The sequence below is a fragment of the Tetrao urogallus genome (genome assembly GCF_951394365.1).
Source record: "Tetrao urogallus genome assembly, chromosome: 17".
Taxonomy (NCBI): Eukaryota; Metazoa; Chordata; class Aves; order Galliformes; family Phasianidae; genus Tetrao; species Tetrao urogallus.
Genome location: NC_136830.1, coordinates 5,849,674 through 5,910,651, shown reverse-complemented (window position 1 = coordinate 5,910,651; position 60,978 = coordinate 5,849,674). Strand labels below are relative to the sequence as shown.

General features: G+C 36.6%; 3 protein-coding genes across 3 annotated transcripts; 2 read left to right on the top strand and 1 right to left on the bottom strand.

Annotated features, from left to right (window-relative positions):
* Positions 1-1,266: 1,266 nt before the first annotated feature.
* Positions 1,267-35,154, bottom strand: KNTC1 (kinetochore associated 1; the record flags this gene model as incomplete). The annotated part of the gene is made up of 63 exons (XM_079543718.1): positions 1,267-1,326; positions 1,600-1,690; positions 1,884-2,029; positions 2,591-2,680; positions 4,282-4,411; positions 4,522-4,585; positions 4,704-4,758; positions 5,187-5,243; positions 5,987-6,082; positions 6,385-6,520; positions 7,081-7,199; positions 7,829-7,907; positions 8,507-8,556; positions 9,198-9,307; positions 9,416-9,626; positions 10,144-10,217; positions 10,750-10,966; positions 11,116-11,174; positions 11,569-11,740; positions 12,092-12,181; positions 12,572-12,782; positions 13,012-13,121; positions 13,825-13,941; positions 14,545-14,673; positions 15,553-15,657; positions 16,153-16,316; positions 16,826-16,882; positions 17,239-17,380; positions 18,325-18,422; positions 18,594-18,766; positions 19,260-19,552; positions 19,810-19,877; positions 19,955-20,024; positions 20,772-20,891; positions 21,922-22,056; positions 22,459-22,564; positions 22,720-22,823; positions 23,214-23,312; positions 23,602-23,745; positions 24,150-24,266; positions 25,088-25,189; positions 25,273-25,329; positions 25,553-25,696; positions 26,226-26,337; positions 26,849-26,910; positions 27,339-27,398; positions 27,924-28,013; positions 28,107-28,232; positions 28,347-28,422; positions 28,512-28,577; positions 28,690-28,733; positions 29,669-29,767; positions 29,993-30,047; positions 30,439-30,551; positions 30,787-30,839; positions 31,076-31,169; positions 31,980-32,090; positions 32,308-32,342; positions 32,863-32,940; positions 33,781-33,853; positions 34,289-34,404; positions 34,797-34,917; positions 35,023-35,154. The coding sequence occupies 63 exons, from the start codon at positions 35,152-35,154 to the stop codon at positions 1,267-1,269; spliced, it is 6,687 nt and encodes a 2,228-aa protein (XP_079399844.1).
* A 781-nt stretch (positions 35,155-35,935) lies between these two features.
* Positions 35,936-48,180, top strand: RSRC2 (arginine and serine rich coiled-coil 2; the record flags this gene model as incomplete). Its single annotated transcript, XM_079543661.1, has 10 exons — positions 35,936-36,052; positions 37,572-37,728; positions 38,355-38,398; positions 40,971-41,161; positions 42,120-42,263; positions 45,672-45,794; positions 45,893-45,972; positions 46,601-46,833; positions 47,400-47,489; positions 48,001-48,180. The coding sequence occupies 10 exons, from the start codon at positions 35,936-35,938 to the stop codon at positions 48,178-48,180; spliced, it is 1,359 nt and encodes a 452-aa protein (XP_079399787.1).
* A 1,104-nt stretch (positions 48,181-49,284) lies between these two features.
* On the top strand, positions 49,285-60,504 carry ZCCHC8 (zinc finger CCHC-type containing 8; the record flags this gene model as incomplete). The annotated part of the gene is made up of 14 exons (XM_079543901.1): positions 49,285-49,465; positions 50,083-50,125; positions 50,677-50,751; positions 51,157-51,262; positions 51,623-51,700; positions 52,031-52,134; positions 53,857-53,922; positions 55,791-55,851; positions 56,293-56,435; positions 57,190-57,332; positions 57,450-57,565; positions 58,167-58,250; positions 58,907-59,018; positions 59,687-60,504. 14 exons carry the CDS (start codon positions 49,285-49,287, stop codon positions 60,502-60,504), a joined length of 2,130 nt encoding a protein of 709 aa, XP_079400027.1.
* Positions 60,505-60,978: the final 474 nt, after the last annotated feature.

The window sequence follows — 60,978 nt, the reverse complement described above, 5'->3', positions numbered from 1 at the left end:
GAATGAACACATACCTTGGAGTAGTAATTTCACTGTAGGAAGCTGAACCTGAGTTGTTTTATTACTCGGAGCACTGCTGTGCTTTAATGAATGACTGTCCCATTAAATCTGTGAACAGTTATGAGCTTTCCTTTATTTATGGCTTATATTTGATATTACATCTACCACTTGGCTTTGTGTAAAAAGGTTTTAAATAATGTAATTCCATACAGCACTTGTACTGCTGCCGCAGGCTAAGAAGTTGGTTGTTGAGGAAGGCTGGAGCTTTTGTCTCTCTAGTCCCACGTACCTGCAGGGAACTGAATGTATTTTAACAGCTCTTGCTCCTTATGACTGCTGATTTTCCATTATAAATAAAGTCGTCTCTGCACAACATCTAGAATTTAGAATGGTGGCCTGTCTCCTTTGCATATGTTGTCCTTGGCAGTAAAAGAAATGGTAGTGAAGTGTGAGCAGTAGTAGAGAAGCACAGCAGTGAAGGCTGTGCTGTAGTTGTCATGAAAGTCCATAAAACCCAAAGGATCAGCTAGAACCTACAGCTCTGTGTTGGTAACTTTGGCTGAACACCTTCTATTTGAAAAGAACCTGCTTTGCTTACAAAAAAACCTCAGTGTTTGAGCTTGGTAACTCAGACACTTTGGCTGCTATTTCCTGCAGTGAAATACGTGCTCCTTGAATTCTGCATGTTTTCAGCAGGAAAAAGAACATCACCAACTTTTCTTGGCAAATTTATCTGTACATCAAAGCTTATAAAAGACTTTAAGGTCAATTTTGATATCGAAGTTGGTTTATTTGTGCTCACTGTAATTAAAATCACAATTTGTCTGTATATTTTACATGAAGCTGTCTATAAGCTATATTTTACATGAAGCACAATGCTTCCAGTTTAAAACTTGATCACAATTATGTCAAGTTATGTCTGCATGAACAAAATCTTAGTGATCCTAACAGCAGACTTCAATTATTAGAGAAATAATACAGAAATAAATGAAATAAAGTTAATCCTTCTTAAAGTCAAAGTGCAGAATATGAATGTTGCTATTGTATGCAAATAGGAACTCCTGCTCTAAATCAAACTTTTTTTTTTTTTACAAGGGACAGCTTATGGAAACACTCTAGAACAGATGAAAGGAAAAAGATGTGGAAAGCTAGGGCCAGCTTTTGGTAAAAGCAGTGAGGTTTTAGTTCAGTTTACTTGACCACGATGTGCATTGTGAATGCATAACACTCGTCTTGCCAGCAGAGGGAGAAAAGACTGAGGGTAAATCAAGACTTCATAGATGGCAGTTCTAGTACACACGTCTCCTGTGGTCCATTCAGGTACATCTGGAGGGTAAGAGGACAAAGGACAAATATGACAAAGGTTTGGAAAACAGGCTGTAATCTAAGACTTGTGAAAGTGCTTGAAAGCATGAAGTTTATCACTGTTCAGATTTGATTCAGATAAAATGTGTTTGAATCAACAAAGGGATTTTATTATATAGAATATATTTTACTTAAAAATCAGCTAACAAGTATTTTTGCTAGAAGTTGAGTGAGAGTCCCAGATTAGAAAAAAGGAAAATGTGCTGTATGGGGTAGAAAAGTGGTTTATTTTACCTTCAGAACATCAGAGGAGGATTTATCTAGCAGAGTAGGGTTTCCATTTTTCTCTTGATACTCTTGAATTAGGGCTGCTGCATCCTCAATGCTGTATGAGGAAAGTTTGTTAACTTTGTCAACAGAAATTCTCTGAAAAGCCAAGAATTAAGCCATACACACCAAACTATAAACCGAAGTATGGCTCTGCAGTTCTGAGGTCAGATAGGTCTGGTGATGGAAATGTAAAGTAAAGGAGAGATGCAGTGTTTGTAAGCAATGCATCCTCTGTTTTATTAACCTACCAGTTCTTGTTGGCAAAATAATCCACCAGTTCTTTCATTCGGTGAGTGCTCATCAGCTGCTGCTTCACCAGTGGAAAATACTTGGTTTTTAAGAACTTTTCATATAGCTTCTCATTTATGATACTGTCCAAAATCAAAGATCTAATCTGTAGATTTAAGTTTCAGCAATGGGAAAGTATTAATATTTTATACATAAAAAATAATAAACCTTTGAATTAAAAAAAACCCCAAAACCACCAGGTTTTTCTTATTGGACCTCCCATAAAGCTAGATTATTTCTTCTGCAGTGCTGAAAAATGGCAGATTTTCTGAAGGCTAATTTCAGATTTTATTTTCAGATATGGAATTAATTAGAAGCTTGCCTTTCAGCAGCTTATGCACAGTAAGACAATAGAGTACAGTTTCATAACCATTTGATGTTTCTGCTTAAAACATTTTTTAGAAAAATAAAGCAGTGCTACTGCAAACAGTGCTGGGACAGTCTGTAAGAAAGCACTGTGTGTATGCATGTGTGTATTTCTATATCTATAAAATACTAATCCGGTTGCACAACAATAAGAAAACAGCAAATTCTGCTATAAATTTCAGAAGTGTAGGTTATGTCAACTGATTTTTGGCAAGGTCAGAGGAGAAACGAAAAATGCTGTGTACAGGTATCACTGAGAAAAGCCTGTAAGTCAAAGGTAAATGAATTAAATCTTACCTACCTGAGAAGCAAAAGCCACCACTTCTCCAGCATTCATATGCTCGTCTATTTGTTGCAGCACTGTTTCAGTATTACATGTTGACAAGAAAGCCTTGCAAAAAAAGAAAAAATTACCATTCTGCTAATAATTGAAGTAGAAGTTTTCCCTTCAGAACAAGTATTTTACTTACTCAAGAACAATTAATATTACTCAAGGCACAATCATGTAACTCTCAAACCAGGATCTGTGCAATCGGACTGAAGGAGTAGTAATTCCTATTGCTGTTAACAATTGTGTACATGTTCACATGGGTGGATAGTGACAGGGCAAGGGGGGGTGGTTTTAAATTACGACAGGGAGGTTTAGGTTGGATATTAGGAAGAAGTTTTTCACTCAGATGGTGGTGAGGCACTGGAACAGGTTGCCCAAGGAGGTTCTGGGTGCCCCATCTCTGGAGGCATTCAAAGCCAGGCTGGATGTGGCTCTGGGCAGCCTGGTCTGCTGGTTGGTGACCTGCACACAGCAGGGAGTTGGAACTGGATGAGCACTGTCCTTTTCAGCCCAGGCCATTCTACGGTTCTATAACTTTCAAGAGTTATTTTCATGTAGATGTTACAGGTTTTTGACTCATTGCCATAGATTTTTTACACTAGTACTATGATTTGGGAAGATTTTCCTGACCTTAACTTTTCTGAAGGAAAATCTAAGAACTGAAGATACCTTTACTAGTGCCAGTTTGCTCATGACAGATACAAGAACAGCCTTTAACACTTTATCTGGAAAAACGATGCAGAGCGTAAATTAACGGAAAGAAAGAACAGAAAGGAAACTAAATAGATGTATGAGGATTGCTAGGTCACAGCCTGAACCAGTGATTGAGTACCAGGTGAGAAGGTGTGGCTAACCCAGGGCACACAGCTGTAAGCAATGCACCCAGGATCCACCTCTCCCCACTCATTTAAGTTAGCAGCAGAAGCAACAGGATTCTTTTTATAGCTCTTCCCTTCTAGAGACTTGGCTGACTTTCAGAAAGGGTAAGTTGCTTCTCCTTGTATTGTCTTCTGAATTGTATCTTGATAAATGCATTTATGAGCATGGTTGTATCCTGGTAGAAAGCAATTTCATTGCCTTCCTTTGCTCCACAAAGTATATCCTCACCATTTGTAAGAGAAGGTTCACAAGAGAACTTGTGTACCGAGCATCTTTATTAGCAGGATTCAATAGATACAATCTGTTGTTGAACCAGCCCTCAACAATTACATGGGTTGTCAGTAGCTTTGTACACTGCTTTGGCACATGTCTTGTGTATGTTTCTGTTTGGTTTTTCTTCCAGGTGCTCTGACTGTTTACCATAAGCAAACATTTGATGTTAGAGAGCCTAAAACTTAGGGCTGTGTTTTCAGGATGCAGATGTGTAAGTCAGCCACTAAAACCTATCTGCTGAACCCTCCCAGAAGGCACTCTCTAACACAAAAAAGGCAGTCATATGGCAAAGCTGCTGAGAATGACTTGAAGCTTAAAAAATGAGTAAGTGTTCACATGATCTCTTTCAGAAGGAGAAATTTGAGGCAATAGTCTCTGTGGGTGGGAGATGTCTAACATCTGTTGGCAGTGATAGGCTGCTGCTAGTCTAAAACTGCCACCTTCCAGTCTCTGTTGAACATAACACGCGTAAAAGGCATTTCCCTTGTTGCAGTATAAAACTTCTTTACCTGAATTTGCTGCTCCCGCTTCTCAAACTGAGGAATCAGCATCAGGCATCCTAAAGCAAAAGCTGGAAGGTCCAACTGTGCGTATTGTTTAGCTATTCCAATGACATCCAAGTCAGCCAGTACAGGACACCTTCAGTAGAAGATGAGGAAGGAAGTTCTCAATCATGCTATGTATGAACAGATGGCTCAGCGTTGTCAACAAAACCACTTTGAGAATTTTGAGCCAGATAAAACACTTACTTGAGCAGAATCACAAAACACTCACAGCATTCCTCTATCTGTTTAGGACTTGGTGGACATGAAGCTAAGAGATAAGCCATGATAAAGTAAATAATTTAAGTTGCTATACAAGCATGATAATATATAAGCTATACATCATGTGTATATATATATACATGATGTATACCAGCTAATAATCCTACCTGTGAGAAATGGTGACAAAACCGCACTTCGCCAAGCTCGACTGAAGCTGGGAATCTGTGACAGCAAAATTCTAAAATTACAATGTTGCCTATTTATTTGCTGTACTTGTGAACACAGACATCTTGACCCATTACAGGAGGAAGGAACTGATGAATTTTCTTTTTATATTGATGAACTATTCCCTAACATTGCTTTCCTCACCTTGTAGTCTAAGATCTTGCTATATTTTGACTGATAGTTATTTAGTCTAACTTCAAAAACCTTAAAATAAGTGTTTACTGACCACAGCACGAAATACACTATGTTAATCAGTAATTAATAACTATACTCCCCTGCATATTGCAGTGTCATGAAATAATAATTCAAAAAGCATCTTTTCATGCACCCTTTTGGTAGATGGCTAGCATTCACTTCCATGTACAAATGTGAAGTTAAACTCCTGCTCAGGGAAGAAGAGTAGGAGCCACAGAATACTTGCTTACCTGCCATAATGAGTGAACCCCAGTAATCGCTATCAGAACTTTCCTAAGATAATGAATCTGAAACAAAAATAATCCATTATAAAATGCTACAGTGTTCTTAAAGATTTGATAATGTGCAGAACTGTGATGTGCTTGTTGTCTACAGGATGTCAGCTTAGAGTTCCTCAAGGCACTTTTGCTCCTGTGGGAGGAGTGACATGCCTTAATTAAGCTATCACTAGCAGCAGTGGCACGTGTTGTCTCAGTGAATACCTACAACCTCAGCACCCACTGATGCTGAAAACATTAGGATTTCATCTTTGCTATTAAGTGCAGAACTCTTATTAGATTAAGGCTAGCTTGAACATCTGCTTTTGATATACCAATATTGCCAGGTACATCTATTACTTGTTAGGTTGTAGAAGCTCTACCTCTGATTGTTTATCTGTAATTAAGTAAGTTTGTGAATGACAAAAATCAGGATTGTTATTGTAGAAAGTTAATTATAGGGGTAATGTTTTTTGAGCATAGGTGGTATGTATTTACATGAAAATATGTATGTGCAAAGAAAAATGTGTGTATTGCATTGTAAAACTATAATGATATGAAAAGTTATCATCACAGAACTTATTCTTGCCATCTGAAAGGCCTTCTGCCTTCAAAAAAAAAATTGAAGCAATCAAACAAAAAAAGAAAAAGAGAACAACTAAAGATCAAAGTACTGTTAAAAGACAAATTTCTCAAAGCTTTATTGGCCTACTGCCAAACAACCTCAGTTCTAAATTATAGATAGGTGAACATCATGCTTAAAAATTCCTTACCATATTGAAACCAAGAAGTTTCTGTAGTAGGCCATTCCACAGCTGGAAGTCGTATACTTTATATTCTAGGCTAAGTTCAGTCACCAGCCTGACAGCCTAAAGGAGAGGAAGGACACAGCGTGTTCTAATAAATACTCATTTCATGATCTTCAGATCTTTACTGTTTTCCAGTGTAATTTTAGATTCTGCTGGCATTACAGGGATCTTTCACTATGGAAAGATTTCAACCAAGCCATGCTGAAAATTATTTTATGTAGATTAGAGTTAAGTGAGAATGACAACAATGAAAAAGTACATCTGTACTTGATTTATATGTATTCTATTTTCGTGGACTACCATCTACCTGGAAATCTCATTTACCTCCCTTTTGTAAATTGCAAAGGATTTAAAAAGAATACCGTGGGTTCATGGCTGTGATTCTTCCATAGCCCCTTAATCATTCCTTCCTTAGGACTCTTATGAAATGATTCATAGGTATATGGAATATTCAAGACTTCAAACTCTGCCAGGTAAATGAAGCATTTTAGAAAATACCTGTAAAAAGCCACAAAAAACCAAGCTAATGATAAACATCACTTTCCAGTAGAAGCCCTTAACTCCAAATTGCCAACATGGAACCTGTATTCTAGATATTTTCTATGGAAGTTAGCTGTATATATATTTTTTCAAAGAAATAACATTCTTGTGGGATTTTGGTCTAACTTTGCAGAGAACTGTGTCTTTGCGTGACCAATTTTGAACTTTAAAAGGATAATTTATTCTCAAAATGAGCTATTCAAGAGCAGAATCTGAACAGAGTCCTAAATATATAAAGAAAATATTTAAACTGCCACAGAAATAAATGCAGTTCATAAAAATTGAACAAAATGTTTTCTGCATAATATTCAGGTTTACAAACTAGGCATCTGATATACTGGACTGCATTATATTGAAGCTTAAATACATAACCATGCTCACCAACATGTTTTAAAAGCTTAAAGGGAAAAAAAACAACAACCACCAGATCCTTCAAATATATATTATTTCTTTCCAAAGTCCACAAAGACTAATAATACATCCTTATCAAGGAAGACCTAAGGGAAAATTCATCTTACTTTACTTTCTTAATGGGTTTCTTGAAGAGTGATTCCACTGTGCTGGTATCTGCCAGGTAGAGCAGACACTTAAGTGCTCTGCTCCTGTGAGCAAATGTCAGCTGATTAACACCAATGGGCTGAGGGGATGCAAAAAACAGAGTGGAAAGCAGATGTTAACAATGAGTGGCTGAACAAGAAAGCAGCTCATGTTGTAGGATTTTCTTCAGATTTCTGGCAGATGTATTTAGCAGAAATGCATGCTAAGTAACAGACATGTTCAACGTCTATCTTAGCTAGGTAATATAAATTGTCACCTTCCAAGAGCACTGCTAAACCTTTTCTAGATGTAAAGCTATTATTGCAGGCAAGAAAAAATATTCGTGATTTATAGTATCACAAATATCTTTAGTAAGAATAAAAGGTTAAATTTGTGCTAGAATGATTTTTCCCTCTGTTCAAATTCCACACAAAGTGAGCTAAAATATTATTATGTTGGTTTAAAGTGCATTCTAGAAAATGTTTTATTCAGATTAACATTAACAATAAATTCAGAAAACTCAGAGTTCAAGGGCTGCTCTTGGCAACCTTTAAGGAACATCACAGCTTTACTCCAAAGGTGACACATGGAGGTAGAGAATCATAGAGCTCACATAAGTCATCCACAGCTCTCAGGATGAACCAATGCAGTTCGGTAGATGACACTTGATTTTAATTACAGATGAAAATATAATAAGTAGAAAGGTGAAACTAGAATTTAAAAACTTACAGATGTGGCAGATGTTGTAATTGCAAAAAGCATTCTTGAACTATAATCCATTGGGTGTGACTGGAGTAGATATATAACTCTGCAAAAATGAATTGTTTTTAATACAGCATAGCTAATGAGTGCAATGAATCAGTTTTCATTCAAATTTAAATGTATCTCGCTGTCGAAGAGTTTGAGGATAAGAGATTCCAAGGAACCCGAGAAGAAAACTTCCAAATAACTCTTAAAACTACTCTCAAAATAACTGTATCTATAAGTTACTGCAAATCACATTTCACCAGAAAACAAATGATATAACCTTCCAGAGAACAAAAGAAGCTATGCTTCTTGTAACTCCTGGAAGTAATTATTTTTTAGTCTGCCTTAAAAAGCAGCTCTTGCACTAACAAAGTGGCAGAACTGGAAGTGTTTGGGGGTAGCTACACCTCCTCTGCAGCTCTTAGTGTTTACTAATCAACAAAGAAAACTGCATTTATATAGTAGGAAAAAGCACTTGCATTTTGGAATGTCAGCATTTCTGCCCTAAATTTGTTTAATCACCACAGCTACTAAGAATTCTATCTTACCAGAGGCTGCAGAATAAATTCTGAATCACATGCAATGTTAGGTTTCTTGAAAAAGCCAGATAACTTGCAAGTTAAGACTAATTCACTGTTGCATACAAAGCAAATTCTGTACCTTCGGAGTTCTTCATCTTCCTGTGCATCTCCAAAGATTTCTTGAGTTTTCTTTAAAAAGACATTAGAAAATAGTTTTGAGAATTCTCTGAATTGTGAACTGCTAGGATAAATAGCTGGGTTATCCTTTTATGACAGGGTTTAAGCAAGCTGGGCACCCCTGCTAATGTAGCCAAGTGAAGGAATTTTGTTTTTATCCTTTCTTTATTTATTTAACAGTGTGTTTGGCAGTCAACACTATTCTTCAGTCCCTCCCCCTGCTAACTGGCATTTTGAAGCAATGTTTGTTCCCTGCTCTTCTCATAAAGCTGTATGTTGCATAGGCAGCAATTAATTCTGCTGAGTTGCTATGGGATAGGATTCTTCGCCTCAGTGACTTAAAAATTCCTTTACTGTTTTGACTGGTGACACAACATTAGTGCAGCATCAAAAATGAGATTTTAAGCTCTAGACTGAGAAAAGAGAAAGCATCTCAACATTCAGTGTATCTAGTTCTCTCTAGAGAGGCTGACTTGCAGCAATATCAAAACGGTATTAAAATTGTTAGAATTCTGAATTCAGATGCAGCTTCAATAGATTAATTAATTAACTAAGAGTGAATCATTCAAAAAAGTAAGGCTTTTGCACAAGTGAATAAACAGACATGTAGCTGGATGTTTATCTTCAAAACCAAATCTTCAGTGATGACTTACTTCTGAGGGCAGCGTGTTTGGACACAGCCATTTATTCAGCAGTTTATTCAAAATTTTGTTCATATCCAGGTTGTTAATTTCAGCTATCTCCTTAGCTGCCATATGGATATCTACACAAACAGAGACAATATGTTAACAGTCTGGTAGGACTCGGCCTAGTGTTCTTTACAAACAATAATTACTTGCATCTTTTGCAACTAGATTATGCACATGCTTACCTGGATAATCTCGACCTGTCGGATTTTGGATTCTTTGGTCTATACTGTGGTGTTCATACAGTAAAACAATCAGGTTTGCTGGTTTTGCAATAGACTTTAAATACTCTGCAGTGTTCAGCTTGTAGGTTATTAGAACATTTTCTGTTGCTGATCGCTTATACTGCATATATAACTTCTTCTGTAAGACTTCTGCTTTTTCATGTGATTCATCCTTTAGGAAAACACCATAGTTTTATATTAAACAATATCTTTCAATTGCTTCTCAGCAATTCTATACAGAATTTGATATTTATAAGCAAGGATGAGAGTCTCGTTTACACTATTCTACCAAGCATGAAATACCAGCTCAAGGATGAAGAGCCAATGCAGATTTATTTTATGCACTCCTACAAACACCTGAAGTGTCTTGGAACATGTAAAACAAATTAAATATGCTACTGATCTCACGGTTGGAACAGACTCAGTCTGATTCTCCTGCAGCACATGCTTGTAATGGGAGAAGCAACAACTTTTTTTTAAGTTGCACACTTGTTAATTTTTTGCCAGGTTGTGAACAAAAGAATGAGGTTCCCCTGAGGAGTCCATTAAGCAGGAATTCCCCAGAAATACAGTATCTAAGAGGGCTTATTATGATGCAGTTTGCATATCACTATTCAAAGCACCAATGGACAAAGTGAACATAAATACCTCCTGTAAAAAAAAAATCTTTGCAAGAAGTTTGCTGTTACCTTAGCAGTAGTATTCTTAAGCCATTTCTCAGCTAGACGGAGACAGAATTTCAATGCCTGAATCTGATCAGGGCCTGTTGTTTTGTTTTTGTTTTTTTTTAAAAAAAAGGAAAATAAGTGAAATTAGTCTTCATTAATCTCCTTTATAGTATACAAAATATCTATTTTAATATCTTGTTTATTTCTTCTAAGCTATTTAAAAGGAGAGCTCTTGTTCCTTGAGAGCAACAGAATTATCTAGTCAGATTCTGAGAAGGGAGAAGCTAGCTCAAACTTGGCTGAAATATTTGCTTCTGCAGGCAAACTTGTCTGGCAAAACATGATATGTTGTGGGAAGCTAAACATTAAAGAACTTTAAGCAAGACAGCGTAACTTAAGAGGAAAGAAAGGAAAGTATTTAGTAGTGATACTGGATTATACAATGGATGTCATTCTAGCCTTTTCAAAATCTGAAGTAGGAGAAAAATGTGGTTTTGCTCACCAGCTTCCCCAGGAAGTATCCAAGAATAGTATTTAGTGTTTGATTACAGCCTAGCTTTTCTTTTCCTAAATCTATTCTCCTCCTATCTTTGCTTTACCCATCAAGTCATCAGATATGCATCTTACCTGTGGGAAATTCTTGTGCAATCTTATGGGCCATAGCTACAGCCCACTCTGGATTAATTATAGACAGTAGATATGACTGAATTGTCTGCACAGTTTTAGTTGTTTCCTTGTTAACAACTGATGTATACCCTGTGTTTCTCATTTCAAATATTTTTGGTTTCAACTTTTTTTGAAAGACATGCTGAGCTGCAGACATGTGCAAGGTATCCAGTGAAACCTAGAAAATTATTAAAGATGACAGTTGTCAAAATGTCTACAGTGAGACCAAATTCACACTAAAGACAGAAGAAAAAATTTGTACTTTTTTTCATATAGAGGCAAAAAAAGAGAATCTAGAAACAAATCCTTTTTAAGATTCAACTTTACCTTCATTAGTTTGGAAATCAACAGAAGTGTTGGAAAAGATTCCTCACTGAGCTCTGCAGCTGCAAAGAAAAAGACAGATGCTGATGGCAGTGTCACAGTCCTCTTGCAGCTTTCTCTATGAAATTAAGCACTTGCAGTGTTGTTAAGTGCAGGCCTTCACTGAGAGTGAAGGAATGCAAACTTAGTTAGGCAAGCTGGCCTGGCATTTAGGATACGGGTTATTTTGGTTCTGAGGTCCTGAGAAAATCATTTGAGGCTGTGTTCTGCGTTGTGTATACTAACTTAACTCAAGCCAGCTACCTGGGAGCACAATTGCATTCAGAAGCATTCGGGAAGGTAACTGTGTTAATAAGGAAATACAGTTAATATAAATATGGGCTTGAAGTAAAAGTTCACAGTTAGCAGAGAAAAACAATCATGCATGTATAAAGCCTGGAAGAATACCGAACGTACATATAATGTTCCAAAAACACTGTGCAGTTCTGAAGAATATCAAATGAAAGGGTAGTCTGGTTTCAGAAGCTGGAGATAAAGGAATCATGTGCTCTGAAACATACTGGTGTTCCAGGTCCACAGGTGGGGAAGTTCTTTTATATGACTCCAGATGTTTGAGAAGGCTCAAAGCCTATTGAGGACAAAAAAAAGGTAAAGAAAAGAACAACAAAAAAGCTTTAAGACCACTCTATTCCCTCTTCCCTCTCCTGAGTAAAATATCTAAGAAGATATATATATATAATAGATATATATGTATACATGAAGAGTTGCTGTGTGTCTGTAGAGTTTCTGTCTCTGCTACAAATTATTGCTGAGAAACTGTTAGAGATCAGTAGTTTATTTTCTGAATGACAGCTGCATAGATAGCTTAATTTCATTAATTTCAACAGACTCTTGAATAACTACACTAATAAATAGGGAAAAACAAAAGAACAGAATAACAAAGCCATTATCAAGGTAGCAGCACCATATTTGGACATACCTGATTGAGCTGAATACTGGTATTCCTTTCATCAGCGTTCTGTATCACTTTCAAGACAATTTCAATAGTTTCATAGTCATAAGGATCAAGCTGTTCAAAATAATGACCTATTTTAAGATCTTACATGATTTGTCTTACAGAACATAAAACTGAGTTAATTCTTTTCAATTTTAATACAAACTATATTGACATAACATTGAAGAAAGAATACAAGCATCACAGCACGCTTCTCTAAAAAAAGAACCCTCCAGTTCATAATACTAAATCCTAAAAGAATTGTCAAGGTATTACACAGGAAGACCAAACATTGTGATGAAAAGAAAAAAACTGTGCAGATGCTTTTTTTTTTTTTTTTTTTTTTTTTTGCCCTTGTCTACTTCCAATGTAGGCTTTGACATAGTTACAGTACGGTATATTTATTTTTTTCAGAAGGAGCTTGGCTTTTTGTCTTTGCAGTTTTTTTGTTGGCTTGTTTTTTACCTTGTACAATATTCCACTGAGGCTGGTGACCAGGTCATTTGTGCTTTTCAGCAGAGGAATTATTTCTAGCACTCTGGCCAGTAACGTGTCATGAGATTGCTTCTCACTGCATTCTGCAGAGTCATCTTCAACGTGATTCCTATTAGCATTCTTGAGAAGAAGTGTTTCAATGCAAAGCTGCAATGCAGTATCGCTGTCCAGCATGAAAGTTCTAGGAGAGGACAGAATGTTATTTTTCCTTTGTGACCTCTGATGTCGTCATTATTTCCTTATGACCAAATTCATCACAGCACTGTATGCATTCTGGTTCACACTAGTTTTTTTTAAGAACTATTTAGGTATTGCATACATCCATAACTGCTTAAGCTAGAATAGATTTCTGTAGGCATGGTTATGATTACAGTGGCAATTAAACAGAATACATTTGACTCAAATATTACCTGCAGTAATTCAATATGAGATCTGTGCCTACTTCTGGATTTTGTACAAGAGTTCTTATGAGATCCTTCTTCCTTACTGGTGGTTGTCTAAATACAGTCTCAAAAGAAATCTATAGATGAGAAAAAAATGTTATCATCAGACCAAAGAAGCCTTTTGTACAATACCAAGACTAATTCCTCATATAGTTAGCCTTTTTGCTTTTCTTTAGTTTCAAGCCAGAGATTTTCAGAGCAGGAAAGAACAGTACATTTGTTGACTGTGTTCTGTGCCCAATAATCTTCAAGTTCCTTTAAGCATACTTGCATGGGAACTACTGAGTCACGGCCTGAACCTCTGATTGATCACCTGAGGTGAGCCATGAGCCAGCCAGAGGAGCACAGGTGAAGGCAATTCAGCTGTGCTGCTGGAAGGGGTGGAGCCAGGCTCCTAGACCTATTTAAGAGCTGGCTACCAGTGGGGAAGGATCTCGTCTGGAGATCCCTCCTTCTGGTGTTTTGTGGTGAGCCCAGCGTAAGGGTAAGCCTTCCATTTATTCTCTTTTGTTATCATAATCCACTTTGCCTAACTCTCTTGTTTATTTTTGATTGTAACATCTTGATATCCATTGATTATACAATACTCAATTACTATATTTCTCATTTTTCTGAGCTTTACTTAAAGAAGCAGGCAGAATAAATAAAATAAAACCCAACTTTCCTTACTCTTTAAGAGCAGATCATCTAAAAGCAACAAGCGCTATATATATCAGAATGTCTTGACTTTTCATCAGTTATTAAAATTCTAAAATAATAAAAGATAAAAATCAAACTCACACCAAATTTGCCAAGCTGGATACCCCATTCTGCATCAGTTATCAGCTCTCGGAATTTTCTTTCTTCTGCTGCTTCACCATATTGGATAGCAAGCTGTGCTCCAACCAGAGCTACTGACTTAAAGGAATGGGAAGGGAAATAGAGGTACAGTAAACAATCTGGAAGCTAGGAATTGTAAGATGTAAATTCTTAGAGGAGCTTAAAACAATTCACAGATGATTACACAACTGTAACACAGAAACAATCCTTACAGAACATAATGTTAGGATTCCCTCACCTGTTGAGGAGCTGAAAACTACTTGAAAAACTCAGGTTTTATCTAAAAAATATTATGCTAGTACTGTGCTACTCTAAGTGCAATGAATGCACTTATCTTCCCTTATGTTTTGTTTCATTTGTGAAAATTGCAGTTAGAGAACAATTCCTCCAAAACACTGGAGGTTTGAGTTATAGTGGCTTAGGGAAAAACAACTAGAGATTTTTTCTTTTTCAAGCTTTGGAATAAGTCATGGTTAGCTAACCTAGTGCCTGGACTTACACTGTGCTAACTGTTCACAGCAACTCTCTGTGCAGTTTTATCACGTGGCAAACAGATTGCCACTGAGAGAGCGCAACCAGTTCTAACAGCCATACCCATTTCTATGCAATATTGCTGACATCTTGAGGAATCTCCTAAACATTCTGCATATACTCAGGAAATACATTGTCTTGAGAATTTACCAGAACTTTTCTGTAATTTTGCCACGTGTTGTTTATGACACCCCAGAGCTTATTAAACGTATCTTCCCTGGGCAAAATAGCACAGTACCCCAGTGCCAGGTCCTGATCTATGAGACGACAGTTAAACACCTGTGGTTTGGAAAAAAAAGAAGTTAAATGTTCAGATTTTGTTTAAATAGATCTGTTTCTATAAAATATAACACATTTGTGTTATGCATTGTTGCACAGCTGTTGAAGTGTAACACCTCTAAATTAAAGGTGCCTTGAGTGTTTAAGTTAGGATTAAAAAAAAAAAAAAGGAAAGAATAGTAAGTGTTCTTTCAGGAATTTTAGATCAAAAACACTGAAGTCTAGTCTAAAAGTTACTGCTCTTTGTCAGAACTTCCTTAGAAGACAGTATATTCTAGGTTATACAGTACTTTAAAAAAAAAAAGACCAACAACCTCCCTTCAACTAAAAGAAGTCTAAAGACCAGAAATTGAAACTAAGATTAAAAATAACTTTTATTATAATGTAGGGCACTTTAAAGGCTCCCGAAGAGGTCATGCTCCCCCTATATATAACCTTTCAAGCAGAGCTACAGGCATACAGTCCAAAATCCACAGTTTACAAGAGGCTGAAACACGCTAGGGCTATAGCATGTTCCTGCCAGCAAGGAGCTATCAGTTCAAAGTCTGTTCTGTAATACGTGCCCCAGCTGTGGAAGGAAGCAAGGAAGCTGGGAATGAAGAGGCAAATGCTGTCAGGCAGTCCAGCCCACTCCTGCCCCATGGAAACATGAGGCTGTGGAACCCAGTCCTCTTCTAACATTTCAATGCTGTCGGTGTGTCCCCTTATCTTCATGGTTTTCCATAAAGAAAACCATGGTGTATGATTTTTCCCACAATGAATGCATTTGGTGGCATTTGGCCACACAACAATTTCAGACAGGGATTCTGCGATAGGAAGGGCAGCCCCTTCCTTGACAGGAAAGAAAGCTTTTTCTTAGCCCTTTCAGAGAATTCTTACCTTGTGTAGCAAGGTCATGATAGAGGTCTTAATTATTGATGCAGTTGTCTGTTTCATAGCAATGAGAAAACCTTTGATTTCAGCTAGTGTGTTGCCATCATGTAGCTAATACAAAGAGACAATCAGCACACGTAAAGATAAATTCCAAGTCTTCAACTTGTCATTTACAAAATACTAAGAGATACTGTATTTTCATATTTAATTATGGTCCTAAACAGATCTCTTCTAGTTAAAAAAAATAAAATAAAATCATTTCCTTGCTGTTTTGAGGAGATTTACTTGAACGATCTAACTGAGGAAAACACAATGTGAAAGCATATAACAACTGACTACTAATGTTCATTTAACTCTTGGTCTCTCCTTCAGACTCTAGAAGTTTAGTTTACTTTGCAAAGAGAAATGGAAGACCATGAGAAAGAGAAGAAACTACCAAATCCTTTCACAAAATGAGTAAACATCTGATCAGGTGGTAGTAACTATAAGGAGGTCATGGAGGTAGCCTCTCCCTAACCCATCAAATACACAACTCTAAGCATCTTAAAGCTGGAAAACTTCTAGGACTTACTCTCAGCAAAATTCAGCATATAGTTCTTGTCATACCTTCTCACCCAGAGATAAATCCATGTTGTTTGAGATACCGTGCTGAAGACAGGATCCAAATGAGCAGACTATTAGCCGCAGAGCTAACTCACACTGACTGCACTCCATGAGGTTTTGTAGCACTGCACAGATGGGAGTTCTAGCTGGCAGTAGAAGGTTCTGTCCTATAATATATTTCAGAAACAAACTCAGAAAACAATTAGAACGTTTGTATTAAACATGTTGTTCTTGAATGTTATCTGAATGAGCATATTGTTCTGAATTATCAGAATGATTTTTCTTCACCAAATTTATACCAAAAGATGAGCCCTAGCCTCCTTTGAAATTTTGAATTTTCAGAGTTTCTAGCTTAGTAAAAGCTAAACAGTTCAGTAAAAAAAAAAAAAAAAAACCCCAAGAGAAGAGAGAAGCTCAGTGGTAGAACTTCTGTACTGAGGCATACGCTTGGACAACATACCCAAAATTACAGGAGTGAATAGCAGCAATTACTCTCTAGTTGAGGGACTTCTGTGCAGAACTAAACTGTTTCCCAGCCATGTGGCTTTAAGTGGAACCCCCAGACTGCTATTTAAAAACTACAAATCAGTCTCCTCTGCATAGGTCTAATTTAAACCTGACATTTTTTGGTTGTCTTGTTTATACTTTCGAAGTGGTGAATCTGCCATCGTGGTACCTTTAATAAATGTGCAGTTTGCCAGGCTGGTAGAGTCCAAAGGATACAGTTTGCTCTCTGAAAGACAGACAAATACAAATTCACAGTGTGCTGAGATCTAAGCAACAATATAAAAGCCTCAAAGTGACTTAAAATCACTGTTCAGGGGCAGTTCACAAATTAGAAATTCAGTAGAACAGACGGCACATGAATTCTAAGGGCCAGACTGCTGTTACTATTTTTTTTTTTTAAACTGTGCTGCGTATTTATATTCCATATCCACCCCCCCAAATGAATATTGCTTCCAGGAGCTTGTCTGAGATTTTTGAGGAGTTTATTTCTCCTCAGACACAGGTGTCAAATTGTCCTAGATGAAGAAATCAATATGAAATACAGATGGTACACTGACTCAGTGTTCAGGAAAGTAAGTTTACCAGAAGTAGGTAGAAGAGAAGAAATGGTTTCATATATGACTGGAAGAACAATCTGTGGATCAAGAACTATCCCATCTTCATTAAAGAAATCATTGTAAGTCCATTCTTCATAAGGATCTTTATCTCCACCAAAACATGTTGTCTAAATAGAAAGAAGAGTTAATGAGCATGTCTACTAACAAACCAAGTATATGAAAGGTTATGCTTTTCAAGTAAAGAAATAGTAAATGATCCTTTATTTGTAAATGGCTTCTATCACACTACTTCTAGTAAACGTCCAGTAGTGTTAAATACATTTCCCACTTATGCAACAACCACTTTTCTTTCTCATGTTGTGTTAATGTAGTTGTACAGCCAAAAATCAATTTATTGTAGGCTTTCATAAAGCTTCTTAGCCAAATACTATAATGAAACATTTTTCAAACATGACTTGTTTTTCAGAAAAATAACCTTCAGTGCATAAGTATGCTTGCCTAGCCACTTTAATCTATTCTACTTAAACTGTAAGAGTCCATTCACTGCAAGCAGCTCAAAGCATTACTTGATCTGAGTAAAAAACAAAGATAGTATTCAAGAACTCAGTCCATCTTGTAAGTCTTATAAAACAGTTGGGAATACCCTCACATAAGAGACAATTAAAAAAAAAAAGGTGTCCCATCTCCCTCATTACATTCTAACACTTTTTATTTTATTTTATTTTTTTAAAGAACATTTTTGAAGTCGGATTTCTATGCTTTCTGGCAGTGTTGGCAGCAGTCATTGAATAAAAGCCCTGCTATTTTCAGTGGCATTAGTAAGATTTATTACACTAAAATGAAAGCTGAGAATTGCTGCTTGTGCTTCTTGTTTGTGCCACTTCTGCATTGCTTTCAGTCTACACTTCACACTGAGATACACACATGTTCAGGGAGATTTTAATCTGTAGAGCTATGGGCTTTGATGTTGTTTTGTTTCTTTTTAAACAAACTGATTCAATGGTGCTGGAGGAATAGGAAAAAAAAATATATGTATACATACAGTGAACTCTATTTAGTTATACAGGACATTACATATATACAAAAATATATTTGAGTTAGTAGAAATTACCTTTGCTGTAAAGCCATAGTTTTCTATTTGGCACTGTCTGTAAATTTCCTTGGCAGCTAAAGTATATTTACATAGTTCCAGAGAATCAAGTAGCAAATCTATGAAAAGATTAAGATCATTAGTATAATATGCATGGATGGTTCACATGCCTTGTTTAAAAGGTTAACATCATTTTGCAGAATCCATTTTTTTGCAGAGGCATGTATAGAAATTCACTTTTGGGTGGTTTTCCACTGGTAATACATGTAAATGATAAGAGTAATTATTACCTGGACTACATATTGTAGCTGCCTGACAAGCCATTTCATAGATCACTGCAGGAAGGTTCATGTCTTCAGAAGTGATTGCTGGAACATCACCACCCAACATATGACAAAGCTTTTGACAAGTTGAGAACAGTAGCTTCCCTGTTTCTTTATTACAGTGATTTTTATAGAAGTCCCTATTAAAAAATGAATTCAAAATGCAGATATGTATAGACAAATATAGGTATAGGTAGAAAGTTTAATCTGATCTCTGTGGGGAGGTAATAGTAAGATTAAACTATCTGACAACTTAACCATGAGGAAGAGACCAGATAGAAACCATGGAGTGGTACACGTGGTCAACATACAGTGGTTTTCTTCTATCTGTTTAAGCTGGGCAGCTCTCTTAATAATTACTTAATATTCTATCTCTTATCAAATAAGCCACAGGAAATCTCTTACTTAGCAATCATGCTATGGCCAAAAAAAGAAAGTCAGTTTTCAGAGAAGACAACTTCCCATTCATGTTATGTAAAAGCAATTTAAGCATATTTTTAAACACTCATTTTAAGAAAAAAATCAAAATCCTCATCTTTTCTCTATACGTCCACTTCCTTTTACAAAATATCAGAAAAACTACAGAGAAGTGCATTAAAAGAGTTAAACTTTTGAAAATCTCTACAGTTATACCTGCATATTTTTACAGCATCTTCAACTTTTCCAGCATCTAATGCTCTCAAGGCCAATGTTGTTCCCAGCTCTTGCTCTGATCTTTGCAGAAGCAAAGCCATTCTGTACAACCTTGCTTCTGTAGAACGGTTCTTTAATTTACCATCTTTTGTTTTACAATTTGTTGTTTGTTCTTTTCTAGACTTTGACAGATATTTGTCAGTTTCATAAGCATTTATGTGCTTTTCAAGGAGTGTAGACATCAGTGTAGGATTCCCGAAGTCTTCAACTGAAAGAAAGATATTAAAGTCTTCCTGCAACAAAAAATAAGATGGTTATTTGTACTCATGTAACCTCCTTTAGAATTAGTTTTCTAGATTAGCTATATAATCATTTTGAAGCCTATTGAAAATATAGAGACCTTAGTGATTTAAAAAAAAAAAACAAAAAACAAAAAACAAAACCAACCCATGGCACATAAGCTATAAATATAATTAATTTTCAATAGCATAAGAACAGGGGCAATAATTACAGTAAATGAAAAATAGTTTCAAACTACAGAGATACCTACTTGTAGGGTAGCAAGTGTTTCAAATGTTTTTAGGTTTGCTTCACATTCATCCTTCTTTAGAGGATTGTCTGTTGGAGGGGAAAAAAAAATTACTTTCTGACTCCATTGACAAACAGAGTGTAAGATGTTATAACCTAGAACTCACCTCTTTGAATTTTGTACAGGAATTTGAGGATTTCTACAAGTGTTTTTGTCATAAACATTTGTGTTTTTTGCTGCAGAGAAGGGAGAGGTTAACAATTGGTTTGGTCAGAATATTACCAATATAAGATAGCAAACCTTAGGCTACCACTCTACTGAGATACTATTCAGTGTTCTACACGTGTCTGAATCTACAGTTTAAAGCTCTAAAAAAACTATTGGTTAGAAACAAGAGAATGAAATTCTACTGTAACTGTGTTCTTTATGGAAATAGCAAATATTTAATAGCTATATACAAATGTATGTATGTATTTCACACAGTGTTTTAGTTATCATATGAGTTATCAAAAATCCTGCCTCTCCCCTCTGTTCTTCTTTCTCCTTACCAGAACCACTCCCTAAAACAACTACTAACAATAATTCTTTTTCTGTGGTTACAAGAAAGTGATGTGTACTGTCAGCTATGAAGCTTTGAATGACTTTGGTGGCAAAGCCACACCAACAACTTTTAAACATATTTTTTCAAGCAATTAGAGAAAAAAATAGGAGAACACGTAAGACAAGAGGTGTAACAGTAAAGCAGGATTTGTAAATAATTTAATTCAGTTAGCTAAATAATTGAATTCAGTTTGTTAAGACAGTGTGTGGAAATGACTTGAAAAATAACATAATTGTATAATGCACAGAAATCAGAATAAACTCCAGTTGAGACTTTAAGAGGTTCCCTAGTAAAACCTCCTGCTCAAAGAAAGACCTTTCTTGTTGGAAGTTAGGACATAATAACATACGAAATAATGCACACAATTTACAGAGTTTGGTACCTCTTCAGAATTATCTGCTTTCCTCTTTAACACCAGTGTTCCCCACACAGTCAGTCTCTCCGCAACTTTCTCAGCTTCAGCAATAGTCAGAGACTTTAGTAAAGTGAGTGATTCCTCTCCCTGGAGAGAAAGGGGGGGGGGGGGGGGGAAACAAACAAAAAAACCAAAACAGAAATAATCAAAATAGAAATTAATTTATTTATAGGAAAGCTATGCACCTCCTTACTTTAATTATTTTTCTGCTGACAAACTTCAAATTTCCTCAAAAAATACATTTACTTTAATGATTTCACCCTGAGTGGTTTCAATTAAAGTTTTGAGGCTTTCAGTAAAATGTATGTACTTGCTAAAGGCTCTAATAAGCAAATTAAAACACAGTTTTGCTCATTGGCAATTATGCAGTGTTTTTAAGAAAGTGTTTTTAAAACATGCTTTGATTGTCGATAATAGCATGACCTAATAAGACAGAACAAGTGGTAGAATAGAAAACTCTTTGCAAGGGAATCAGACTGATTCCTGAATAAAAACAAAACAAGCCTTTTTATGCCTCAGTAACAAAAGTAGATGACTGCAGTGTATAAATGTATTCTCACCTACTAAATGTAGCAAGCAAAGGCATCTGAGTAATTTAAAGGTAACTTTTTTTTTTTCCCCTTAGCAAAATCTTAACTTGAAATTTTTGAGGCAAAAAGCCCTGCAGAAGCTGTTTTGTTTGGACATAAATATTCAACACTGATTTACAACACTTAGGCACCTACAACACTAGAGAGGCAGGTATGTACCACTGCAAGGTATCACTTTGCATCAAAAATCACAGAAAAAAGAAACGGATTTTGGAGGTAAATATGCAACTTGCCCCAAATCAGCTCCAGCAAAGACATGTGAATATATGTAGACTTAAATTCTGACTTCTTCTACATATGGGGCATTATTTTTGTACTTTTTTGCAATGAAGGATGGCTCACAATGACACTGGTCACATCTGCAGTGTTAAGTACAGGCAGTTATGTGTACAATTAATAAAACTGTATTAAAATACCAATATATAAACTGTATATAAGGTTTCAGCAAGCAGTGCAACTGTTGCTGTTTTGAAAATAGTCTACAGTCTCCAAATACCCATATCAACTGACACAAAGTATTTTAGTACCCTTTCTTTGTCAATGAGGTCTATCATCCTCAGAATGTAGACTTCCATGGTGGGTAACATATATGCTTCTACCATTTTCAAAGCATCCTCCAAAGAAGTAGGAGTGTCTTGTTTAAGAATGTATTTCACTAGCCTCTGTGAGAAGAAAACAGATATGGAATTTAGTTTATTCATTTATCAGATAATAAGGGAAGCCATTTATAAACTTCTGCACTGTAATTGTACAGCTCATACCAAGCAAGTTATCCATGAGTTTAGAAGCTCTATCTGTAGATAAAACTTCATTAAACGTAACTAGGGGAAAAATGGACTTGGGAAAGAAACTATGTAGTTTATAGGGATGTATGAATGAAAAACAAAGTGCAAGTAAGTTACGAAATCTGAACAGGACAAAAAAAAAGGGGATAACAAATGGGAGCTACACATTGCTATGCTTTAATTGCTTTAATCTGCCTTTAATTGCATGCTTTTTTTTTTTAATTTGGTAAATTTAGGATTTCTTGTTTGTTTAACAGAACATAAGTGCTGATCGTTTACCATTATCATCTGCTTGTCCTTTAAGAGATTAGTGTCTCTTATCCCGTAGGCCCGCAAAAGCTTCTTCATTTCCATTAGTCGATAACTTTCCTGCAATAACTTTACTCTGTGGACAAATTAGACTATTAATTTATTATATATGTATCTGATGTACAGAGATGATCAAACCATATAGCTTTAATTAAAAAAAAAAAAAAATCAAGAATTCTAACTGAAAAGTAAACATAAAACTGAGATATAGCCTATAGGATGTGGTCTTACTTGGCATGATTCATTTCCAAATGCTGTTTTACCAGCTGCTCTACTGCTCCACTCCATGGTACCACAGCACCATGCATTATCTGCAGAACTGCATCAAATTTCAGCTAGAAAAAGAACATGAAAAGCTTACTCATCAAAATAAGTTGCAAGATATTCTTTGAAGTATTGTTCACCTGTGATCATTTAGGCTATCACTTCTTAGCCCAGCTTCCATTGTGTAATAGGCATTGATTATTGTATCAAACTAGATTAGAAAATGATAGGAGTGATTTACGACACCACAGAACTTCAGCTTGAGACATGCTAAAGTTGAGTTCTCTATGTGATGATATCAAAATTACAATTAGATTCTCAAGCAAAGAATATGGGATAAAAGGACAGATGGTTATTTTTTGTCTTACCACTTACATAAACATGCACTCGTGCACTTACATAAAAATCAGGTGTTCCATTCTGAATGGATGTATTAGAGCTATTTTATTAAACATACTTACATCTGTATCAGAGATACAACCAATGACAGCTATTGCCTTTGCCTCCCATGCAGTTTCAAATACAGAAGCAGACCGTGTACGGCAACGTTCTAGCAAGTCCTGCGTATTTTGGTAAAAATTAATAGAATTTTAATGGAAAAGGTAGGAATATATTTGCAATATAATATACTCTAAAATATTAGAAATGACAGAATGTTTTAGGATATCAAGGGACAGATTTTTCCCTCATATCTGTTTATTGCTGAAATAGTAATTTTCAGTGAGTTTGACAGCAGTAAACAAATCAGAAAACTGATTCTAAAATTCATGTGTAAATAAAATGATTATCAGATTTGTTCACTGCTTATGTAAGTTTAAATAGATATATTCAAAATGAAGAAAATGTTACCTTTATATACTGTAAAAGAAGTTCATCCTTTTGGAGATTATGTTCACAGAGGTAAGGCTTTATAAACTTATCCAGAATAGATGGGACAAGCTCTGGTGCCAAAATTTTATCCAACATACGAAACACAATAGTAGTTGTGTTCTCCTGGGCAGCAAAGTAGAACAATGCAGTTTTAGAACATCACACATTTTAGTCCGTGATCCTTCACATTTCAAGTGACTAATTGAACATCCAGTGCCCACTGAAGGTAATTAAGGTGCTAGTTCATCATTCCTTTACACCAGGGAAGGCGAACACCCAGTGTCTCTCTTACAAAATCGTTGTTCAGCTGTACTTATAATTTCACTGTTGCTAACACTTGGTCTGCAACTCAGCCTCTACCTGTACTATACTGCAACTCATGGGGTTTAATTCGTGGCTTTTAATAGTAGGTATCTTGTCACATTATGTGTCCATACCCCTTGTGTTTATAATGAAAACTGTTGTTTCAACAATGTATCAAATAGCCTCAGCAGCTTACAAACACAAGTGCAACTAATCAGAATTACCTTCTCAAAATCACAGAGTGCCAGCCTGCAGTTGTATTTTCTGTAGAGATCTATCAGTTCTTGTAAATCATTTACTAGTTTCTTCAACCTAAGTACTTCTTCACAGTCACTGCATTTCTGAAACAGTATTTTGAAATGAAACATTAGAAGACTTGCTGCAATCTTCTATTTCTGATGGCTTGGAATCTTGGAGATTCTATGGATCTATGTGCTGAACCTTCATACAGCATACAACAAAGCAAATCAAGTACATGTTCATTTCCCTAGATGCCATTATGCACTTCAAACTTAAGATTCACAAGACTAAGATAGCAGACCTAAGTACAGAATGTCAGTGTTTTCAATTTAAAAAATGCAAACCTGGTTAGCTTTAAGCTTAATCTTTCTTCACTATCATAGTTTCACCATCACAGTTACTAGTATACCCAGGATATACAATATATTGGACTTCTATTTATTATGCAATTATATCTATTTATTTATGCAAATTCAATGTTCACATCCTTACAGCTAGCTGATTTTTATTACCCATTTTCTCCATGCTAGAGCTTGGAGAAAAATATTTAATGAACTGCAATCTGTTTCCAAAAATTTTGACAGAAATGAGATGTTTCTAATTGAAGTTCATAAGAAATATCTTTATTGAAGTGTTTCATAGTACAGAAACTTGTGTATTGCAGAACATTTGATTATTATTTGTATTTAGACCATTAATTCATGTGTCAAAGGGCATAACTGTTGCACCAATGTTGCTGTTTTTTTTTCTTTATCCAGTCTTTAACCTAAGATGATTGAAATTAAGTTCCTTCCTTTCATGGGAGTAATTAATTTCCCATTAAAGCAGTAGTGATCTAATAACAGCTTGTTTCTACATTGGCAAAGAGCATATGTTCTAAAGTCTGAGAACAGCAAATCTTTTTATTTCCTATGTTTCTTACCAAAGGATTCCACTGGCCAAAACTTGTCAGAGGCATTTCATCTTGATTTTTACTCGTAAAAAAAATCTCAGCCATTTCCAGCCCATTCTCTGGCCAATTTGCCTGTCCAATAGAAATTGATATCAGCAAACAGTGCTGTATGTATAGAAATACAAGACAAGCAAAATTTCTACACCATGATTTACCTTATCAGTTAATTCAAGGTTGCGAGCACCCTGTTCCAGCCATCTGGCTAATATTTTCTGCAATAGAAACAGTTATCAGGAGAGTTATGCTGCCTATCAAAGTGAAATCTGCTATTAGAAATCTGTTTAAAAGGAAATACTTTAAAATATAAGTTGTAGGGAAAGGAATTCATTTAAAAATAGAGTAGAAAAAGGTTCTGAAATCCAAAAAAGTAGGTCTGACTATAAAATTACCTTAGTTTCAGAAAGCTGTGTCTTATATTTATTGAATCAGTTTTACCTGTCCCTTTGGCACAACTCTCCTTAAGAAGGGAATCACAACATTTTTCAGCCACAAACACAGATCCTTTAGAGGAACAGTGACATGGATGGCATTAAGCAAGCTCTCCAGCATTTTCTCATCAAAGGTGTTTTCAAGATCTGCCTAAAATTTTAAAAGAGAACAGTTATAAGTTTATGGAGTATATACTTATCAAATAACTTGTAATATTACTTCATTAACAGGAAAAAGCAATAGAGTTCACAGACACAAAGAGAAAAATCTAGGAATTAAAAAATAACATAGTAGTAGTAGTAATAATAATAATAATAGCCCTGCTCACAAAAACAAGGCTACTGTTTAAAAGATGCAACTGAAGCAATTTCTTTTTGCAAGTTATGGTGGGTGGACCACATCCCTATACATCTGGGCTTGCTTTATAATTCTGTCTTAAACAACTGATCTAGAACTATTCATTCTTATATCAGAGATTCCAGTTTATTCTTGAATCAATAGGAAGCTCCACCTTTTAAGGAATGAAAGTTGAAACGTGACAATAGATGAGATTCTGTTTTGCTTCTTTGAGGAGCTGTTTTGTAACAGTATTAGCCTGATGTTTTGTTAAACAAGCCTGGAAAATTTAAGAGACTCAACATCCTCCATAAGTATAAAAGATACGTTAATGCTGTTTCACCTGATGCCTAAGCCAGAGGTACTGTGCACAAGATAAATTTCCTTCTTCTAGCTGAAAAAGGATGTTCTTTAAAATGTCTTCATTATTCAAGAATTCTGTCCAAGCAATACCACTAGAAAGGAGAGGAAAAGAAACACTGTTATTACATCCAAACCCTGGAGGTGTTCAAAGCCAGTTTGGGGTCCTGGGCGACCTGACATAGTGGGTAACAACTCTGTCCAGGATGAGGGGATCGGAGTCAGGTGAGACTTAAGGTTCCTTCCAACTCAAGCCATTCTATATTTATTACATGGCAGTATAAAAGGAGGTGTAGAAGAGGATCTCAAACCTTTTCCAGCTTATGCTATATGCTGTAAGACATAATTGGAGCATTAGATTGTGTGGGCATATATTAAAAAAACACCTATCTACAGTCAAAAAATACAAAAAAAACCTACACAAGATGTTATCTGTTGCACACAATATAAATTTTCAGTATTTAGGTTGACTCAACCTCTGTTTTATCCCTTCTCTACAGTGAAAGACCAGAAGCCTAAATTTAAAATAAACCACATTTAATTTAAATGGCAGATATTAAACCATTATAATTATCTTTAAATCTTAAAAAATCTTTAAAAACAAACCTGAACTTCTCCAGTCCAAAAGCTCCATAGAAAGTTGTAAGCCTTGCCTGAGCTCTCAATACCTGCAGAATGCAGACAAGGGATTTAAGGTCAAAATCTGGCTTACAAAACAACAGTATGACCTGTGTAACATATATAAGTTTGTTTAATGAAGAATTACTCAGGAACTTCAATTCTAGGAGTAGTTAACATTAATTCTCTTTGAAGGTATATGAGTGCTGTGCAATATGAAATAAGCCTAATTAAGAAGTAAAATAAATACTTGAAAGTACTTAAAGATGTTTCTTTCCATTTCTATACCACTCAAAAATGAATCTTTTAATTCAAGACTGAAGGAATCACTTTAACTCTGAAAACTGTCAAAATCATGGTTCTCATTTAATATTTTAAAATGTAATCTCACTTTAAAACATTTAAACTTTTACTGTATAAAACTGTACACCATAATTGTTATCATATGATAGCATCAGGCCAAAACGTTTGTCCTCACCTCAGTTAGAGATGCTAGAGCCCCATCAGAAACAATGGTTCTATCATCTTTCTTCAAGACCTGGAACAAACACATGAAATAGCTTGGCTGACAACTCTGATGCAAAACATGCCACAAGTGGTTCTTTGAGTTTAATGAAGGTAAAAAAAAAAGCTAGCAAAAACTCAATAGACTCCTTAAACTGGAGTCTATTCTACAGTTTTAGTCTTTGCTTGGGTTTTTACATCTACATGAGAGCAGACACGTATCTCTCTGATTCTGTTTGTCAAGGCAACAAAAACTAAAATAATGAAAACAAAACAGTGACATACTTTTAGATTTTAATCCAGAAATCAGTATGTAAAACGAACTTACAAAGGCTACTCAAAACTAAGACCTCTGTCTCTGGTCTGAAAATAAAATGAACTCTTTTTAGCCCTCAAGCAATAGCAAGAACAAAGTTGCAACAAGTCTTGATTTCTGATCATTTTTCATAATGCAACTTTTTGAATGACTGTAACTGGTTGGAAGGTGTACTCCCTCTCAAGGTGTACAGAAGCATGTAATATCAATGGGTAACAGTAAGAAATTAAAAATCAACCTTACCCTGATTTTAGCATAGTTTAACATTTCTTGAGCAGTTTCATACAGTGGCCATGGAGCATTTATGCAGTAATCCACAACAAACTGGCTGTCCTGTTTAAGAAAAGAAACAATTGGAATTAATTCCAAGCTCCTTTATAGTTTGATTTAATTTATTAGAGAAATAGGGCAGGAAAGAGAAAAGACCTGAATTTTAAGCAGATTTTCTTTGGCTTCATTCACATAATCCAGCAAGACTTCTTGACCATAGCTTCCAATGGAGGCTGAAGCTAGCTTCTCTAAAATCATGTTTGCTTTTACTTTGTATACAAGCTGTTTGAAAAATAAAAAAAAATCTCAGTTTTAAATTTGATGTACTTCAGCTTTAAGCATGCTTAGTTGTGCTAATTAATTTTCAAATGTCTTTATTAAGAAGAGTCAACTTACCTCAACATCGAGTCCAAATTGTATAGCAAAACTCTCTGCCTCAGTGAATTTGTGTTTGTGAAGCAAGCGACTCAGTCTAGGAGTGAGATAAAGTAACCTTATGCTACTGTAACATAAAAACTCAAACCACAGATGACGGTAATCAAGCTTCAAGGGAAAGTGTACCTATTTTCTGGCAAGGCTTCAGTTAAACTTCTCATCACAACAACAGAAACTGGGCCTTCAGTGGACCTGAAGGTGGACGGAAACTACATGAGTTTATCAATTCTAAAATAGCTGTATGTTGAAGTGATCTGCATTTTAAGGTAACAGTGATCAGGTAATATGAAAAATGTTATCTTACATCTGATGATTTTCATGAATTCCTTCCAAGAAGTATATTGTATCCTGCAGCATATAATAACAGAAATCATTAGGTGGTGGAGTAAATCAGCCGTAAGAAAACAAAGCTGTAATGCATGAGGTGTTTCTTAATATGGAAACAAACTCTTGTTTTTTCTCTCAGACGTTTTCTTTATGCTTATCATGTTCATCCTTGCATGGTTTCCACCATCTACAATTCCTGAGGCTAGTAAGAGGACGCTTCACGCTGAAACCACTCTGCTATCCTGGTACAGTTACCTCAATACACCCTCCACACAAGTGAATCATCCTAAAATTACTCTTTGCTCTTTCATTTTGTTTAAGCCATAGGCATGTCAGACTGTAACCACATTACAAACTATGTGAAGAAGGCATCTGTGCTATGTTCCACAAATGTCAAGGTATATATTACATTTCTGACCTTGATTGTTCCATATTTTCTGTTGCACTTATCTGCCACGTGCTTCATACAAGACAAGCAATTCTGTCAGCTTTTATTTTTATTGCACATTGTTATCCTCTCACATACCCACTCCATCAGTCTTTCTAATACTCCTAATTCATAAAATTCTTATTGTCTTATTTCAGACATCTTTTGTTAAAATCCTTACGTGGAAGCAGTTTAAACAGAAACAAATTGGTTCTCTCATCTAAGTTTAAGTAAATCCCAGATAAAATCTGTGTTTTTCTTTGCTGAGAGAATAGACTTCATACAGCATTTAGCTGTGTAACAGCAGCAAGAAAATTTGGCACTAGAGTTAAATATTGTAATAGGCTGGGACATAGCATACTGAACAATTTAGCTCTGTTATTTTTTTCTCGCCCTTTAGAGACATTATTTTATTTTCTTTGTATGGTTTCTCAAAAAGTGGTTCTAATCTATAAGAATAAAACCTCTTTAACAATTAAATCCACTAAAACAACTATATTTCTTTGAACAACAACAAATCTAAACGTACTGTGCCAATCCCGCTTAGGACGAGTGAAGAAACAACAGATACTTCCAAAGAATAGAGCTGTTGCATAGTAGGTAGTGCAAAAACCATTAAACTTCTCATCTATTAAAAAAAAGAAAAAAAAAGAGAGAGAAACAAATCAGATAGAAGTGATTTAGATATGCTGGTGAGATTGATGTTTGCAAAATCATTTCTGGATTCTTAAAGAGTTAAAATCATGAATAAACTGCTGAAATGGAAAAATCAAACAGCAGGTCATCTTAGTAAGGCACCAATGCACGTTTCTGTTTAACAACTAAAGAACAGAATACAGATAAGGAAACAGACCTGTTTATTAGTGGGTCTTGTCATGGCTACCAGTTTAACATCTGCAAGCCCTTGCCTATAGAACAGAAGAAAGAGGGGAAAAAAGAATACTGTATCAGTCTTTTGCTTTCTCTGTCTGTTTATCTGTCAGACGAAGTTCAAACTAAAATTCAGACTTGTAAGCAACACTGTACAGCTTATCTCACCTTATTCTAGGTGAGCATTTCTGAAACAATATATGTTGCATGCAAGTTCACTTAGCAGTAAAAATAGATAAACCAAGAAAAAAAGCAGTAAGTGCCAAGGTTTTCTTGTCTCCAGTGTAAAGCTAACAATGCTTTTGCCCTGCTGTCTAGGAAGGTTTCACAAAGATTTCTAAAAATTAATTACTATAGAAAATCAAGTATTTGTAGCACACTAGACAATAGACAATTTTTCAGAACTGATGCTACAGAATTTTTACTTACTGCATGACTGAAGAAGAATCAGACTCTGTGGTTAGAAGAAATTCTTCAATATGTATTAAAGGCCAATCCCAAATTAAAGTAAGAGAATAAACATCCCATATGCTTAAGATGTTCTAGAAAAAAAAAAGCAGATATGAGTTTCCTCTTTTTTTCATTAAGGATATTTTTGGTCTTTATTGAGCAGAATATTAAAGCTAAAGTAATGACAAAAAAACCTCAAGCAGTAAGATCAATATCCTCAAAATAAGCATCTTTATTTAATAGAAATGTATTCTAAAAGTTATTTTAAGAAAGAGGCTCTTTCGAGAGCACTGTAAAATGAAGACTAAACCAAACTGTTGCACCTACCTCTGTATCTAAAACAAACAGCAGATTGTCAAGAACTTGAAGTTTCACTGCATCTAAAAGAAATAATACATAATCATAACAATTTATTATTTTTCTTAGAGTGTATTTGAAGTAAAAACAGTTTCCATGTATCACCAAGCATTGGAAGCAGACATTTATCTTCACAGACCTGAGAAGTTCCATTAGCGTTTTTACTAAAGCCAGCGAGATACCTGAAAACATCTTATTTTCTGCAGCTACGTACAAATTCCACCCTTGACTGTAAAAACAACAAAAAGAATGTCTTTACCTTTGATCAGACTTGAATCGGCAAAGCTTCGAACAGACACCAGGTTGTTGGTAGTGTCCACCTCCCATTTGGAGAGTACAAAACCTCCTTTACCCTATCAGTAAAAGCAAAGTGATGCAGAATTTATGGGGTTACATATTAGACATGTGACAGATTTACCTCTCCAATTGACCTCTAACTTATAAAACACCTGAAATTTGCAAGACTAACTTAAACTTCATTTTCAGTTGATATTCATTTTCAGTTGATGTTCAGAAAAATGCTTTTTAACTTAGCCTCTTTTCAAGAATGTTCTTTATTACAGTAACCATCTCACTCTACATTTTAAAACCTCCATTTTTCATTCCTTCAGAATATAAAACTTATATTAAATGTACTCTGAGCAAACTGAGGAGTGTTGCATTGAAGTCATCGGGCATCGGACAAAGTTAATGAACTCTGGAAACTTCTAGTCCAAAATAATATTTCAAAATTGACCATCCAAAAAATCTTTGATTAATTTCTATTCTTGATGCTAAAGTGTTTTGTGCAACTATATACTATTTTGCAGCCTTTGTTGAGTGTTGGAAGATTCTTTCTAGCTTTGGTTTTCCAAGCCCTAAAGCACAACTACAAATAGTCCAACCCCGTGCAAGTTAGGAACCACAGTGATTTACTCTGTCATACAGCCAGGGTGAAAATATTTTCCCTCATACCAGAGAGTTCTGAAATAACAGTAGTTTCCTTACTAAAAAGACTGCAAAATTGATAACATTTAAATTTACAATGAAGGAAATTGAACAAATTTCTTTCACTATCTTTTTTTTAAACCAGCTAGACATAAATTTTATTGTAGATCAACAAATGCTATCATTGCTCCATGATCACTGACAACAATTCTTACAAACATGTTATTACTACTTACCCCAATTATCATGTGGATTTTATTTGCCAAATTACTTATCACGGAATTCTGACAGCCAAGGCTGTGATATTCCTCTGTGGAAATGAAAGCTGTCTTTATCTGTCCTTGTAACTATTGGGGCAGAGGATGGAGGGAAAGCAAACAACAGAGAAGAAAAAGTTACCTATAAAAACAGTACATTCTGAACTTCTCACTTCTCTGTGAACGTGAATTACTTTTTCTTTCTTATGAATTGTAATAATAAACTGGTAAGTTTCCAATGGAACACAAAATAAAGTCGTTACAAACCTTGCACTTTAGCACAGATGTTAGAAGTCATGTTTCTTACCTTTGTTGCTGCAGTCATATCCATCTTGTCAATTGCTATGTTAAAATAACATAAAAAACACATCAATGTACAATAAGATTTTTAAAAATAAAATTTGAAAAAGCCAGTGAACATCATATAGGTTAGTATAATCCTAGCCTGACTATTCTGAAGGAAAGATGAGCCACTATCCTTGACAAGATCTATTTCTACTGATCACAATATGTAGTTTCAGAAAATCCTAACTGTGCTTACACAGCTTTGAAAATTAAACTTGTTATCAGTATTCCTCTGTGCAGTTCAAACTGATATTGTGATATAAAATTCTGCTCCTATAATGTTCATTACTTTTCTCTACACAATAATGAGAACACAAGCTGAAGAAATTATTGAATTAATTTAAAAATACTCTTTTATAAACAGCTATACACCGGTTTCTCTATAAAACCAAACCAAGGCTACATAAGCAATCCCAAATCAACATCTTAACCCTAATAGAAATGTGCATGTAAAAGATCTTCAATACTTCTCTACCTGCTCAAACTGAAATCCCAGTTTGTTTGTAGATTATCTTACCTTCTTGTGTTTTAGCAAGTGGGAGATGCATAATGCAAAAGAAACCCTTGCTCGTGAGAATGAACATATGATAAACACCTAAAAAGCAACAAAGAAAACAACAAACCATCAACAAAATACAACAGAAATATTTTGAACTGAGGTATTCACTAACTGTAAAGGGACTGCTAGCTTAAAAATAGGAAACTGAAATAACTGATAAGAATTCTGACCAACTAACTAGATTATTTTGAAAAAAAATTCTGTCACTTTCACCAGAGAGAGTATGAGTTTTTAGGGTTCCATTTAAAAGTATGGTTTTTGTACGCGCCTATCACACTGCAAATTCTGTTTTTGTGACAAAACTACATTGACACATGTCGTATTATGAAAGGCAGGACTGGGTTGGAAGAACAAAACTACTAAAATCTGAAGTCTGATAGAAGCGTGAGGCAGAGTAATGCCTTCTTGAGTATTTTCATAGGTTTAACACAGCCACAAAAGAAAGATTCAATCTTTTTTTTACTTTTTACACAACCACAAGAGAAGGAGGTGTTGACTTTTGACTGCCTGTTGTTTTTTATGCTAGTCTAAAATAGTGAGAGCTAAATATCATAGGAAAGTCACTCCCTCACGTCAATAAAATTTTGTTATTGCAATAGTTTGGATTTCATGATCAGTTAAGAAACAACTAACTAGACAAAAAACCCACATTGTTGTGAAAAAGCAATATGATTTTACATCTTTCTGAAAGTGACTGCCTTTCCAAAATTTTCAAAGACCTTCAGATAAGGTCCACTGATTAAAAAGTACATCTAACAACCACAGTGCAGAGTAAAACTGCATCTGCTTATCTTGTTTGTAGCCTCCTCTTTAGAGACGTTAAAAAGGGAACAAGATCGCAAATAATGAGGCAAGAAAAGTTATCAAAATACTTACCTGCAACTGTTGCATCTTTTTTGATAGAGAGATTTAAGTAGGTCTTTTCACTTGAAGATGTTTCAACCAAAATCTAAGATGGAATCAATGAATCAATATTTGCGTGTCTCATTTGAAAAAAAAAAATCTTCACTTGAAATACTGTTCACCAGTTTAAATTTCAATCTTTTTTCTTTCACCAAGAACTCATGGTTTATATGTAACATTCCATGTTGTATATCTGCACACAACATACTATAAATAACATATATACAATTTTTCTTGTAACTTGTTACTTATAGAAAAAAAAAAATCCCTTTAATCAGGCTGTTTGTTCAAACTAAAAGACTTATTCATAACACAAAAATATTTCTATATAAATATATGGGAAAAAGAAAGAAAAACAAAAACAATAACAAAACAAATAACAAAAAAAAAAAAAAACAAAAACAACAACAACAACAACAACAACAAGGAACCCTGAGAACAAAAGATTTGGAATAAAGTCAGGATAGAACAGTTACTGTACCTTAGTCAGCAAGGTTTTTTTTGATGGAATATGAATAAGATGGATATTGCCACTTCTCTCACCAACCACAAGGAATTGTTTTTCTTGACACATACCAACCACATCCACATTAGTATCTGAAAAGTTCCATGTCGTGATGTCAGCTATTAAGATTTTTTTATTAGCAGACATGCATATTTGAAACACAGAATGTGGGTAATACAGCATTCCAGATTTCTACAAAGGTATTTACTTCGATAAAACTAAGTACAAGGGCACAGAATGAGTGGCTTTGCTCTCTGCGATTCCCATTGCAGTGATAAGTTAACAAGCATTCTAATTAAGTTGTGCAGGAATACTTGGTTAATGAGATACAGAATCCCATTTCGTTATTTAGTTATTTGTTGTAACAGTTTATCTTACAGGCAGATAGATATTCAAGATAACTGACATGCTTTCAAGAAGAGCACTTTTTTTTCCCTTTAATTTAGTTTTGAGTTCGAGCTTAGTTCTGAATTAGTGAACTTACCAAACTGAATGTGCAGCTGCAGAGCCTGTCCTGTGCTGTCAAGAAGTACCACCGATCTGTCAACAACAATAATGCTGCCATCCCTCGAGCTGCACGCATACAGCTGAGGATTAACTGAGACCTAAGAATAAAAAGATTGTTACACATAATAACTGAAACACTTCAGATATATGACAATGTTCCTCGCATATATGAGGAAACATGACATAGTTCTGAGGAATTCTACCTTTTCTGAAGATGTTATTTGAAGCAGTGAGTCCACTTGGTATAAGGCACTGCCACATTCCTGGCCTAAGCACACAGAGAACTGCTCTCTTGTTGTGTCGTCGTTCACCAGAATTTCGATATCATTCCACATTCTCACCTATGATAACCACATAAGCAAGAGAGCTGTAAGAAAATTAGTTGACTGCCTATAAATCATTGGCCTTAGTGCTCTGTTGCTGTTCTGCCTCTAGCAGGTAGGATACTGGGATACACTTTCTAAAGGCACGTTGAAAAAAGAAAAAAATTATATCTGAAGAGTAATGGAAGGGGTGCCCAGCAGATCGCCAGGGCAGGCCCAGCTGAGTACAACTGAGGGAGGAGAGGTTTAGTGCCGTAAGCTGGGTACAGATCAGCGACAGAGAACCCTCATCGCCCCACAGACACCCCCTGCACCGCAACCTACCCACCCTTCCCTTCACCACAGCGCAGAAGCTGCTAACATACCAGCGCACTCAGCCACCTTAGACATTCAAATTGGCGGGAGCACGGCAGCCACTACGGGTCGCGGCTTGGGCCAAACTTCCTCCAAACGCGCGAGCGCACACGCGTTGCTAAGACACAGCCTTGTTCTTCTTCCCTCCCAGCATGCACTGCGGTCCCTCGCTCCTCCGCCTGCCCCCGCCCGCTGTTACATCCGGGCACCTGACGGGTAGAGGGAGGGTGGGGCGCGTTGCTTCGGTTTGTGCGCGCCGCTGTTGAGGTGACTGCGTCGCTGTGAGGGGGCCGGTGAGGAGAGCGGCAACTTGGGCGTTCGGTCATGGCGGTAAGCGGTGATTTTTGGGGGGAGCCGAAGCGTGGAGTGCGGCACGCAGGGAGGGAGGAGTGCGGCGTGGGAAGGAGCGGGTCTGGAGCTCTGTGCGCGGAGAGACAAAATGGCGCCCGCCGCTCCTTCGCTCGCCGCCGCCATGATGGGCCTCGGGAAGGGGGTGGACGCGCTTCGTCCAGTACTTTTCTTCCCGCTTCCAGAAGTTTCTGCTTCGTCTTCACGAGTTTGGGGAAAGCTGCGGAGGCCTTGTGGCTTCGGGTTTGTCGTTTCTTAGTCTGGGAGAGGAGCGCTGCGGCTGTGGCAGAGGGCTTTGCTCCAGAGAATCGTGGGGCTCAGGCTCTGGGGGCGGGGGTGGGGGAGCGGTCCGGCCTTCCTCGCTTCTGGGTCATGCAACTTTCCTTATTACATTGCTCCACGTCTCGTGTTTTAGCGTCTTCTTGCGTTTATTGTTGTCTCCTTGCCCCCTTTTTATGGTTAACTTCTTTGTGAAACTTCTCTGCTGTAGTTGTCTGCTTAGAATCTACTAATGAGGTAGTTTCGTATGTAGGCAGTGTGGCTTTGCTCCCATTTCACGTTTTTGTGGCCTGGTGTAAGGGTGTTTGCCCCATCGCTGGATTGAATCAGTGAGAGTATCTCAAAAACCAACACGATTTCTTTTTTTCTGAAGCTGTGTATTTGTCTTAGAAATGCAGGGAAAATGTAAGTGCTAGCATGATAAAGCCCTTTCTAGTTAACTTTTAAGTAGTTTTCTTTTGCATCAAATCTGGAATTTTTTGTTATTATCCTGAAAATCTGACCAATAGTGAAATAGAACAACAACAACAAAAAACTGCTGGAGAAAGCTCACCCTTTTTCTCCCCTGGAAAAAGATACCTTTTCTGTTTATGTAATCGCCTAACATGGCTTTTTTTTTTCCTGTTAAAAAGTCTTGAAGAATAACTATGACCTTCTTGCTTTGCACCTAAATTACAAGTACCTTTAGGTTTGTTCAAGTACTGGGTGAGGCGCTGATGCACTGAAGTACTGTGGCTGTTCTACCAGTTCTTGAGGAACTGAGAGTAGTCTCGTTGAAGTCTGTCAGCTTTTGTTGTTGTTGTTCTATTTTTCTAGAGCTGAAAGGGCACAAGAGCATTAATAAGCAGCAGTGTGTACAGAAAGTAAGAGCAATAATCTACAGAAATGTGGCAGCTGGAGAATACTTTTAAACACTCGATTAAGATAGACTGTTAGCTGGTATTTTCCTTATCTTTCTCAAGTAACATCAAATGTCATTTCATGGAAATCTCAGAATTCCTTTAAAACTTAAAGTAGCAGAGTTTTTTGAAAACCTTAGATGAAAAAGGGAAGGGATTGAGTAGGAAGGGAAGAAGAGAGCCTGGAGGGTAATTGACCTATAAACAACATTGTTTAGAAGAAAATTAAAAAATAGTGATCATATTTAATTCTATTGTAAGTCCTAAAAATCTGATGGGGGAAAAAAGTAAGGAGTGGTTTAATGGAGCGGGAGAGGAAAATGTTTACTATATATTAGTCCTTAATGAAGTTTTGAAAAATAGTCTGTACGTAATTATCTAGTTCAATACCAATCTGTACAACTATGGCCTAACTGATAATGAGATGGCAACTCATGGAGTTGACTCCATAGGGGAAAATAAAGTCATCAGAGGAAGTAATAAAGAAATAATTTTCTTGTTTTTAAATCGTAAAGTTTTGATTCTTAAGCATTCTGTTCTTGTGTGTAGGGTAGTGATACCGAACGAGATGGAGTAGTCCCAGAAAAGTCCTCTCCAGAAGGGGAGAAGAAAAAGGAACAATCAGATGCTTCCAGTTCTCCGAGAACATCGAAGCATCACTATTCGAGATCGCGTTCACGGTCAAGGGAAAGAAGGCGGAAGTCAGGTATGGGCTTCAAATAAGCAAAGCTGCTTAGTACTGTTCTGGTGGGTTTTTGTTGTTTTTGTTTTGTTATTTTGCTTTCGTACAGTTAATTACTGTATGCTTATGGAATTCAAAATCTCTTTAAGTACGTTTTGAAAAACAAAACATTAACTGTTCTATTAACTTTATGAAATTGAAAGAAAAAGCTGTTAATTTTGATGTTTGCATCTTATCCACATTATGTTGAAAGTTTAAATAACGAAGTCTTGAGGAAGAAGGTCTTATTAGTATTCAGAAGATAATGGTGAGATGGCTAATAATAAAGTGGTTCCAGGAAACAAATCCAGAAAACCATTCTACTGTCTTTGTTTTAATTATGTTTGGTTAGACAAAAATGGGATTAACAGGCCAAAAAAGTAGAATGTGACTGAAGTATAACGTGGATTTATTATTGTTGGAGCTTAAATGCAAAGAAAGTGTAATAATTAGAATTCAGTTTCTGCAGTAGATGTTTAAATAGTACTGTTGGTGTTGTAAGTCTCTTCTTTTGGCTTGGTGTGGTGGAATATCTGAAAGGAACTTGAGAGATTGTAGTGAGTTGATGGTTTCTTTAACGTTGTAAATGACAAAAATATCTTCTTCTCCAGATGCTGAAGGAAGAAAACACAGAAGCCGGAGCAGAAGCAAAGAGGTAATTAACACTTTGTAGTGATTAGGTAAATGTACAGTACATGTATGAAGTATCTTGTAGTAATGCACATATGTAAACCTATATAAGTGACTTTTATGGTAAGTACAATAAATTGGAAACTTTAAGTTTAAAATGGATATGGAGATCCTTTCATAGTGAAGCATGATTGCAGCCATCATGTTGACAAGGTAATAGTTTCATAGCAAATCGCTTTCAGAAACTAGTAACTTAAATTCTTTTCTTTTTTTTTCTTTTTTTTTTTTTTTTTTTGGTGGAAACAGCCAGTTGAAAGAGTTCGTATGGAGAAATAGAATGGTGTTCTTGATAACTTTCACAGAGCTTCCATTAACCAAAAGCCGTGGGTGGCTTTGTTCCTGTCTAGTGTTCTGGACTTTGAATAATATATACCAGTTTACTTAAGAATATTAAAAGCAATTATCCACCTGACTGAGGTCTGTTTATTGCGTCCTTTAACTGTAAGGACTGTCAGCCTGACAAACAAGCTGGTCAGCTGGAAGCATGGCAGTAGCAGCAAAAATTTCAGAAGGCTGTCTCTTTCTTTTTGAAAAGAAAAATATATATGTACAATTATATATATATATAGGGATGCAGTAATGCTTTGGAAGTAACTGGGTTACACACCAAAGGAGAGATGAAATGAATGAACCAGGACCATCAGAATAGAAAGGAAGCTGAAGCCTTGTGGGGCAATAGCAGGCTGGGTCAGACGAGGGACTTCAAACTTTAACCTGGGTCAGGAACTTCTCCTTCCCCGATTCCAATGGAAGCTCTGTTTTGTTTTTTTTTTAAAAAAATAAAAATTAAAAAAGAAGGAAAAATAATCTAGGAGAGTTTTTGTGAAAATGAATATATTGTTTAGCTCACATGATAACATTTCTATAATAAATCATACTCAGCGTGCTAATGCGCGAAGAGACTGAACTGAAGACGCTGCAGACTCAGATAGCAAAATTATAAGCCTACTTCATGATAAGGTAACTATTAGTCATTCAAACTCATATTTCCCTTAAAAGTATCTTAAATCCGTTATGGGATATAATGGTGTTTATTACTAAGTGTGTGCCTGGAAGACTGGTTTAAAAAAAATCATCGAGAAAACCAAACTTATTTTAATGTTCTGAAAAAAATGTCCTTGTTTGAAATTGTCCAGTGTTTTTAGCATTCTGTTAGATCTAATCTTAAACAGTTTATTTAACGCTTTCTAAATTACACTGAGGATATTAACTGTGTCCCATGGTAGATTTGTTTTCATTATTTGCAAGATGAAGCTGGTTGTGTGTAGACTAATTACTGAATATTAGCAGTTCTTTTCAGTGTATGTAACAGAGCAGCTACTTAGATGAATAGATACTTTAAAAAGTAAGATACAAGTAATATCCTACACTATTCACATGTTTTTCTGTAGCACGTAGTTCCTCAGGGAGTAAAATACTCTAGAAGCAGGAAAAGGTATCTTAACATAGCACATCTGGATGTGAATTATAGTTGAATTGAGAATTGGAAATACGTTAATAAGGAATTGATCTGTGTGGGTATGAACTAGTTACAGCATCTTCTCCAAACTACTGAAAGATTTTACAGGTATTTAATGTAGAGCAGATCTAGATGAGCAAGAAAATGGAAAAGAATCAAGCTTTAGTCTAAAATGTATACAATCTCATAAAAGTGTGACTTTTAAATGTAAGACTCAAGTGGGCTATGCTAGAAAGCGCTGAAAATAAACTGGATATATGAAGAAAAGGTGTTGATGTCATGACTTAGTCTTTAAGGAAAACACTGGCAAAAATCAGGCCTGACCTTGCTAAGTATTCTTGGCATTGCAGCTATAAAAAGAAATCTTTTTTTTTTTCTTTTTTTTTTTTTTGAGACACTGCGGGAAGAAATTGCAGTATGGTGAAGAGCATATCCTTAAGTTAAATCTACTATGGGAGGTCTTGGAGTGATACATATTAGACTTAAATACTGTAAATAGGATGTCAACTGTGCAACTTATTGCTTTGCTTTTTACAAACTGTTGGAAGTTGCTGACTGAAGAGAGTTTTGTTCTAAAAAAACAATCTGTCTATAGAGGAATGTTTTAGTTGCAAAAGCAGTATACTATATGTCTGCAGCTATCTGTATGGATGCTAATAATTCTTTGTATGTGGTAGATTTAGACAAATAATTACAGATGTGATTGTGCATCTATATATATATTTGTAAATTGTCAGATACTTAAAGATAGGAAAGAGTATGCATAAATGAAAACCATGATCTTGTTGTTTTTATTATAATGTGGTGAACTCTCATGGAAGTGCTGTAAAGATACCTTGATGGATGCTTTTGAAAATCCTTTAGTGGGGAGGAGGGAAGAGGGGGACAAATGATAGTGTACATTTGCAACATTGGGTAGGTGGTGGCATTAGGTAATATAGCCATCACTCATGATTGAGTCGCACTCCTAAGGTTACTAATGTTGCATCACAGCTTATCATTTTTTATCTTCTGATACCCATACTAACTCTCTTTGTTGCACTATTTTCCTGAAAGAACCAACTTCTTCTTAAAACAGGCAAGAAGACATGAATCCAAAGAGAAGTCCTCCAAGAAGCACAAATCTGAAGACCACAACGACAAAGAACATTCTTCTGACAAGGGAAGAGAGAGCTTAAACTCATCCGAAAATGGTGAGGATAGACATAAACGCAAAGAGAGAAAGTCATCAAGAGGGAGGAGTCATTCAAGGTCCAGGTCTCGCGAAAGGTCAGTTTTATATCATCAATCTTTGTTGTTTTTTTTTTAAATACATTCACAAAAACAGTTGAAAAGTTCGGGTGAGCAATGTTGCTGACCTAATTTAACTCTAAAGCATCACTTTATATTGTATATTGTATTTTTGCATGGACAGTGTTTTTGCTGCTAGTTGTTTTTTTTCCATATTGATTCTGAGCAAAGTTACTGAGTGTACCTGAGGTTTTTTATAGGTCGTGCCTCAATGTTAACTCAGGTCTATAACTTAGTAACAGAGTTTGGAAAACCTGTAAGATAGAATATATTAAATGTTCCCTATTGGCATTGGTGGGAAAGACACTAAAAACTTAGCTATCATTGCTTTTTGCCTCCTAATTCAGTTGTTTACCCAGAGACAATGCTGTCTATGCTTCCTTGCACAGTAGGCCGCCCAGCACGCACTCAAGGTCATAGAGATGTCTGGGACAAGCTGTGTTGCCAGAACAACTTTTCAGTCAGTTCTGCTCATACTGGGGTGATCTGTAACAAACGTGACAGCATGGGACAGGCTGTAGCTGATAATGTACTGAGGGACTTTGTGTGACTCATGAGCTGAAATCTGGGCATCTCTTCTCTAAGGTACTAGAATACCATGGGGAGGAGGGAAGTTATCTTGCATTGAATTTTAGGCTTTAACAGCAGATTATTTTGGCCATATGTTTGTTTCTAGATACACACTTTAATGAACAAACAGAATGGCTGTATCCATGAGTATGATTTTTACTTAAACTCTTCACAAATCACTTGTGGCTGATGGTAGTGTGCAGTAGTGTGTGGAACTCCTAGTTCCAAGCTGTTCCAGGCGTGGACTTGTAAATGTTTACAATCCCTTCTACCTTACCTGATGTGTTCTGGTCTGTGACAAGCCTGGACGCGAGTCCTTAGGAGAAATGTGAATTAAAACAGGAGGAATTTTGGACCTGTGTTTCAGACGTCATCGCAGCAGAAGTCGTGATAGGAAAAAATCCCGATCTCGCAGCAGAGAGAGAAAGCGCCGTGTGAGATCTCGTTCTAGATCAAGATCTAGGCACAGACACAGAAGCAGAAGTAGAAGCAGAACTAGGAGCAGAAGCAGGTAAGTGTGAACTTCCACACATGCTTGGTGGCAATGGGTTGAATGCTCTGTGGAGTATAAAATAATGCTGGGGTTCAGTGTAGCTGTGTTTACTTTTTCTCAGCTGTATTAACATGGGGTGAAGCACAGGGCAGTGTGTATTTGGTTACGGAAACAGGTATATTAAACAGCTTATGTGTCTCAGATTTTCATAGCATGTTTTCATGTTAACAATTAAAGATGCTTAATTAGTTATTTAGAGGTATAATTTAGGGGGAAAACATCATTTTGAGTAGTATAAATACAGCAGTTAAAGTTCTTTTAGTTTCTTATATCACAGCTGACTTTACTATCTTAAATAGAAATGATATTTAAATAGGAAAAAAATAAAATAAAATGCAGTTAATACTTTCATATGTTTTGTATGAGAGTAGTGTGGTTGGCAGAATACTACTTCAAAAATTCTATTTTAATTATCACTTTTCCTGTGTGTTTATGCGTTATGAAAGTTTAACTGAGAGCGACTAGCTGGTGGAGCAAATGATCGGTGTATTTGCTAATCCTGACCAGCTCAACAAATTTAATTTAGAAAAGTGTGGATCTTTCCTGTAGAACTAGTGTAGGGAGTGTAGTATGTGTAGAACTGAGAGTCAGATGGACTAATTTGATCTATGTACTATTGTGTTAGTGATTACAAACTATTTTTGTTAAATTCATCATGAGATTACTTGTCATCTACATTTTTATTTTTTTTCTCACTCTTTTGGATGCTTTCATTTCTTCCTTGAGCTTAAGTTCTAGAAGCACTGGTTGAACCCAGCTGAGTAGATTCTTACTAGTTTGTTTGGCGTTTATATGCTGTAGTTGAAGTTTTCTTCCCTGCATAGGGATTAATGTTTTTCAGAAGGTGATTCATTGTTTTGTTGTAGAGTTTGCAGTCTATTTGCATGTGCCACCTCTGCGTTCCTAATGCTCTGAAGGATTTTCTTAAGTTAAAGTATGACTTAATGATATTATGCGAGGACAGGGTTTTTCTGTTGGTCTAAAATTAAAAAAGTATCTTGGATGCAAATTGGTGCCCTTTCAAAGCTCCCAAGAATGTGTTGCCAGTGTTCCAGTTTAATTAGTAACATTCTTACCAGTATATTTCAAATTGCATTTAAATTAAAGACATTAGGTATGACCACTCAGTATTACAGTGGACCAGTGGAGACTTAAGAATGTAATGCTACAACAACACTTGAGAAACTGTTAAGAAGACTTATCTTTTGGAGGAACATATTGAATTACATGGTTTGTGTCAGATTTTATTTTGCCATGCACTTTCTACCAAACTTTCAGCTGGGGTGAGTAGACTGGTATACACACATTATTTATGCTTACTGGTATCTGAGCTACCTTCAGCATGATTTGTAAGGCTTCAGTTTCCTGTTATTTCTGGTTATTACATTATGTACATTTGATGTTTTGAAATGTCACTTTAAACTCTTTATTTAATGGCTCAGTGAAAATTTCACTTCTCAGAATTATTTTGTTTCACTTCTGCAGTAGAATTCAAATTAACCTGAGAAAGAACAACAGTTAGAGGAAGTAGTAAGGGATAATTGTAGCATAGGAGCTTCTTCAACTGGAACTGTACATTAATGGCTAGCAGGAATGTACTGAAGTACTGCTTTGTTGGACAGGTATTAGGGAGGGAAAATAAGCAAGGTATGATTCCTGAACAGTAGCCAATACCACTACATCAAGCTCTGGGCTCAGGTGAAGTCTTAGGAGCAGTAGTTATAGGTCAAGGAAAGCTCTTCACAAGCCAGATAAACATGATGTAGAAATGCAGCTTGCAGAAACACAACCGTGAAATGAATTCCCTATTTGTGAAATGCAGTATTTCCTGTGTTGCAGTTTGTGACAGTGGCATTTCTGAATAGTAGTTTGACCTTACCTTGGAGGTTCTTTGTGCAACTTCAAGCTTGCATTTTCAAGTCATCTGTCTTTGGTAGTGTTTAAAGTAATCTTTTTGTTCTCTGAGCTCTTAGACCCTTCCAGTAGTTACTTTGTTGCATTGATTGAATAAAAGATAGAAAACGTGACAACATCTGCTTGTTTCAAATGAAAGTACTTAAATAGAAAAGCTCAAATATTTATTTCCTTGATGTTTACCAGTGCAGTAAAGCATCAGACCAAAGACAAGACCAAACTACAATAGTCCTCGGCAAAAATGAAGGTATCTTTGAAACATGCATTACATCTTATCTCAGGAATGCAGATCTGTCACTTCCCAGTGCCTGAATCTGCATCTTGTCGTCTTCTATTCAAAGATAAGTCTCACTTCTTTTGTATTCTACCAGATTTGTCATGTAAACAAGGATCTCTCTTGTGACTTCAGACTGCATTTCATGTTTGTGGATGCCGCACAAGTTGCAAACAGAAGAAATGGAATAGGTGAATGCCATTTAAAGTGGCTTTACTCAAGTTAGTCACTATCACAGATGTTCATAACTTTAAAGTATAAAATGGCAGAGACATCTTTTGTGCATTTTAACTTAGTGTTGATGGCAAATCTGGCAGTTCTCTTGTAATTTCAACTTTGCATCCAGAATTGGTGACTTCTATTGTTCAGAGCATCGGTCAGAGGCTTAAAGACAAAACTTTATCTCTAGTGATGTTGTTCCTTAATGATCTTAGCAGGGAAAAAAGAAAACAATCATAACTGCTAAATGCTACTTCTGTGTATTTTAAGTGGCTGTTGCTTAAAAGAAACTACAAGCGTATGTCAAAAGAGCAACTTTTACTTTAGAGAAGGTTTTTAAATGATAGATGTGATAAATACGTTGGTGTTTTGTTTAAACATATTTTTAAGCAGATCATTTGTCAGCCTTCGGTTAAGCCTTGCATTGTAGTCCTCTGCACGGTAGCGTCCTTCTCCAGAACTTATAAGAAAAAACGATTCTCTTGTCTAGTTTGATATCTTCACTCAAACAGCTCAGAGAACATCTAGTGGCAAATATACAGAAAGGAGAAGAATAGCAATTCCCCTGAGTATTATTGGAGTTCTTGACTCAGGGCTATTCACCTCTACCATAGTTATAATGCTGTTGTATCTTTTGTTTCAAAGTCTTCTTGTGCCTTGATCTATTTTAGATTTCTTGCAGTTGACATGCAAAAAGTTATGTGATATTTTTGTTGCCAGGAGTTAGAATAAAAATCTCTTATACCAAGCGAAAGGGTAAATAAATACCTGGAATTACATATTGTTAGAGCTTGCAGTTGAAAAAACTGTTTTAACTTTGTCTTGTTACTGTGCAAGTGTGACCATTACACTATTGTAATATAATCTCTGGGACAGCTGTTCTTGAAAACTCTCCAAGTTTGAGTGCTTTATTAAATGTAGATTCACTGTTTTAGCAACTGTTTTAAATTTGGTTGCAGAGAGCGGAAGAAAAGAATTGAAAAGCCCCGCAGATTCAGCAGGAGTCATAGCCGGAGTCCAAGTCCTCCACCTTTTCGAGGTCGAAACACAGCTATGGATGCACAGGAAGCATTAGCCAGAAGGTCAGGAATTGTTACTATTTTAGTGGTATGTGATATGAATAATTTGTTCCTCTTTGGTTTTGCATGTCTAAATACTTTCCTTCTTGTGTTTTTCGTAGGTTGGAAAGAGCAAAGAAATTGCAAGAACAGAGAGAGAAAGAAATGGTTGAAAAACAGAAGCAACAAGAAATGGCTGCAGGTAATCTATGTATATTAATTTCTGAAGAATAACGTTTGTGGAAGATAATGCAGGCTCGTGTGTTGAGTGTTTGAAGTAATCATAGAATCAATAGGGTTGGAAAAGGCCTCCAAGATCACTGAATCTGTCTGTCCGCCTACCACCTGTATTTCGCCACTAAACCGTATCCCTCAGTGCCACATCTGAAAATTGCTTGAAAGTCTCCAGGAACAGCAATGTGCAGTGTTACAGTCCTGTCCAGTTGATGTACAGGTTGTCAGGTTGTTCATTTGATCCGTGTGTAAGAAATGCAAGTAGAACTAGGAAATGGAAGGGCGGAAAGGTATCACACACAAACAATCCAACTAAAATGTTGTCTGTTAGGCTGGCTCTAATGGTCATTGGACCTTCCCCATATGCATTATTAAGCAAGAGTTTGAAAGCTGTTACTCACACAAGGGTATTTAAAAGCATGAGTTATGATACTTCTGGCTTACTAAAATGTGTTGGAGACTTGTTTCTTAATTTATGAATATCATAATATATTTTGTTTTCATTGTTTTCGACTTACTGCTATGAATGGGAGTGGGTTTTTTGGGGAAGAAAAAGTGACTGAACTTAACAAGCAATTTACCATTGCTTTCTTTAGCAGCTGCAGCCACTGGAGGTTCTGTTATTAACGTTGCTGCTCTTCTGGCATCGGGAACACAAGTAACTCCTCAGATAGCAATGGCAGCTCAAATGGCAGCACTACAAGCAAAAGCTCTAGCAGAGACTGGAATAGCTGTACCTAGCTATTATAACCCAGCAGCAGTGAATCCAATGAAATTTGCTGAGCAAGAGAAAAAACGGAAGATGCTTTGGCAAGGCAAAAAAGAAGGGGTAATGTCTGTTTTACTTTCATAAAACTTGTTTGAAAACATCTTACGTGTTTGGACTGCCTACATGAAAAAGCCTAGATGTTCAGTGACAAATGCTAGTTATGTAAGCCCTAGAATTATGCCTGACTGTATAAATTTTAGGAAGTATAATTGGATCCTTTTGTTGATTTTTGTTAACAAAACTTGCCACTAAATATCAGATGTGGATGGTCTCTTCATTGAGAAGTGCTGGTAACATTATAAAGTCATACATATTTTTCCATAATTTTAGGCATGTTTTCTGATATAATAGTACAGTCTACTCAAGTAAAGTAAAGAATATACGTCATTTTGAAACCTGTGCTTAAGCACACTTTCATCACAAAAAGTTTCTGTGGAGATGCTGCAAGAATGCCACTGGAAATATTTTGCCTCTGGCTTTGCTACAGCCATACAACAGTCTGATTCTTAACACAGCTTTTCTTTGCTTACTACTATGTTGTGATATTAACAGAAATATGTGTAAAAAGGTGATAAATCTTTTTTTTTTTTTTTTTTTTTTTTTTTTTTTTTTTGTAACTTGCACAGGATAAATCGCAGTCTGCAGAAATATGGGAAAAATTAAATTTTGGAAACAAGGACCAAAATGTCAAATTCAGAAAACTGATGGGCATTAAGGTAAAGAGTTCTGAATGTGTAGTTAAACTTATTATATTGGATTTGGTTTTTAATTTTAAAGGGTGCCTAAATCAGTGAGGATAGGTTGACTGGTTACTGTATGATCTAATTAAAAACAAATTATTTCTCATTAAAGATCACATAAGTTACTAAATTAAATTCAGAGTCTAGAATTTCATGATATTTCTTGCATCTGTTATGCTCTGTGACAACAGTCCTAACTGTAACCAATATTTGTCATCTAATGAATGTTCGTATGTGATAGCTCTGTATAGATAATTAAATGGAGGTGTTAATTTGAATGAATTCAAAAGAGGAATTTGAAGGCTTCTGAGCATTTCTTGGCAGTGAGAGCAAAAGCTATACTGGCCTTATTACAGCAGCAAAAGCAGGTGCCTTTTGTTTTGAAAGGCTCTTAAGAATTCAGAATTATAAGGAGTTTAGGGTAGCTGTAGCATATGAAAATACCACTTCTTGTGAAGCTATTGCTTTACTTTCTTCTGTTTTCCAGAGTGAGGATGAAGCTGGCTGTAGTTCAGTTGATGAAGAGAGCTACAAAACGCTGAAACAACAGGAAGAGGTTTTCAGAAATCTAGATGCACAGTATGAAATGGCAAGATCACAGACGCATACACAGAGAGGAATGGGATTGGGGTTTACATCTTCAATGCGAGGAATGGATGCGGTTTGAGTACAAACAACTTTAAAGTTTGGGACTTTGGAAGGTTCTTGTTCAAATGTTGGGTCCTTGTTCACCAAAAAGCTAGCATTCTAGCTTGCATGGGTGTTGCATTGACTTTAATTTATTGATAAATACAATTTTTTTTGTAAATATCAGATCAGTGATACTGGTGTTAGTGTTGTAATCAGGTTATACCCACTTCCATTAAACTTGACAGAACTATAGAAGGACAGTATTTTTTAGTTAAAGTTCTACTTTTCAAACCAAGCAGCAGATGGATGAACTCATACATGGATATTTGGTGTCCACTGTCTTGTGTACTTTTGTACTTTAACCTTGTACAGTTATTTTCGATTCTTGAAACATGAAAGAAACATTGTGTAGATGTTATTTAGCAGTCTGGGCCACTAGGCACATAATCCAGCGCAAAAACCTGGTTAATAATAAAGAAGTTTTTTCTCTAAGGTCTTACTTTATGTTAATCAAGTTGTCTTTAGGGCAGAACTCAGGAAACTCAGTAAGGAAGTCAGAAGCATTTGTTTTGCTTTGCCTATTTGGAAGGACAGTTTTGTTAAAATAAGGAATTTGCTGAAGAGTACTGAATTCATTCCTCCCTTTGTGAGTTGGGCTTACTTTTTTTTTTCCCCACTATTCAGAATTCCTGAAGTACTGGCAAGCGTTAGGTTTCTTTTTTATGGAATGTATTTAAAAAAAACCTAAACCCTAAGGTGCTTTTATGTTATATAAACGTGTGCTGGAAGGATACCTTAGCCTGGGGACGGTTTGGATGCAGTCTTAGTGCGGGCGATCTATTGAAAGCAGTGGCGCGGTGCTGCGCCCTGCTGGTGCTGCTGTTCTGCTCTCCAGAAAAAGAAAAAAGGCGGGAAGGCAGCTGGCACCGCAGGTGGTTTCTGCAGGCTGCGCCTCCCGCGTCGGCGGAGCTCGTCCTCCGCTCCACTACAGCTCCCAGCAGGCACAGCCCGGCGCGGCCGTGGCGCCCTGGCCGCAGTGCATGCTGGGGTCCCGCGGTTCTCAATAGGGCGCGCGGCGCCCTTCGCCCCTCGGCGGCCTTCCGGCGCTCCCCGCGCCCCGCCCTTCCTGCTGCGGCTTAAGATGGCGGCCGAGGTGGATTTCGGGGATCGCGAGCTCTTCGAGCAGCTCGAGGGGGAGGACGGGCCGCCGCCGCCTCGCCTCAGTGCGGGCGAGGAAGAGGAGGACCGCGAGGAAGCTTTCTCAGATCTGCAGGAGAGGCTGCGGGGCTGCGAGGAGACGGTGCGGCGGCTGCGGGAGGAGAATATCCTGACGGGATTGGCGGGGCCTGCGGCGGGCGGGGACGGGGGGCTGCCAGCCGCCGCCGGATCCCTTCCGGGCCAGGCTCCGCGCCCTGCGTTGCTCCCGCGCAGCCCTTGATGCCGGGCGCGGGGCCGTGAGGGGCCGCTGCCCGCAGTTCTCCTCGCGTTCAGCCCCGGGCGCTGCTCCCGCCGCTTGGGGGACGGTTTTCTTTCACTGTAGCCTCAGTGTGCCCTTCTCTTGGCTACGGGGCAGTTGAGTTCTTGGGTGCTGGAACAGGTTAAAACGCCTAGTGTTGCACTTCTTTCTGCTTTCGTGAAGAAAAGGAATCCGTTTTTAACAGAAAAAAATTTAAACTGCCGAATGGTTCCTTGAGGAGCTGTTGGGATGAACACCAGGAGCTTGACGTCTGAGATGTCCTCTTTACAGTTAGTTATCTATATACAACCATCTCACCGCTCACCCTTTCGTGATGTATTTTGGTCTTTTAACTACAAAAAGACGTAATTCAGGCAATGTTCTGTGCACTTTTTGTTAGGTGTTTTCTTATTTAGCCCTGCAATTGATTAAGGTGCTGTTGTGCCTTCTGAAGAAAGCAGTGTTCCTTAACTAGAAGGTAACATCAAGAACTTAAAAGAAAGCTGAATATTCTGACTCGCCCCAGGTATGTTACTGCTGGTTTACGGTGCTACTGTCCAACACCATTCTCATAAAGTTTGTTAGACTTCATTGTCAAGAACTGTGTTGGTGTTACTCTATGTATGTATGTGTATACATATATATTCATGTTCATTTGTTTGTGATTCCTTGAAGGAAAGACCGCTTTACTTTTTGTAAAGTTTGGCAGCAAGTGCAAGTACGTTACAATAGTTACATAAGTAAGAGAACTATTTTGTTGTTCTCCAGGTAGTGTCTAGTCATTTGATGGCACTGTGAGATCTTAAAAGATCTTAATGCTGTTTACTGCATTTTATTATACGCTCTTAGGAGAAAACTTCCGTATTCTGTTTTGTGTTCTTCGTACAATGAACCACAAAATACTTTGCTCAGAGGAGAAGGGTTTTTGTTTAAGGTAATAGGAACTTCCTAAAATAATGGAACTTGTATTGGCCAAACATTCCTCTCTGGAATGCAGGCTCTTTGCTGTGACAACTGAATAGGGAGTATTTACAATAAAACTGATGTAATAAGCATTTATATATTCTGTTCTTGCAGTGGAATTTCAGTGGACAACTCAAAAATTGACGGGCCTCTGTTGCAGATTTTATTTATGAACAATGTAATTTCTAAGTAAGTACTTCAGCTTTTCAATAAAAAAATCCCGATAGGAGGCCAGGCATTGGTTTTTGTTTGGATATGTTTGCCCAAAGAATATATGTCGTATTTAGTAACATACACTTGTTAGTACGTGGAGGAGAAAGGGTGGGAATTAGCAAAAGACAAGAGCTCTCCTGTGTTCAGTAGCAGTGTCGGTATTTATTGTAAAATGAAGTGTGAATCCTTGGAACTCCTGAATAAACGTTGCTGGAGTGTTGTTGGTAAATATAGTGTGTTAACTGCTCCCTCCTTCTCAGCTCAGAGTTGTCTGCCCTTTGTGTTAATCCTGAAGTAGTAAATGGTAGATGCTTCAAAAGATATTTGTGTGTATTCAGTCTCGCTCTTTTCTTCACCTGTTTATGCTTTACTCTGTTGCAGGCAGTATCATCAAGAAATCGAAGATTTTGTTTTTAATTTAGTTCACAAATACGAAGAGCAACAGAGAGATGAACAAGAAAAAATGCACTTCAGTCTTAAGCCTCAGGTACTTTAAGGATTGTAGTGGTAATACTGAAATTTTACATTGTTAAGTAGCTAAATTCTAGATTTTTTTTCTACAACTGCAAATTAGGTAGCTATCAAATAAGTGTTATAAAACTGCTTATTCTGGGGGGGAAAAAAGAGGATCATAACAATGAAAAGAGAGAAATGATGTAAGTGATAATTTGGACTGTGGAAATCATTATTATTATCATAAATGTCTCTATTTAACTAATGTGTCAGGAAAAAGTAGAAGTTGCACTCCATATTTTGTGCCTTTTATGTACTTTGGTAATTCTGGAGCTCTTCTTTATACTGTCTGCTATTTTTAATCATGGACTTGTGTTTTTACTTTTCATCTCAGCCCTCCAGTGTTCTTTTAGAAGAGGACTGTAAAACAGCAAGCTCGAATTCTGTTAAAAAAACTAAGGAAGCTTTTAGTGTAAGTTTTTGACTATATGCTCTTGAATGGTAGGTCTGACTCTTCATTCTACATACTTAATACACACTAGCTTTAAAATAAAATCTCGTTAAATTTCTTGTATCGATGTAATAGCAGTAAAGTTCAGCTTGTTTTGGCCACTTTAGTAGAAAAAAAAAAGTGCTGATTGGTACAGGCATGGGTATGGGTGTGTGTATTATTTGTAAATGTATACAGAGTGGGTGAAAAACCTGGAAGAATTCCAAGTGGTGTAAATTTCTAGAAATGCTACCGATAATCTGACCTAAATGCTGACACCTTTCTGACAATTTTCTGACTTTTTTTCTACAGGTTGTAGGAAGTGTTCTGTATTTTACCAATTTTTGTCTTGATAAACTGGGACAGCCTATATTAAATGAGAATCCACAGCTGACAGAAGGATGGGAAATACCTAAGTATCCTGTTTGCTAAAACAAGGGTCTTTATCTGGTTACCAAATCCAAAGAGTGCCAGTTTGGTAAATTGAGCTCAGATTCATTTCAGAAGACTGTACGTCACTATTAAAACCCTACCAGTTATTAAAGATGAAAAGTTTTAATGGGAAACTGGTGGATTTTGTTCTCAAAAGGTACAAGTGTTTGGGTGTGATTGGCTGACTGATTTTAAGAAGAGTGAATGCTGTGCTCCTGTAAATATATCTTGTGAATGCAGGGCTTTCCTGGGCCAGTCTGCAGTTAGGTTCATTCCAGATACAAGCAAGTTGTTTCCCTCTGTGAAATCTGTAATATGGGAGAAGAAAAGGGCTCAGCAGACTCAAATACTCTCTAAGATAATTTTTGCCAAATTTGGGATCTGGGAGAAAATCTTTTAATAAAATTCAATTATGTGATGTTCTTACCCTGCATCCATTCTAAAGTTGTTTCCATTATAATGTACTAAAGCCAGTACTTAGAAAGTGGCATTGAGGGAAACATTTGAGAAAATATTTTTTAATATGGGAGTCCTTGGTGACAAAAAGAAATTGAGCAAGATACTTCTTATTTTTTTTCCCCTTCAAATAATCCCATCTCCCCAGTTTCCATACATTACTTTGGCGACAGAGTCGAGAGGAAAAACAGTTTCACAGTTCATTTCTGCACTTTCTAGTTAACAGACTTGTCATAACAGTAACTCCCTAGTGTTAGAAAATGACTTGTGTCTGAAAAGAAATTGTAAATCAAAAAGCCAGCTAATCTGGCTTTTCTTGTGGCTGCCATTGAACTGTGTATGCACTGTGCTGTAATTTTACATTTGGAAGCTGCCTGTTGTAATGTATCAAGTCAGTCCTCTCCAAATGATATTTGTAGAATCTCCCAACCTCCAGATAAAGAACCTGGATGCCTAACAGGAGAATTTATCCTAAAATGTAAAGTTAACCCTGGCTAAGCTTTTGTGTTTGTCAGCTTTGCCAGAGCAGAGGTATTACTGTTCAAAATTACCTCATCTTTAGAGCTCCTGTAGACACTGAGCCTAAAATAGCACTTAATAGTTAAGTGGTGTATGAAATACCATGGTTCTAAATGGCTGAAGTACCAATCAGTGTGTCAAACCAGTATCTGACATCTGCTTTTCTTTTTAAAAGCAACTGTTAGACTCTGGAAACTACTGTGCTTCTGAACTTTACCTCTTAAGTCTCTTCCATGCTGATTCACCTGTGGCCCTCTTCTCTTCTCATACTTTGCTAGACAAGTAGGCAGAACAGCTAATAATTTGCAGTCAAAAAGCAAACACAAGTACTATGATACGACCTGTCTACATTTAGTGGAGATGTGAGTTACAGTTTTGAAACTCTACCAAAAAGTATTAAGATTGATATAAAATATGTCAGAATTAGTAATATGAAACTTCTGCCTATGAGCTTCGGTTTTAGCAAGTGCTTGTAAGGAACAAAATAGCTTATTGGATAGAAATTGGGTAGTAGAAAACAATACAAGCCCCTCTTAGCAAATATAGTGGACGTAGTTTTATAGTTTATAATTCTGAAGTGCAGGCTTCATATTAAGCACCATCTGTATCAATGTATCTTCAATCCAGAAAAGTCAATATTTTATGCAAAGCCCTAGTAGGTTTTCATTGATATTTTAAACAAGATTGAAATTTTGCTTCATCCAGTAGCAGTTCCTTATTGAAATCTAAAGATATCAGCAAGTTTTCAGCCAGATTCTCTCCCTAGATGGACAAGAAATACAAGTAAAACCAAAAAGGTTTGTATTACTCTTAAATATAAAGTTTTGAGCTGCAAAGTTCAGATGTGTACTGTGATTATTCCCATATATACTAAACCCTTGAGTGTACTTGAGCACTGAGTTGAAGTAAACCAGCCTCTGCAGTCAGTGGATCTCTGTGGTTTGCTGAATTTGTTTAGGAAGGGCCTATATTCAATGTGCAAAAGCTTTCTGACGTTTGTGCCCTGTTCTTCTGTGGCTTCTTTTTACTGATTGCTTTGTCATCCTTGCATTGGTGTACTGCCGTCATTCTTACTGTTTTCTGGAGCAATTTCCATATGGCTTACTTTATTATTAAGACAGGTGATTTAAGAGTTGATGGTATAGCTTTTATGGCAGGTAAGAAGTAAAGTTAAATGAGTTTACACGTGAAAATCTGTGTGGTTTTCATAGCATCTGAAATCATTGATTTCATTGTAATGAATACCTTCTCAGCTTTCATCAGGAATTACAGAATGAAGGGAAATAATGAATTAAACTATGTTTTGATTAGAAATGTTGCCATCTGAAGGGAAAGCCAGATTGAAGGGTCATTCTCATTGTACGGAGTGGTGATAAAATACTTGAATCACTGCAAATGTTTGTATTTAAATAACAGACAGAGGAGGAGCAAAACATGTGCTTTGTTTTATCTAATTAGAGAATTCAACAGGTTGGATTTAGAGTGGGGTGGGCAGATGTCATCTTGGACACTTATTCTTGTGTCACCCTTTTGTCTCTGCATGTTTCCCATCCTAATTTGATAAATCTTCAGAAGACAGTGTCTAAAGACTTGTTAGAGATGGGGACATTCCCTCCTATAACCTTGAAAATGTGTGCCACGATGGGAATTTACAGGGAGAATTAAATTTGAAGGCAGTTGCAGTTCAGCATACAGTCTGTGTAACTTCTTCAAGCTCTGGGCCAGGACTTTCCGAAGTAGTAGTCATGCTGCTCCTCCTGCTTATTTCTACAATGCTGTTTCTTGGTATTGTGAGATCTGTCAGAGCTTTGATGATACAAGCATCAAAAGAGAAATAAATACCGTACTATAGTATACAGCTGAGGGATCTATATCTGTATTCTGTATTTAAAGTCTTGTGTTAACATCCTTTCTTTTCTCCCTCAGGACATGGCATCAGCTTTAGTGTGTAGGTTTTGTTTTGTTCATAAAGTACCAATAAATGCAATGTTTGCATATTGAAGCAGAAGCAGAAATCCTTCAGAGAATTCTGTCTGTAACACGGCACAAAGAGAAGCTTTTTCACCATTAGGACAGTAAAATACTGCATCATGTTGCCCAGGGAAGTCACACAGCCTTCTTCCTTAGAGATTTTCAAGACTTTACTGCATAAAGCCTTGAACAGCCTGGTCTGATCTTATAGCTGACCTAGCTTTGAGTAGGGAGCTGCATTGTAGACATCCTAAGGTCCAACCTGAATTATTCTGTTAGTATTTTATTTCCTCTTATGCAGAATCTTATTCCCTCTTATGTCTGTTATACAGGTTATAAAATATTATATGAATTTCTTCCTGGAAGTACTGCTTTTCTGCTGTAACTTCAGGGGTTTTGTTTTGTTTTGTTTTCCTCTCCACATGCTGTCATGTGTTTTTTTAATTTGTTATTATCCTGTGTCTGTTTTTCTCAGTTTTTTTTATCCTATGTAAGAACATGATATAAAATTCTCTTGCTTACTTTTGAAGATTAATATTAATAGTCAACTTAAGAAAGGCAGGAGTCAGCAGACAGTGCTTATGTGTTTTTCTAAGTCTAGTAAAATCTTAGGTTTAAAATAATCAGGTGCATTTAATGTTGCAAAGTGATTTTCAGCTTTAATATATATATTTTTTCCTGTATTTTTAAGCAGGCCAAAATCGCACTGTTTCAATTGTGGCTCTGAAGACCATCAAATAAAGGACTGTCCAAAGGTAAGCTCTACATTAGTATTTAAGAGGCTGTGCCTCCCTTCAAGAAATGTTTCATTGGATCTACACCATTTAAAAAATAAAAATAAAAAATAGATGCAGTGGTCAGGATGTGCAGTTGTTCTTCTCTTCTAATTAAGTCATACTGCTCATACATGTACATTCTAACTCCAAATCAGAATGTAAATCATTTTCATAGCTTAGCATTTTGAGTGTCTCCTTTGTTCAAACTGAAGAATGTCCTTAGATATGTCTCCTGTTTCTGCTAGATAAGATGCAAATACTCTTTGTTTTTTCAGTATGTAGTGTTCATTACAGTTGTAGTTATGCCTCTGCCATGTGAAATAAGCTTGCTTGCAGGGAATACCAGTTTTACATTTGGTGAAGACGTGCACGAACTGTAAATTGTCCAAACTTAAACTTCCCAATTGTATTATCTTCAAGCCACGAAATGCAGCTCGTATAAGTGAGAAGAGAAAGGAGTTTATGGAAGCTTGTGGTGAAGCAAGCAATCAGAATTTTCAGCAGCGCTATCATGCAGAGGAAGTAGAAGAGAGGTTTGGAAAATTTAAACCAGGAGTAATTAGGTATCTCTTTTCCTTTCATTAGCTGTTGCAATGTTTTTCTGGAATGACTTTTCTGCCTTTGAAATGCCAGTTGTTGCTGTCCAAAATCTTATAAGTCCATCTGCTACTCTTAATTATGGGTGTATTCTGCTTGAATTTGTTTGCCAATTTTTAATAAATTGTGCATTTTTCAAACCACATCTCACTGCCTTTCCCCATGACCCTTTCCTTAACGTAGGGAGAACTGTTTCATGCTGTTGCTTTTCAGATGCCTTTCACAGGGAGAACTGCAAATACATTAAGTTCCTAATAAACTAAAATGCATGCAGGAATCTGAGAATATTGAGCTTGGAGTGTCCCTTGCTGTCTTCTCTCTATTCCAAAAATTTTTTTAAAAATTGTAATATGATGGTATCAGTCTTTACAGAAATCATCAGTAAATTTTCTGTTTTGTTAAGTTCCACCCTTCCTGTCCTGGTAGCTACAGTTAAGGCCACGAGCAAGAAGTAAAAAGCCATGGAGTGAGTTGTTCTAAGAGTAGAATTCCCATAGAATGTCTAACCATATGTACATTTGTGTGGAGAAATGTGTTACAGATTTTCTTTAGTATCAGAGTTGTTTTTGCCCCAAACTTGTTATTTCTGGAATTGACCAGCAACATGGTTTGAGCTAAATTATTTTAGCTTGCTCATTTAAAATGTAACAGCGTGTTAGTAACTTCCTTTAAAAAAAAAAAAACAAACTCAGTTATGGACTTCTTGTTTTCTCAACTCAGTGGGGAACTTCAGGATGCGCTTGGTGTCACAGCTAAGAGTCTTCCTCCATTTATATATCGCATGCGTCAGCTTGGTTATCCTCCAGGTTGGCTCAAAGAGGCTGAAATGGAGCACTCAGGACTTGCTCTTTATGATGGTAAAGGTGTGTGTGTTAGATCTATCAACTTACATTCCAAAAACCAAAACTGTGTACGTGATCCTGTGGATTTATTCAGTAGCGTTAATTAGCATTGGTAATAATTATGTTTTTTATTTATAGGTGATAATGAAACAGAAGATGAAGGATATCTTCAACCAAAACATGTCACTTACGATGTCTCTAAGTTGATTAACTATCCAGGCTTTAATATCTCCACTCCGAGTGGGATCCCAGATGTAAGTGGCTGTCTGCTTTCTGAGCAGCCTATTAATGCTTATTGCTGTTAGCCAAGTTTAATGCTCTGCATCATCCATCTGGCAGTTTTCTTTCAACAGCTATTTAAGTGCTTGCTTTGGAGGTGGGGGCTGCTCAGGTGACATCTGATATATTCTGGGCAGGGTTTGGCAGTGCTTCTGTGGTGTTTATTTCCATTATAAGACCAACAGCAGTCTGGGTTAATTGAGTTTCCTTTAAAGACAAAATGTTATGTAGGAGTTTGCCTGTTCCTTTTGCCTGTTTACATTTTCTGCATGTTCTTGTGATGCTTTTTTATTATTACGAGTACTATCAGGTAATAACAATAATAATGAATTACCAAGTAATAATAATAACACTACACTCCATTAGTTCTTTGTATTCACAGGTTGCAGTACTTTTGGTTTGCCTTCCTAAGTTCCTACCTGAGATCTATTTACCTCTGATAAATAAGGTTTCTGATGAGAGGATGAATTCATCTTGCTTGTTAATCCCTTAGCATTTCTCTTTAGTTCTACTGTCGTATTATTAAGCCAAACACACACAATGTTCAGCCTTTTGTCTCTCTTTTTGTTATTGTAGGAATGGCAGATATTTGGTTCCATCCCCATGCAGCCGTCTCAACAGAAGGATGTTTTTGCTCACTACCTGTCTAATTTTCATGCGGTGAATATATCCCAGTTTTACTCTCAAAAAAGAGAAGTTGTCATGTAGTTAGTGGAGACAATAATTTCTTGTTTGTCTTCATTCAGACCATCTCATTGACACCACCAGTTGTGAAATCCTGGTGCTTTTATTAGTTTTACAGTAACAGTTAACTCTGTAGTGATTTATTCTTTTTCAGTCCAGTGAACCAGTAAGGTAGTCTGTAACTTGGCATACCTGTTCTAACAGAAGAGTTTCATGTTTAGAAAAAAAGATCTAAGGTATAAGGATATAAGGTATAAACTTTTCAACCTAAAACCGATCTTGTTTCCAGTAATCTTAACACAGTGACTTGAGAAAACACTGTTGTGTATGATTCTCGGTTCTTCTCTGACTCTCACCTAGTATTGTCCACTGTAGAATATTTCCATTAAAGAGGGGAAGACAGATGTTCTGCACTCAGTCTCCACTGTTTAATAATGCTCCTTTGCCACTTCAGCGTAACCAAACTACAGGTCTGTTCAGTTACATTAAATGCCTCAAACTTAAGTTTACAAACTCAGTCACTGAATAACTATAATTACAAAACTGTTTTACATGTGTTCTTAAAGCTGGAAATGTTACATTAAATAATCTAATTCTAACTTCCTTTGTTTTCCTGGTTGACTTTCTTTCAGCCAAGTTCAAAATCTAGCAATAAAAGGACTGCACCGCAGCCAAGCTCTCACCATTCAAAACGACCTAAAGACGACTTGGAGGTAGCAGTAGCTGACATGGACCTAGATTCTGGTATAGTTATTCTGCTATTCATTTTTTTTTCCCTAGTTTCAATTTTTATTTCCAAAATAACTTCTCTGGATTGAAATGTTACTGTAGACAAAGAGAAACCAGTGCTTTAGTATTCGCTACGGTAATGCTTAAGGTAAGCAAGAAGTTTCAGATGTGCTCAAAGCAACTGGAATCCTGGTTACCCATTCCAATCTCTTCACTTCAGATGTATCTTAAAGAAAATTCTGTTATAAAGACCTCCAAATCCTAAAATACTTGGATTAAATACTTCAGGATGTTACAAACTCACAACTTTAAAAATGAGTCAAACTAACAGGGGGTCTGGTGTTGTTTTAATGTTAGAATAGATGGAGAAGCTTTTATCTTTGCTTTTGGGTTTCTTATAAGAGAGGGTACCTTAGTGTGTCTAAGTCTGGAAGAAAAGTCTGTTCAGTACATTCAAGAGATTTATTTGTTTCATAGTTTTTTTGTGAAATGGCCAGGAGAGTTAAAATCCCCAAACAGGTAATTTCAGTGGATGTTGAAACTTTCAGAAAGCTCGTTCTAGCTCAGCTGAAAACTGGGTATGAGGATGCATATGTCTGATAGTTCATATCCTAAAGCATTGGCATTGAATGTTGTCCTAGTCAGACTTCAGATTCTAATAGAAGCCTGTTATCTGTTTCTAGATGTGGAAGTGTCACAAAGATCTCAAACAACTAACAGTTTTCAGTTCCAACCTCCACTGCCACCTGGACCTCCAGTGATTTCAACTCCTCCTCCTTTACCACAAGGCACACCTCCACTTACTCCACGAAGTCTTACGCCAACTCAACCTTCAACACCCACCCATCCTCCTCTTCCTAACACTGTTCCATCATTAAATTCTTCCAGTGATGTTTCTCAGCCAAAAATAGTGGACTCAACCATGGATGAGGATACTCTGACCTTGGAAGAACTAGAGGAACAGCAGCGATTAATTTGGGCAGCATTAGAGCAAGCAGAAAGCACAAACAGTGACTCTGATATCCCTGTTGATACACCTTTAACTGGAAATTCTGTTACATCATCACCATCCAGGAACGAAGTAGATCTTGTTGCAGAAGTAAGATCATCTGATAAGATGGTAACATTGGAAACTAAGTTTTCCAATATCAGTGAACAGGTACCAGAAAATGAACATCCTGTAACTAGTCCTAATCCAGATAATAGTTCACTTAATTTAAAGGAAGATCCTGGTAATTCAGATTCCGAAGACCTGCTGGGTAACACCGTGCCTGCTCCCAATCACAAGGTTAACGATGGAGAAAGTACGGTTGATAATAAAGTGGTGACAAGCACTGAGTCATCTGCAAAGAGCTCAAATCCTGTTCCTGATATGAGCAAGTTTGCTGTAGGTATAGCACCTTTTGAATTTGAAAATATGACTGAGTCAACGGGCACTTACCTTCGAATAAGAAGTGTGCTGAAGAATTCCCCAAGAAACCAGCAAAAGAAAAAGACTTGACTTTTAACTGGTCTTCCTTTGTTTCTTTATGTTCAAATTCCTGCACCCTTCTCTCTCCTTCAGTTTTACAAACTCATATAACCTTCCTCATCCTTTTGTAGGAAGGAGAAAATCTCTAAAGATTACAGCTCTGCCCCTGTTCTTCCTCAAAACTGAAGTCAATGCAGGGCTTCCACCTTGACCAGAACCAATCCAGCCAGAAAAATACAGAGTTCCCAAATTGCATTCTTCCACTAAGGAATAATGAGACTGTTGATTTGCATTGGCAAGTAAATTGTTCTTCGCTCTAAAAAGAGAGACTTGTCTTACTGTTCATTAGTTTGGCTAAGAGTTGCATTGTCCTTGAATTTCAGGTGGATTGGTGATTTTTTTTTTTTAATATCCTTTGTACAATAATGGATACTTTATAGATTTGCTAATTATCCTGTAGATAAGTTTAATATATTCAGAATGTTTTTTAAAAAAATCTAAAGG